Here is a 72,089-nt window from a genome sequence, read left to right on the forward strand (position 1 = left end):
TTCAGCCCTACAGAAGCCTATAACTTGTGTCTCATAATCTCATCCACGCAAATTATGAGGGCACACAATAAAGCATTTAAATAACTGCACTGCTAATTAAAGCCTATTTCACTGTGGAAAAAGGGCCGCAATACCTGTCATGTTGATATGATTTTCAGTTTGTTTCCATATGACTGGTTTCACATTCATCTCCATGGCTCATAAAAGCAATTGTGTATTTACAATCCCCTTTTCTAAACGGATTACATTTACATTTACATTTTAGTCATTTAGCAGACGCTCTTATCCAGAGCGACTTACAGTTAGTGAATACATATTTTTTTTATACTGGCCCCCCGTGGGAATCGAACCCACAACCCTGGCGTTGCAAACGCCATGCTCTATCAACTGAGCTACATCCCTGCCGGCCATTCCCTCCCCTACCCTGGACGGCGCTGGGCCAATTGTGCGCCGCCCATGAGTCTCCCGGTCGCGGCCGGCTGCCACACAAGCTCACATAACGGAACCGCTGAATGCTGAAGCACATAGTGTGTAAAAATCGTCTGCCCTCGGTTGCAACACTCACTACCTAGTTCCAAACTGCCTCTGGAAGCAGCGTCAGCAAAATAACTGTTTGTCGGGAGCTCCATGGTCGAGCAGCCGCAAACAAGCCTAAGATCACCATGCACAATGCCAAGTGACGGCTGGAGTGGTGTAAAGCTCGCCGCCATTGGACCATGGAGCAGTGGAAATGCGTTCTCTGGAGTGATGAATCACGCTTCACCATCTGGCAGTCCAACAGACAAATCTGGAATTGGCGGATACAGAGCTGGGCTTTACGGAAGAATGGCCAGAAAAACCTGTTTCAGTCTTCCAGAGATTTGAGACTGGGACGGAGGTTCACCTTCCAGCAGGACAATGACCCTAAGCATACTGCTAAAGCAACACTCGAGTGGTTTAAGGGGAAACATTTAAATGTCTTGGAATGGCCTAGTCAAAGCCCAGACCTCAATCCAATTGAGAATCTGTGGTATGACTTAAAGATTGCTGTACACCAGCGGAACCCATCCAACTTGAAGGAGCTGGAGCAGTTTTGCCTCGAAGAATGGGAAAAAGTCCCAGTGGCTAGATGTGCCAAGCTTATAGAGACATACCACAAGAGACTTGCAGCTGTAATTCCTGCAAAAGGTGGCTCTACAAAGTATTGACTTTGGGGGGGGTGAATAGTTATGCACGCTCATGTTTTCAGTTTTTTTGTCTCATTTCTTGCTTGTTTCACAATAAAACATATTTTGCATCTTCAAAGTGGTAGGCATGTTGGGTAAATCAAATGATACAAACCCCCAAAATATCTATTTTAATTCCAGCTTGTAAGGCAACAAAATAGCAAAAATGCCACGGGGGGTGAATACTTTCGCAAGCCACTGTACCTACCCCAATGCATAGTGCCAACTGTAAAGTTTGGTGGAGGGGGAATAATGGTCTGGGGCTGTTTTTTATGGTTCGGGCTAGGCCCTTAGTGAAATCTTAACACAACAGCATTACAGTGACATTCTAGACGATTCTGTGCTTCCAACTTTGTGGCAACAGTTTGGGGAAGGCCCTTTCCTGTTTCAGCATGACAATGCCCCCTGCACAAAGCGAGGTCCATACAGAAATGGTTTGTCGAGATCGGTGTGGAAGAACTTGATTGGCCTACACAGAGCCCTGACCTCAACCCCATCAGTGCCCGACCTCACTAATGCTCTTGTAGATGAATGAAAACAATTCCCCGCAGCAATGTTCTAATATCAAGTGGAAAGCCTTCCCAGAAGAGTGGAGGCTGTTAGAGCAGCAAAGGGGGGAACAACTCCATATTAAGGCCCATGATTTTAGAATGAGATGTTCGACGAGCAGGTGTCCACATACTTTTGGTCATGTATGTATTTTTAAAGCCTTGTGTAAAAGGGCCACAGCTCCAAACAGCTGTCACTCAACTGAAGCACAGGCACACCAGGACTGAGCTTAGCTGGGTTTTGAACAGGCAGATGTGTGAACACAGCCTAATGGTTCCTGAGTGTTTGCAAATTCATCACCATCATCCATAGATGATTGGTATTTATCTTCGATTACCTGCTTTGTAATCTACTCAGTTTCTACTTTATCTCTCAGCCATGCTCTCCATATCAAGCTATGTATCTTTTAGTGTTTCTGCATGTACAGTACTCGTAGGCGTGTGGGGGTGTGTGTGTCAGAGAGAGCGAGTGCGAGAGAAAGAGAGATTGATGGATAGATGGACATTCCCTCTCCATGCTGGAGAGCCCCGGGGAGCTTCCTGTAAGTTTGTTAAAAACACGGATGAGAAGCTGTTGATAACATGATTGTGTGGGCGCCAGCAGGGAAGGTGACATTAGAGACAACCTTTAGTGGAAGAGGAAGTCAATCAGTGGAGCAGGAGGGAGGTGGACAACCAGCAGTGGGACGTGTGATGGGGCAGAGGGGGATGTTCAGTGGTGGTGCACAGGGGAATCTCTGGCTACAGGCCAGACACAGGAACATGTGGATAGTCACTGGTGTTATGACTGTGTGTGTGTGTGTGTGTGTGTGTTTGACTGTGCACGTGTGAGTACTTGCGGATGTTTACGTGTGAGTGTGTGTGACCCATTGGTTTAAAAAAACAAATATAGTAACACCTCACGGCACATGTGACCTACTTGTTGTGTGTATGTACTGACATGTATGTGTAACTGATAGATGCACACACACACTACATGTTAATGTTTTGAAATGTATGTAAATTGTAAAGTATTTTGTCTGTAATGTATTTTTCGTTTTATGTCGGACCCCAGTAAGACTAACTGTCGCCATTGGCGTCAGCTAATGGGGATCCTAATAAATCTAATAAAATCATTACCACTGTCTCTGATCCACACCTGGCCAGTGAGTCACTCACTAGTGGTGTCAGTGTGAGCCGCTATGCTCGTCACTCTGGTCGTGGCTCTGTTAACCTTTAAGACAAAAGGCCCTGACGTGCTCAGGCTCCTACTAACCTCGTGAGGGGAGGCGCCTTGAATAACATTTATTCTTCTCTCTTCCAACGATGGCTCATTTTATAACAACTGGAAAAAATCTCTTGGGAAACCATTCATCAACTCCAAAGGTGAATCATGAAAGCATTTTTGTCTTCTTGTTTGTAATAAAACAGATTGCGAAATTCAAGTTTCCAGGTTATTTAATACAGTACAGTAAGATCATTAACAGCAATTTTACTAAATTTACTTTATCTTATGGAGGATTGAGTGCTGTAACAGGAGTTTGTACCAGCACTACCGAATGAGGACAGAGACCAATGAAGCCCCCAGCTCTAGGTTGATTTCCATGGCCAAAGGTTAAAGTGGGGTTTCACCATGTAGTTTTGATGTTTTATGACATCATAGTCAATACAATGGACTTGAATGAACAACATATGAAAGAATGAAGGGTGTGTGTATGTTTTTGTGTGTGTTTGTGTGTTTGTGTGTGTGTTTGTGTATCACATCCCCCGAAACCGGCCACTGTTGTAAGATCCAATGAACCCTCTCCCACGTGACAGACAGGCCCAACAGGCCCGGCACACAATGAACAGATCCTTAGAGATGGCCAGTGTTTACTTTCGGGTTGTCAGGGACTCCTCCGCTCTGAGGTAATAAGGAACGGATTATTTGCTTTGGCTGCAGAAGAGGGCTCTAATCAGATCACTACGACATGAGTGCAGTGTTTGTCCCTCCCTTCTTGTTCTCTATTCTACTCCCCTGTCTGTCTGTCTGTCTGTCTGTCTGTCTGTCTGTCTGTCTGTCTGTCTGTCTGTCTGTCTGTCTGTCTGTCTGTCTGTCTGTCTGTCTGTCTGTCTGTCTGTCTGTCTGTCTGTCTGTCTGACTGACCCTCTGTCTGACTGACCCTCTGTCTGACTGACCCTCTGTCTGACCCCCTGTCTGACCCTCTGTCTGTCTGTCTGACCCTCTGTCTGTCTGTCTGTCTGTCTGTCTGTCTGTCTGTCTGTCTGTCTGTCTGTCTGTCTGTCTGTCTGTCTGTCTGTCTGTCTGTCTGTCTGTCTGTCTGACCCTCTGTCTGTCTGTCTGTCTGTCTGTCTTTCTGACCCTCTGTCTGTCTGTCTGTCTGTCTGTCTGACTGACCCTCCCTCCCTGTCATGTTTTACACTCAGTTTCTCCAATTGTAAAAGAGGTATGTGTGAGTAAGTAAATGAGCTCTTTCTTTCTCTGTTTGCTTGTTTAGTGAAAAATAAGTAGTTAGTATACAGCCCCTAAAACCATGGCTTTTTGGGACAGATGCCTGAGATCAATTTCCCCTCAATGACAATCTCTTGTTTTTGCATGTCCTCCCTATTCAGCATGTGGGAGAAGAGAGAGGGTAAGATAGATCGGTCAGGTTTGTGGAATTGGATTTCCATGGCAGATTGACACACATCACCAGCTTTATCTGATGGGGCATGACAGCTATTGTAATGAAACGCCAATGGAGGCGAGCCAGGAAAGGTGAAGATAATACCACGGCACACAGGCCATTCATGGCACAATCCAGCTCTTTATTTCTCTGGGTATTCCATGCTCTATCACTCCAGGAAGGGATAGCTGGGGCATGTGGGGGGTGTATGTGGGCAGGAGGAGCGCTGGTCTGGAGGAGTGAAGGAATCTCTCTGGTAACTGATGGAGCTTCAATCCACTGCATTGGGCATTGTGCTCTGAAATAACTCCCTGATGGAGATAGCACTCCTTTATATAGAGGACTGACAATGGCAGTTTATATCCAGTGTGCAAAACATTGTAGTGCCCTACTTGGACCTAAATTGTATACACAATGACTACAGACATTTTAAGAATAAGCCTGTTGTTCCTGAACACTTTACACTCCTTGCTTACTTGGCATGTCTCTGATTGAATTTGATGTGATGCTTTCTTTCATCCCATGATTAAAACATAAGACGAAAACATGAGCCAGTACATGTGCCTCAACGGGACCATAATAATAATGATGGAAGGTGGTGTGGACTATCCATTTCCTCAGTTATCTGATGTACATGGCCAGTGGTCACTCTCTCTCTCTCTCTCTCTCTCTCTCTCTCTCTCTCTCTCTCTCTCTCTCTCTCTCTCTCTCTCTCTCTCTCTCTCTCTCTCTCTCTCTCTCTCTCTCTCTCTCTCTCTCTCTCTCTCTCTCTGACATGCTGTCACTTCAGTGCCCTACTCTGGTGTCTCTGGGTACTGCAGCCCTTAGGACTTTTTTATGTTGGTCATGATGATCAATTGCAGGGATCTTCAAATTACTTATTTTGCAAAAACTCCCAAACAGGACATACATATCTAATAAAAAGCAGAAATAGGTACACAACAAATTCAACAACCATCATACAACTGCCAACAGAAAAACCCTGACTGTATGTAATGGTGACCTATTAAATCAATATTCAGATTATGGTTAAGTATAACCCTGGTTGTACGTATTAACAGTCTGGACCTCAGATCATGGTAAGCTAAACTTTCTAAACTTTCCTCAGTCTGACTCTAAAAATAACTTCCCTGGGGATAAGTGCGAGATTTCTTGCATGAGACTGTGATGCAGGAATTGGGGATTGTGGTATGAGCACAGTCGGTCTGGACTAGTCATCCAATACATATTTTACATTATATTTTAGATTAAATTAAGAAATTAGTGGTTGCATTTAATGGAAATGAACACTGATGGTTTAAATTAAGGTTTGGACTGAAAGAGTGACATCATTTCTACAGTCAATAACACTGGGACTTGTTTAGTCAGACATTAAACCTTGATAGAGCAACAGGTTATGCACAAAGCTCTTATAATTTCCAGTCATTTCATAAATGTATTAAACATAGGTATTAAAGTGTCTCTAAAGTGTGTTAGATTGCAGATGTTTTGGTTGTGTTGCGTGTTGTGTGTTTTGAAGCTGTGATCCGTTTGGGCTCTTCTGCATGTCCCTGTTGTCCAGAGGCAGGGAGACGTCCCGTGTGCTGTCCCTTACAGTCTTGAGGAAGCTCATGATGCCCGAGCCGCCGGTGCCCGTCTCCTCCAGAGCCGTGGGCGCCCTGCTGACAGTCTCCTCCTGGGAACTGTTTCCCTGTTTTCGGAGCTGTCGGGCACGGGCAGCAGGCACAGTGATGAAGCGGCTGACCACATTGATGTGGTAACTGCGGAGGGCCAGCAGCTTGGTCACACAGAGCTGGAAGGCTGCGGTCAGCGGCTCACAGGCCTGCTGCTGGACGAAGCCTCGCAGGGAGGGCTGCAGAGAGATGTCCTGGATCAGACGCTTGTGGGAAGGGGGCATGTAGTTCCTCATAAGGGTCAGAAAGGCACCTGTACAAGTAGATAGCACATTCACCCTCACTGGATATTACGTCTTTAGGATACCTAAGTGTAAAGAAAGATTTCTATGTAGAATAAAATGCCATGCCAATGCATGTTGTAGACGTCTGTATAACACGTCCCCACCCCCCACCCCCCTCCTCAAAAACTCTTTGTGGTTCTAATTGAACATTTCCTTATTGCCTAAATAAACGGCTGTTAAAAAGTATGTGTTAAAGCAGCCATTCATATCTCTGCATAACATTGATGGATTTTTGTGTGGTAATATTTTTTCTATGCACTGACTCCTCTGGACCTTTGCTTTCTTACCAATCTTTGCTTCATGTTTGACACCCAGCAGCTCATCAAAGCAGTGCAGCAGACTGCTCTGGGCAGCACTCCCACCAGAATACTCCATAGGCTCTGCCTGGACACCCTCATACACCAACCCAGCTGGCATGGAGGAGTTGTCTTTCCACCTGACCCAAACACATACAGGTATATAATACACTGAGTATCCATGACATAGACTGACCAGGTGTATCCAGGTTAAAGCTATGATCCCTTATTGATGTCACTTGTTAAATCCACTTAAATCAGTGTAGATGAAGGGGAGGAGACAGGTTAAAGAAGGATTTTTAAGCCTTGAGACAATTGAGACATGGATTGTGTGTGTGTGACATTCAGAGGACGAATGGGCAAGACAAAAGATTGAAGTGCCTTTGAACAGGGTATTGTAGTAGGTGCCAGGTGCACTGGTTTGTGTCAAGAACTGAAACGCTGCTGGGTTTTTCACGCTCAACAGTTTCCCGTGTGTATCAAGAATGGTCCACCACCCAAAGGACATCCAGCCAACTTGACACTACTATAGGAAGCATTGGAGTCAACATGCGCCAGCTTTCCTGTGGAATTCTGTTGACACCTTGTAGAGTCCATGCCCCGACAAATTGAGGCTGTTCTGAGGGCAAAGGGGGGGGGGGGGGCAACTCAATATTAGGAAGGTGTTCCTAATGTTTGGTATTCTCAGTATATCGTCATATATTATATGTATTTTATATGCGTCATTAACTTTTATCAGACATACAAACTCATTTTGTATCGTCTAGGCCTAGGGGTATTCAGTACCTACCCAGAAAGATAGATCCTCATAATGCCATAGAAGACTTCTGGCTTGACATACACTGGAACAACATAAGAGACATCTATATGCTAAGAATGCAGGTGAACTGGACTGAATGTCAATGCAGTAAAACATCTAATTTGTTTCAGCTGTAGTACCATGCATCAGTTTAAGTGCATCTGTCATGCCCTGCATGGCCTGGCTGGATTCCTCTAGTGCTCTGGTCACAGTCTCAGCATCACCGCACTGGACCCCATTAATAACCACAGGAATACTCTGAAACACAACAAGGCATCAAAAAACAAACATAATACTATGGATATTATCTGCTCAGTTATGTGATCTAGTATTTATATTTGTGTGTCTTGTCTGTTTTGTCTTTACTAGTAACAACTAAAAGACCAGTGTTTCCTCTGACAGTTTCATGCCTATCCTTCTCAGAATGTGCAACACATGTGTGACCAACTGGACATCTGATTATACAGCTCTGTTTGTGTGTTTCAGGAGAGGCCTTCACCTTAATGGCTGGCACTGCAGCAAGCTCTACTAGCAGAGTGACCATGAAGAACCCTCTCACACTGTCCCCACCAGGCAGCGTGACAAGCAGCTCCAAGTTCCTGAGAAAGCGATAAAAACAACAACTACAGTGCCTTCCAAAAGTATTCATCCCCCTTGGCGTTTTTCCTATTTTGTTGCATTACAACCTGTAATTTAAATGGATTTTTATTTGGATTTCATGTAATGGACATACACAAAATAGTCCAAATTGGTGAAGTGAAATTATAAAAATAACTTGTTTCAAACATTTCTAAAAAATAAATAACGGAAAAGTGGTGCGTGCATATGTATTCACCCCCTTTGCTATGAAGCCCCTAAATAAGATCTGGTGCAACCAATTACCTTCAGAAGTCACATAATTAGTTAAATAAAGTCCACCTGTGTGCAATCTAAGTGTCACATGATCTGTCACATGATCTCAGTATATATACACCTGTTCTGAAAGGCCAGAGTCTGCAACACCACTAAGCAAGGGGCACCACCAAGCAAGCAGTACCATGAAGACCAAGGAGCTCTCCAAACAAGTCATGGACAAAGTTGTGGAGAAGTACAGATCTGTCACGCCCTGGCTCTGGGGACTCTTTTATGTTGAGCCAGGGTGTGTAGGTTCTATGTTCCCACCAAAGGAGGACCAAGCAGCGTGTCCAGGAACAGACTTGGGAGGAGATCCTGGACGGGAAGTGATCCTGGACTTGGGAAGAGATCCAGGCCGGAATGGATCGCCGTCCTTGGGAGGAGACTGTGGAGGCGCGCTACAGAGAGGAGCAGCGGCAACGCAGTGGGTACCGGCCGAGGAGGAAGCCCGAGAGACAGCCCCAATAACTTTTTTTGGGGGGGCTAAAAGGGCAGGCTCCGTGTTATGCGGAGCCACGTACTGTGCCGCGAGTGTTCCGGCACAGTCCTGTACGTCCTGTGCTAGCACCAAGCACGTGTCGTGATAAGGTGGGCATGCAGCCAGGACAGAGTGTGCCGGCTCAACGCTCGTGGCCTCCAGTACCCCTCCTCGGTCCCGTATATATCCTGCGCCAGTGCCACGTGCTGTAGCGCCAGTACGAGTGCACAGCCCTGTACGTCCTGTGCTGATGCCTCACACATATTGTGTGGAAGTAGGCATTCAGCCAGGACGGGTTGTGTCAGCTCTCCGCTCCAGACCTCCAGTCCGCATCCACAGTCCGGCCCGGCCCGTTCCGGCTCCCCGCACCAAGCCTATGGTGCGTGTTCCCAGTCCAGCCCGGCCCGTTCCGGCTCCCCGCACCAAGCCTATGGTGCGTGTTCCCAGCCCGGTCCGGCCTGTTCCTGCTCCCCGCACCAAGCCTGTGGTGCGCGTCGCCAGCCCGGTCCGGCCTGTTCCTGTCCCTCGCACCAAGCCTGTGGTGCGCGTCGCCAGCCCGGTCCGGCCTGTTCCTGCCCCTCGCACCAAGCCTGTGGTGCGCGTCGCCAGCCCGTTCCGGCCTGTTCCTGCTCCCCACACCAAGCCAGTGGTGCGCGTCGTCAGCCCGGTCCGGCCCGTTCCTGCTCCCCGCACCAAGCCAGTGGTGCGCGTCGCCAGCCCGGTCCGGCCTGTTCCTGCTCCCCGCACCAAGCCAGTGGTGCGCGTCGTCAGCCTGGTCCGGCCCGTTCCTGCTCCCCGCACCAAGCCAGTGGTGCGCGTCGTCAGCCCGGTCCGGCCCGTTCCTGCTCCCCGCACCAAGCCAGTGGTGCACGTCGTCAGCCCGGTCCGGCCCGTTCCTGCTCCCCGCACCAAGCCAGTGGTGCACGTCGTCAGTCCGGCACGGCCCGTGCCTGTTCCACCGGTGCCTGGTCAGGCACCGGTCAGCTGCTCCACTCCGGAGCCAGAGCAATCCGCTCCACCGGTGTCCAGTCCAGCTCCAGCCAGCGGGACCAGACCAGGGCCGCTACGGAGGGGTAGAAAGAGAGTGGTGGTCATGCCCGGAGCCGGATCCGCCTCCGAGGCGGAATGCCCACCCGGCCCCTCCCCTGTTGGTTTTGGTTGGCGCGGTCGCAGTCCGCGCCTTTGGGGGGGGGGGGGGGACTGTCACGCCCTGGCTCTGGGGACTCTTTTATGTTGAGCCAGGGTGTGTAGGTTCTATGTTATAGTTTTCTATGTTTTGTTCTAGATCATTTATATCTATGTTGGCCAGGGTGGTTCCCAATCAGAGACAGCTGTAGCTCGTTGTCTCTGATTGGGGCCAATACTTAGGCAGCCTGTTTGCACTAGTTCATTGTGGGATCTTGTTCCGGAAGGTTTGTGTATTTAACCTAGGACTTCACGTATCGTTTATTGTTTTGGTTCGTTGTGTGTACACTAATAAAAGTATGTACACCTATCACGCTACGCCTTGGTCCGCTTCATCATGTGTCAACGATCGTGACAAGATCAGGGTTGGGTTATAAAAAAATATCAGAAACTTTGAACATCCCACGAAACACCATTAAATCCATTATTAAAAAATGGAAAGAATATGGCACCACAACAAATCTGCCAAGAGAGGCCCGCAACCAAAACTTACGGACCAGGCAAGGAGGGCATTAATCAGAGAGGCAACAAAGAGACCAAAGATAACCCTGAAGGAGCTGCAAAGCTCCACAGCGGAGATTGGAGTATCTGTCCATAGGACCACTTTAAGCCGTACACTCCACAGAGCTGGGCTTTACGGAAGAGTGGCCAGAAAAATGCCATTTGCTTACAAAAAGAAATAAGGAAACATGTTTGGTGTTCTCCAAAAGGCTTGTGGGAGACTCCCCAAACATATGGAAGAAGGTACTCTGGTCTGATGAGACTAAAATTGAGCTTTTCGGTCATCAAGGTACAGTGGGGGAAAAAAGTATTTAGTCAGCCACCAATTGTGCAAGTTCTCCCACTTAAAAAGATGAGAGAGGCCTGTAATTTTCATCATAGGTACACGTCAACTATGACAGACAAATTGAGGAAAAAATTTCCAGAAAATCACATTGTAGGATTTTTTATGAATTTATTAGCAAATTATGGTGGAAAATAAGTATTTGGTCACCTACAAACAAGCAAGATTTCTGGCTCTCACAGACCTGTAACTTCTTCTTTAAGAGGCTCCTCTGTCCTCCACTCGTTACCTGTATTAATGGCACCTGTTTGAACTTGTTATCAGTATAAAAGACACCTGTCCACAACCTCAAACAGTCACACTCCAAACTCCACTATGGCCAAGACCAAAGAGCTGTCAAAGGACACCAGAAACAAAATTGTAGACCTGCACCAGGCTGGGAAGACTGAATCTGCAATAGGTAAGCAGCTTGGTTTGAAGAAATCAACTGTGGGAGCAATTATTAGGAAATGGAAGACATACAAGACCACTGATAATCTCCCTCAATCTGGGGCTCCACGCAAGATCTCACCCCGTGGGGTCAAAATGATCACAAGAACGGTGAGCAAAAATCCCAGAACCACACGGGGGGACCTAGTGAATGACCTGCAGAGAGCTGGGACCAAAGTAACAAAGCCTACCATCAGTAAAACACTACGCCGCCAGGGACTCAAATCCTGCAGTGCCAGACGTGTCCCCCTGCTTAAGCCAGTACATGTCCAGGCCCGTCTGAAGTTTGCTAGAGTGCATTTGGATGATCCAGAAGAGGATTGGGAGAATGTCATATGGTCAGATGAAACCAAAATAGAACTTTTTGGTAAAAACTCAACTCGTCGTGTTTGGAGGACAAAGAATGCTGAGTTGCATCCAAAGAACACCATACCTACTGTGAAGCATGGGGGTGGAAACATCATGTTTTGGGGTTGTTTTTCTGCAAAGGGACCAGGACGACTGATCCGTGTAAAGGAAAGAATGAATGGGGCCATGTATCTGTCACGGTTTCGGCCGAGGCTGCCTCTCTCCCTTGTTCGGGCAGGTTTCGGCGTTCGTCGTCTCCGGAATTCTAGCTGCCACCGCTGTTTGTTTCTTGTTCGTTTGCTTTGGTCTGTTTGTTTTCACACCTGTTTCTGTTTTGGCGTAATTAGTGTCCTATAAGTTTCTCGTTGTGTTTGTCTAGTGTTGTGTGTAATTGATTTTCCGTCAGTTGTGTGTATTGCTCGGTTGAGCTTCTCTCCATTACTCTGGAGTATTTTCGCACCTGTTTATGCGTGGTTACTATTTTGTCGCACCTGTCTGTGCGCGGTTACTATTTTGTCGCACCTGTTTGTGCATAGTTTCTTTTCGCCTTCGTGCGTAATTGTTGCCTCCGGGCAAAGTTTCCATTTTGCCTTAGTTTGGCCTATAATACAAGCCTTTGGGAATATCGTTCTGAGTCCTGCGTTTGATTCCACCATTACACCTACAGCACGCCTGACAGAATTACACACCTTCAATGGAATCAGCAGGAGCCGAAGCAGCTCAGACGAGACTGGAGGCCCAGGTTCGGGACCAACGAGAGCAGATCCAACAGATGGGGACCGCCCTGCAGGAGGTGATTTCCACCATCCGAGGCTGGGGTACGCCTCCACCACCTCCCTCCCTGCCAGCACCATCGGCCAGCCCGCTCATTCCAGCGCCGGAACCTCGAAGAGTCCGACTATCTCTCCCGAGGGCCTACGACGGGACCGCGGCTGGGTGTCAGGGATTTCTACTCCAGGTGGAGCTATACCTGGCCACAGTGCACCCGGCACCTTCGGGGCATGAGAGCGTGTCCGCCCTGATCTCCTGCCTGGCCGGTAAAGCGTTGGAGTGGGCCAACGCGGAGTGGAGGAAGATCGACGCCACGACGATTACATACGACGAGTTCTCCCGCCGCTTCAGGGCGGTGTTTGACCATCCCCCGGAGGGGAAAGCGGCGGGGGAGCGTCTGGTCTTCCTCCGGCAGGGGAGGAGGAGTGCCCAGGAATTCGCTCTTGAATTCCGTACTCTAGCGGCAGATGCAGGGTGGAATGATCGGGCCCTCATCGATGTATACAGATGTAGCCTACGAGAGGACGTCCGTCGGGAGCTTGCTTGTAGGGACACCAGCCTCACTTTCGACCAGCTGGTCGACATGTCCATCAGGCTGGATCACCTGCTGGCTACCCGCGGACGTCCTGCGGAGGGTCCGTCCATTTCACCCTCCAGCGCCTCCGAGCCGTGTCCTATGGAGCTCGGGGGCGCTGGCGCTAGAGAAAGGAGGAGTCGGCAGGCTAGGGGGTCCATCCACTGCACCAACTGTGGTCGGGGAGGACACACCGCGGCTAGGTGTTGGGGATGGCCTCCTAGGGGAGATGACGACAGGTCCCGCACTGGGGATTCCCTCCAGGTGAGTAGGCGCCCCACTCACCCAGAGCTCACTGTTGCCCATTTTTGTATACCTGTCAGTTTTCCACAGGTAGCACCTCATTCCCAGCATAAGGCGCTGGTAGATTCAGGCGCGGCTGGGAATTTTATTGATAAAAAGTTTTGTTTAGCGTTAGGGATTCCCCTTACTCCTGTTGATGTTCCTTTCCCCGTTCATGCCCTAGATAGTCGTCCGTTGGGTACGGGCTTGATCAGGGAGGTCACGGCGCCACTTAGGATGTGTGCGCAGGGGGATCATCAGGAGATGATTCAGCTGTTCCTGATTGATTCTCCTGCGTATCCGGTGGTGCTGGGCATGCCCTGGTTGAGTACCCATAACCCAGCTATTTCGTGGCAGGAGAGGGCTCTGATGGAGTGGTCTGCTCAGTGTGTGGGTAGATGTTTGGGCGTTTCCGTAGGGGCTACCTCGGTGGAGAGTCCAAACCAGGTGCCCGCATTGCCCGTTCCACCTGAATATGGGGATTTGGCTATTGCGTTTAGTAAGGCGAGGGCGACGCGGTTGCCACCCCATAGGCAGGGGGATTGTGCGATAGACCTCCAGGCAGGAGCTGCGCTCCCACGGAGCCATGTGTATCCTCTGTCTCAGGAGGAGAAGAAAGCTATGGAGATTTACATAGACGAATCTCTGAGACAAGGATACATACGGCCTTCCACTTCCCCCGCGTCCTCGAGTTTCTTTTTCGTGAAGAAAAAGGATGGTGGTTTGCGTCCGTGCATCGATTACCGTGGTCTCAATCAGATTACGGTGAAGTATAGTTATCCACTCCCGCTGATTGCGACCATGACTGAGTCGTTGCATGGGGCGCGTTTCTTCACGAAATTAGATCTCAGGAGCGCGTACAACTTGGTGCGCATCAGGGAGGGTGATGAATGGAAAACAGCCTTTAGTACCACCTCGGGCCATTACGAGTATCTGGTCATGCCATACGGGTTGATGAACGCTCCGTCAGTTTTCCAATCATTCGTGGATGAGATCTTCAGGGACATGCAGGGGCAGGGAGTGGTGGTGTACATTGATGACATTCTCGTGTACTCGCCTACCCGTGTCGAGCATGTGGCCCTGGTGCGAAGAGTGTTGCGGAGGCTGGTGGAGCACGACCTGTATGCGAAGGCAGAGAAGTGTCTGTTTTTCCAGGAGTCGGTCTCCTTTTTGGGTTATCAGTTGTCTGCGTCAGGGGTGAAGATGGAGGTAGACCGGGTGTCGGCCGTGCGTAATTGGCAAACACCAACTACTGTGAAGGAGGTGCAGCAGTTTTTGGGGTTTGCAAATTACTACAGGAGGTTTATCCGGGGTTTTGGACAGGTGGCAGCTCCCATCACGTCTCTGTTGAAGGGGGGTCCGGTGCGTCTGCAGTGGTCGGCCGAGGCGGACAGGGCGTTTGGGAGGCTGAAGGACCTGTTTACCTCGGCCCCGGTGCTGGCGCATCCGGATCCCTCTTTGCCGTTCCAGGTAGAGGTGGACGCGTCGGAGGCCGGTTTAGGAGCCGTGCTTTCACAACGGTCTGGCGCGCCACCTAAACTCCGCCCCTGTGCTTTTTATTCCAAGAAGCTCAGTCCGGCGGAGCGGAACTATGACGTAGGGGACAGGGAGCTGTTAGCCGTGGTACAGGCTCTAAAGGTGTGGAGGCACTGGCTTGAGGGGGCTCAACACCCTTTCCTCATTTTGACGGACCACCGTAACCTGGAGTACATCCGGGCGGCGAGGAGGCTGAACCCTCGCCAGGCAAGATGGAGTATGTTCTTGACCAGGTTTACTTTTAAGATCACGTACATCCCTGGGTCACAGAATGGCAAGGCAGATGCGCTGTCTCGGCGGTATGACACGGAGGAGAGGTCCGTGGAGCCCACTCCCATACTGCCTGAGTCGTGTCTGGTGGCACCGGTAGTGTGGGAGGTCGATTCTGAACTCGAGCGGGCGTTACGCACCGACCCTAGTCCACCACAGTGCCCGGAGGGTCGGAAGTACGTTCCGCTCGAGGTTCGGGATCGATTGATCTATTGGGCTCACACGTCACCCTCCTCTGGACATCCGGGTATCGGCCGGACAGTGCACTGTCTTAGTGCCAAGTACTGGTGGCCCACGTTGGCAAGGGATGTGAGGGTTTATGTTTCCTCCTGCTCGGTGTGCGCCCAGTGTAAGGCGCCTAGACATCTACCTAGGGGTAAGTTGCTACCCCTGCCCGTTCCACAACGACCATGGTCCCACCTCTCAGTGGACTTTATAACAGACCTTCCCCTCTCCCAAGGGAATACTACCATCCTGGTCGTGGTGGACCGGTTCTCTAAGGCCTGTCGTTTGCTCCCCATGCCGGGTCTTCCTACTGCCCTACAAACTGCCGAGGCACTGTTTACCCATGTGTTCCGGCACTACGGGGTACCCGAGGACATTGTGGCTGATCGGGGTCCCCAATTCACCTCCAGAGTCTGGAGAGCGTTTATGGAGCGGTTGGGGGTCTCGGTAAGCCTCACCTCGGGTTACCACCCGGAGAGTAATGGGCAGGTGGAACGCGTAAACCAGGATGTGGGTAGGTTTCTCAGAACATACTGCCGGGACCGGCCGGAGGAGTGGTCGAGGTACGTTCCCTGGGCCGAGATGGCCCAGAATTCCCTACGCCATTCCTCCACTAACCTAACTCCATTTCAATGTGTGTTAGGTTACCAGCCGGTTCTGGCACCCTGGCAGCAGAGCCAGATCGAGGCTCCTGCGGTGGATGAGTGGGCGCGGCGCTCGGAGGAGACTTGGAACGCTGCACACGTCCACCTGCAGCGGGCCCTCCGACGTCAGAAGGCGAGCGCTGATCTCCACCGCAGTGAGGCACCGGTGTACGCACCTGGTGATCGAGTCTGGCTCTCTACCAGAAACCTGCCCCTCCGCCTGCCCTGTCGGAAACTGGGTCGGCGGTTTGTAGGGCCATTTAAAGTCCTGAGAAGGTTGAACGAGGTATGTTATAGGTTAATGTTACCTGTGGAGTATAAGTGTATTAACCCCTCGTTCCATGTGTCCCTTCTCAGGCCGGTGGTAGCGGGCCCACTCCAAGAAGATGAGATCTTGGAGACTCCTCCGCCCCCGTTGGACATCGAGGGGGCACCGGCGTACTCCGTGAGATCCAACTTGGATTCGAGACGTCGGATGGGGGGTCTCCAGTATCTAGTGGAGTGGGAGGGGTACGGCCCGGAGGAGCGGTGCTGGGTGCCGAGGAGAGACGTTTTGGACCCGTCGCTCCTGACGGAATTCCATCGGGGGCATCCGACGCGCCCTGCTCCGCGTCCTCCTGGTCGTCCCCGAGGCCGGAGTCGGCGCACGTCTGGAGCCGCGCGTCAAGGGGGGGGTACTGTCACGGTTTCGGCCGAGGCTGCCTCTCTCCCTTGTTCGGGCAGGTTTCGGCGTTCGTCGTCTCCGGAATTCTAGCTGCCACCGCTGTTTGTTTCTTGTTCGTTTGCTTTGGTCTGTTTGTTTTCACACCTGTTTCTGTTTTGGCGTAATTAGTGTCCTATAAGTTTCTCGTTGTGTTTGTCTAGTGTTGTGTGTAATTGATTTTCCGTCAGTTGTGTGTATTGCTCGGTTGAGCTTCTCTCCATTACTCTGGAGTATTTTCGCACCTGTTTATGTGTGGTTACTATTTTGTCGCACCTGTCTGTGCGCGGTTACTATTTTGTCGCACCTGTTTGTGCGCAGTTTCTTTTCGCCTTCGTGCGTAATTGTTGCCTCCGGGCAAAGTTTCCATTTTGCCTTAGTTTGGCCTATAATACAAGCCTTTGGGAATATCGTTCTGAGTCCTGCGTTTGATTCCACCATTACACCTACAGCACGCCTGACAGTATCGTGAGATTTTGAGTGAAAACCTCCTTCCATCAGCAAGGGCATTGAAGATGAAACGTGGCTGGGTCTTTCAGCATGACAATGATCCCAAACACACCGCCCGGGCAACGAAGGAGTGGCTTCGTAAGAAGCATTTCAATGTCCTGGAGTGGCCTAGCCAGTCTCCAGATCTCAACCCCATAGAAAATCTTTGGAGGGAGTTGAAAGTCTGTGTTGCCCAGCAACAGCCCCAAAACATCACTGCTCTAGAGGAGATCTGCATGGAGGAATGGGCCAAAATACCAGCAACAGTCTGTGAAAACCTTGTGAAGACTTACAGAAAACATTTGACCTGTGTCATTGCCAACAAAGGGTATATAACAAAGTATTGAGAAACTTTTGTTATTGACCAAATACTTATTTTCCACCATAATTTGCAAATAAATTCATTAAAAATCCTACAATGTGATTTTCTGGATTTTCTTTTCTCAATTTGTCTGTCATAGTTGACGTGTACCTATGATGAAAATTACAGGCCTCTCTCATCTTTTTAAGTGGGAGAACTTGCACAATTGGTGGCTGACTAAATACTTTTTTTCCCCACTGTAAACGCTATGTCTGGCGCAAACCCAACACCTTTCATCACCCCGAGAACACCATCCATGCTGGTGGCAGCATCATGCTGTGGGGATGTTTTTCATCGGCAGGGACTGGGGAAATGGTCAGAATTGAAGGAATGAGGATGGCGCTAAATACAGGGAAATTCTTGAGGGAAACCTGTTTCAGTCTTCCAGAGATTTGAGATTGGGACGGAGGTTCACCTTCCAGCAGGACAATGACCCTAAGCATACTGCTAAAGCAACACTCGAGTGGGAAACATTTAAATGTCTTGGAATGGCCTAGTCAAAGCCCAGACCTCAATCCAATTGAGAATCTGTGGTATGACTTAAAGATTGCTGTACACCAGCGGAACCCATCCAACTTGAAGGAGCTGGAGCAGTTTTGCCTTGAAGAATGGGCAAAAATCCCAGTGGCTAGATGTGCCAAGCTTATAGAGACATACCACAAGAGACTTGCAGCTGTAATTCCTGCAAAAGGTGGCTCTACAAAGTATTGACTTTGGGGGGGTGAATAGTTATGCACGCTCAAGTTTTCTGTTTTTTTGTCTTATTTCTTGTTTGTTTCACAATAAAAAATATTTTGCATCTTCAAAGTGGTAGGCATGTTGTGTAAATCAAATGATACAACCCCCCAAAAAATCAATTTTAATTCCAGGTTGAAAGGCAACAATATAGGAAAAATGGCAGGGGGGTGAATACTTTTGCAAGCCACTGTATCACCATGACCACAATGACAGCTGGTAAAAAAGTCAAAGTTCCAGCAAACATTTTATGAGATTTTCAAATTGCATTAGCTAACAACCAAAGACTATTGGAATGTGTGGAATCTATAAAGACAGCTTGTTGGAATCAGTTATTCAAGGCGATACTTACTCCATGTCAAACAGTCTGGTACGGAAGATGAGGAGGTGACATGAAAAAGAAACACATTTTCCTTAAATATCTCTGACAGACAATAATAGAATAGCATAACAGGAGACTCTTGAGAATTCTACTCTTACCCCTGTGGATCCCTCTTCTTCCAGTTAGCCAGTACTGCGTCTGCATGGGTAAGGATGGGAGGAAGTCCTAGGCGCTGAGACACCTCACAGTATGGAATGGCCAGGTTGCGGGGCAGCATCTTATGAGAGATAAGAGTTCATATCAGAGGGACTTCCTGTTATATACCAGATGATACTCGCAGTGCATTGCATGATGACTGGGGTTTTGTTTACAGATAGCCAATGTGCATACAGTAAGTCCTTAATGTGTATGGATCCAGTAATGATTTGTTGCTCTTCGTATCCCTGGACCCATCTCCAATTCGCACAGATGACACAATCTCTATTGCACTCCACACTGCCCTTTCCCACCAGTACCAAAGGAACACCTATGTGAGAATGCTGTTAATTGACTACAGCTCAGCATTCAACTACATATTGCCCTCCAAGCTCATCACTAAGCTAAGGACCCTGAGACTGAACACCTCCCTCTGCAACTGGATCCTGAACTTCCTGACGGGCCGCCCCCAGGTGGAGAGGGTAGACAACAACAAATCCGTCACGCTGACCCACAACACGGGGGCCCCTCAGGGGGCATGCTCAGTCCCTTCCTGTTCTCCCTGTTCACCCACGACTGCGTGGCCACGCACGACTCCAACACCATCATTAACTTGTCCAACGACGGTGGTAGGCCTAATCACTGATGACGAAGAGACAGCCTATAGGGAGGAGGTCAGAGACCTGGCAGTATGGTGCCAGGACAACAAGCTCTCCCTCAACGTCAGCAAGACAAAGGAGCTTATCGTGGACTATAGGAAACAGAGAGCTTAACACGGCCCCATTCACATCGACGGGCTGTAGCAGAGCGGGTCGAGAGCTTCAAGTTCCTTGGTGTCCACATCACTAAGGATCTATCGTGGTCCACACACACCAACACAGTTGTGAAGAGGGCACGACAATGCCTCTTCCACTTCAAAAGGCTGAAAAGATTTGGCATTGGCCCTCAGATCCTCAAAATGTTCTACAGTTGCACCATTGAGAGCATCTTGACTGGCTGCATCACCGCTTGACATGGCAACTGCTTGGCATCCGACCGCAAGGCGCTACAAAAGGTAGTGCGTATGGCCCAGTACATCATGGGGCCGAACTCCCTGCCATGTAGGACCCCTGTACCAGGCGGTGTCAGAGGAAGGCCCTAAAAATTGTCAAAGACTCCAGTCACCCAAGTCATAGACTGTTCTCACTACAACCGCACAGCAAGCGGTACCGGCGCGCCAAGTCTGTGACCAAAAGGCACCTGAACAGCTTCTACCCCGAAGCCATAAGGCTGCTGAACAGTTAATCAAATGGCTACCCGGACTATTTACATTGACCCCCTTTATTATTTATTCCTTTATTGTAATTGTTTTGCACTGCCTCCCTTGCACATGCTGTATGCACACTCACTAGACTCTACCCACACACTCACAGAGACTACACTGACACTCCAACACACACACACACACACATGCATTTTGACGCCACACACACACCCACACATAGACACACTTTCACATATGCTGCTGTTACTGTTTATTATACAGTGCATTCGGAAAGTATTCATACCCCTTGACTTTTTCCACATTTTGTTACGTTACAGCCTTACCCTAAAATCAATCTACACACAATACCCCATAATGACAAAGCAAAAACAGGTTTTTAGAAATTTTTGCAAATTCACATTTACATCAGTATTCAGACCTCTTGACTCAATACTTTGCTGAAGCACCTTTGGCAACGATTACAGCCTCAAGTCTTCTTGGGTATGACACTACAAGCTTGTCACACCTGTATTTGGGGAGTTTCTCCCATTCTTCTCTGCAGATCCTCTCAAGCTCTATCAGGTTGGATGGGGAGCGTCGCTGCACAGCTATTTTCAGGTCTCTCCAGAGATGTTCGATCGGATTCAAGTCCGGGCTCTGGCTGGGCCACTCAAGGACATTCAGAGATTTGTCCCGAAGCCACTCCTGTGTTGTCTTGGCTTTGTGCTTAGTGTCGTTGTCCTGTTGGAATGTGAACCTTCGCACCAGTCTGAGGTCCTGAGCGCTCTGGAGCAGGTTCAGTTAATCTTTCACTCGATCCTGTCTAGTCTCCAAGTCCCTGCCGCTGAAAAACATCCCCACAGCATGATGCTACCACCACCATGCTTCACCGTAGGGATGGTGCCCGGTTTCTTCTAGATGTGATGCTTGGCATTCAGGCCAAAGAGTTCAATCTTTGTTTCATCAGACCAGAGAATCTTGTTTCTCATGGTTTGAGAGTCCTTTAGGTGCCTTTTGGCAAACTCCAAGCAGGCTGTCATGTGCCTTTTCCTGAGGAGTGGCTTCCGTCTGGCCACTCTACCATAGCATGTGACCTATAACATTTGATTTGATGATTTGATCTCAAACCTGAAGGTGCAAAAGTGGCTGGATATTTTGACCTTTGATTTATAGTCAGAAAATATTTCCAGCAATTTTTTCACCTGCTGTGATTATGGAAGGAAACCTTTTTCCAAAACAATCTAAAGGTTACATGTGTCTCTCTTCACACTCCAGGTCCAGAACATTCATAATAAGAAGGGTTGGTGTGAAACCTTGACTGTGTCATGCTCCCCCTCCTGCCACACGTAGCCCATGGTCATCACACTCAGGGCCAAGTGGGCCAGACGCAGCTCTCTGTGGCTCTCCAGGGATTGGGTGTTCAGCAGGGGCATCTGAGGGAGTAAGTAGAAGAATGGAGCTGACACTACAGTATATCACGTACAAATGATGGTCATTATTAATGCACTATGCTTGAAATATTACACATTACCCATTTTACTTTGTTAGACATTTGAATGCTTCAGGCTATGTAATGAATCAATGAAATTAATTATCTTCATAATCAAACCAGATGTCTCTTTTGTCATCATCTCTTTACATGTGAAGTCACACATTGTTATTAACAGTGTGGAACTGTCACCAAAAGCTGTTGAACTTATAAATATATTTAATTTCCACTGTTTAATGTCTTCCAAACCAAGTTGGTAGAATTCAACCAGCTGGTGTAATTCCATTGCATTCCCCTCTATTTGACCCCTTGTTACTTACAGATCAGCTGAGTTTTACAGCATAGACAGCTTTACCTTGAGAATGTGGGAGCGCAACGTGTGAGAATAGATGAGCTCTGTAACGTGCTGGGCAATGTCCATCCAGGGCTGGTAGTATGGTGGCAGCTCTGCCTTTAGGGTATTGAGTCATATTGAAAAGTGTCAAGGTATTGTCCTGGATTGGAATGCTCTCATCTGCACTCCAAATTCAAACGCCAATGCAGTCTAGAGCAGGGCTCTCCAACCCTGTTCCTGGAGAGTCCTGTAGGTTTTCACTCCAACCCTAATATAGCCAGCTGATTCTAATCATTACAGTAACTGGTTGATATGCAGAATCAGATTAGTAACAACTGGGGTAGGAGCGAAAACCTATAGACGGGTAGCTCTCCAGGAAAACTATAATGCCTATAAGCAGCAGCCATACAACTAATGAGATTCAGCAAATACCAAGTAATGACGGTCACCGATTACAAATGCAATGGGTATCCCATAAGATAAGGAGTCTGTACCTACCAGGGGTGCACGGAGGATGAAGCCAAATTCCTCAGAGACATGGTAGTGGTCCAGAGAGAAAGGCTTCTGTGAGTCTATGATAGTAGTGGCCATGGGGGCTGAAAGAGCGGCTGTAATATGTGCAAAATCAAATCAAATCAAATCAAATTTTATTGGTCACATGTGCCGAATACAACAGGTGCAGACATTACAGTGAAATGCTTACTTACAGCCCTTAACCAACAGTGCATTTATTTTAAACAAAAAAAGTAAGAATAAAACAACAACAAAAAAAGTGTTGAGAAAAAAAGAGCAGAAGTAAAATAAAGTGACAGTAGGGAGGCTATATATACAGGGGGGTACCGTTGCAGAGTCAATGTGCGGGGGCACCGGCTAGTTGAGGTAGTTGAGGTAATCGTCAGGCAGTTTGAGCGATCGTCAGGCAGTTTGAATGATCTGGTAAGTATGCAAAGTGAGAGTCCAGCCAGACCTCAAACTGTCTGGACCCCAGCACAGAGTTCACTCATAAACCCTGTCAACAAAGATCTGCTTACACAACTTTTCTCTTTACCTTTAGCCACACTATTGCACAATGGTCTCATATCATTATGAGTTAGTAGTTCTAGGGTCGAGACCTGCTTTTGGCCTTGAGAACTGATTTGACTTGTACTGGTATCAATCTATAAACATGTTTATGCGAGAAATGTTCAATCAATATCGCATTGTGATTACCAGTGATAACAAAATAGCAGCTTATTTAGACGTGAAGAAATTAGTAATGCAGCAGCCTCATCTAGTGGAATAGATAATACATTACAATGATTAGAATAACATGGTGGACACATTTTGGTACTTATTCCTATGTCTATTAACATACGCAATGTCATTGTCTCAAGCAATGTTGTGATTAGGGTTACAGTAGCCAAAAACACACAGTTACAGCAATGTGTTTATGAAAGTCAATAACTAATTAGTCCTTCCCAAAGGGGTTTACTGTTAACAATAGCTGTTTACTGTAAGATGAGAGTGTGCACCGATATGGGTGCGATGCAGCCTCTGGCACATTATTGTTATCTAAAAACATTGTATCAGGACAGCTTTTCAATCTATAGAAAATACATTACAAACTGTCATTACACAATTATACCATTTTGGTGTATCCAGTAGGCCTACTCTGGATTTTCTTCCACACAAGGACATTTAACACTGTGGAAAAATACTGCTCTGGGTAAGTTCATACAAACTTTCATCTCTAAAGGTCAAATGTAATTTGATCTTCCTGTTCTCTTAAAAAAAGTTAAAATATACCAAAAAATTGTATAGTGTGAAGTGTGTGTGTGAGAGAGAGAGAGAGAGAGAGAGAGAGAGAGAGAGAGAGAGAGAGAGAGAGAGAGAGAGAGAGAGAGAGAGAGAGAGAGAGAGAGAGAGAGAGAGAGAGAGAGAGAGAGAGAGAGAGAGAGAGAGAGAGAGAGAGGCAGGCAGGCAGGCAGGCAGGCAGGCAGGCAGGCAGGCAGGCAGGCAGGCAGGCAGGCAGCAGGCAGGCAAAAAAAGAAGGGAGGGAGTAGAATATTGAAAGTGGCAGGATGAGTGACCATCTTTCCTAAACAAACTAAGGTGCTGTGTTTGGCCAGCCCACAAGAGAACAGGTAAGGAGCTTAAAGTCATTTTCAAACAGTATTTATGATGCCTGTGACATTTTAAAAAGTGTATACAATCTTGTTTATGTAGGCTATGCTTTGAGTTACCATTTAGGTTAGAACTTTGTAAATGAGATCAATCCATGAGACATGGTTAAATTGACCTATAGTCATGCAAATATTTTATTTCTTTTTGGAAGGTTTTATGTTTTATGAACAGAATACTTGAGAGAAAAAAACAACCCAATTGAGTGATCATAAAATCTTATTCAAATTCCAGGACCAGGACCATATTGACTCACAGTGCCACATCATGGCAGTCATGGCAACTTTAAAGTCCACTCAGATCACATCACATTATGTTTGCAATAGCCTACAATTTTAAGAGACAGATATAGTTTATTGCTTATCTTAGACATAATATTTGGAGTTTACACATTAACCGTAATAATGATCTGTATTGTCGCCGAGCTGAGACTAAAAGTATTTACAGTAGAATGTGAACCAGAAAATACAGCAGCTAAACAGCCTACGTTTGGATGGAATGGGATTTGCGAGAGATTTGCAGTGGAACGCTGTTTGTAATGAATGGGGGTTTTATTGGTGCGCGTGCCTCTATAATAAATTACGTAGGTGACTGGAGGTGGTTCTTTGACGCAGCGTGGCCTGCTGTTGCCGGTGCAGACGGACTCATGTAGACCACAAGTGTCATCAGGCACACGGTGATGATATCGTTATTATTTTTACCAAGTATACTTTTCTGCTATTTAATCCCCTATATTTATCCTTGCTGCGAAAATGACGTTCAACCCAGGCTACGGTAAGGTGCTAGCCGCATCCGATGGAGCCCTCTTCTTCTCAGTCTCAAACATCGGTCAATCCGATGCGCCATTTCCTTATGTTGAGGTAAGGAGAAACAACATTTTGGGCAAATGCGCAACGGGATAGGACTTTGGGTTAGTAACCTATAATAGACTATAATAATCTAACATTTTGGCATGCACCTCAATAACACAAAATGCCACAAGAAAGGAACCTCTGCGTGTTTCATAACGGTGGCGCTGAATGACCAGTGACTCGGCTTGATGGAAAACGCTTTTGTAGCAAGCTGGGTGAATGTTATTAGCTAAGCCCTTCTTAAATTTGCTGACCTGCACGTATGGTCAGTTCTTGGAGCGGATATAGCTTACAGTATAGTTATATTGTAAAGAGGCTATCATATGGTCTGTATGGCTAAGTTATCTAATTAATGGAATCCTCTGAAATAATGATGTTTTTAGCCTATGATATATCAAACGTACTAGTTATGTCTGTCTAGTTTGCATCTAAAGCTGCCTAACTAAATGGTCATAGGCTCATGAGAGTCCATAATATAACGAAATAACTGGCATTTATTGCACACAAGATAGTGCTAGACTTGTTGTTGTATAGGCTATTCTATGACAGACAGTAGTTGGTTGCATCACCCCGGCATTAGACAGAGGTCTGAACTGCAGCTAAAGTGCCTCGGCAGTGTTGCCAACTCCTCAGTAAGGAAAGTAGCGATTGGCTGTCCTTAAAGTCGCTAAATGACGTAATCGCCTAATTTGCATAATTGGCCATGTGCGTGTAATTGTGATGGACGCTGTATGAGAGAGGAATAACGTCGTGGGAGAGACAAAAAGTGAGTAAAAAACACCATACATTTACATCCCGCCCTGAATGTAAGCCAGGGCGGGATCAGCCAAGCGGCGACTTCCCGCATGCGCGATTCATTTGCAGTCTGGACGCGGAGGGGTGAACATCTCCTACTCTGACTGCAGCTGGGAGGGACTGCTGCGCGAGGACTGGGCCGCCTGTGAGTGCTTTGAGACGGGGTTAACAAAGCACCCGCTGCTCGTTGAGAAGAGTAAGAACGATACGTGCTTTCACGTCAGAGTCTCCAATAACACCAGAAAAAGTCGCAAGTTGTGTCGCTAGTCGCTTTTTTGAAAATGTGTCGCTAGAGGGGTCTGAAAACTCGCTAAATATAGCGACAAAGTCGCTAAATTGGCAACACTGTAGCCTCGGTTGAGTTCTTGCAGAATGATAATTGATGACGTGGCTATTTGTTAAGCGCAGACTGTTGCCAAATAGCCAACATTACCAACGAGAGAAAATGGCATTGAGGGGTAGGTTGGCAATCCACCCCTGAATTCAGTGTGCGCCGCTGTCCAAGATCCCAGCCTTCTTCTCCCATTCAGTAACATAATATTGAAGTTATTTTATATGAATTGGCGTGCATTTTGGCTACAGATAGCCTACTAACTACATAGTGAGAGGATTAATTAGCCCTATATTGGAACCCACAGAGACCAAACATAACCAGCAGGACAGTCATGCAGAGAAGACACTCGAATTTCGTCGAAACTCAACGTCATCAGTTTCGCGCGCTCATTGTCAAAAACGGTTACATTGTTGCAACTCATAGTTGCGGAGGTTGGCTGGTACCGGGAATGCATATTTTTATTATCGAATAAAGCTACTGTGGACCGCAGCATCACGAAGCAGATAGGCAGGAACACTGGTATACGTTAGTACTTGGCTTTCATGCATATGTGAAATTTTAATTTTCCACGGTGTATTAGCTGGCTTTGCATGCTATGATATTTTTTTCCCTCATGGTGCAGTCTGGCTCGAGTCTGGCCACATTGTTTACATTTTTGCGCGTGGCTGTCAGTCTACACTGTAAAGGTCATTCAGTTGCCATACCCCTGTTACAGTATATCGAGTTTATGATAGGTATATAATCTGTCAATCTATAGCCCGTTGCATGTGTGGTAGCAGGGTATGACACAGAAGAAAATCTGGTTCCCTTGGAAACTGGATAACGAGATCAGCAACCACAATTTTTCGAATCGTGAAGTGAGGAAAGTAGTCTGTTTACCCTTTTCTCTCAATTTTAATGAATCATTGCAGCCTTATTTGTGGATAGAGGGTGTCCGTCTGTCTGAACTAATTATGTTCACCTTCATTTTCTTGGATCCTAGACTGATCTACGGTTAGAATCTTTTTTTTTGGGGGGGGGGGGGGGGCTTGCTAAGACACTGCAAAGGAGGGGTTATTGATGAAATAATGCTTATAGATGATTGATTGTATAAATTCATCAAGAGACAATGTCAGTGTGAGTATTTTTGTTCAAAAGAACACTGTGTTGTTCGACATTGTCAGGCCTATTGGTAAGACCATAGCTGAATTTATTGAAAGATTTGTTTGGGTTGTAAGTGTTTTATATGGAACTGTGATTTCAGCTGCATCCTTGCATAATAGCACTCCCTGTGGTCTGTTTTATTTGATCAAAGATATATCTCATGGGGTAACAATGTGAATCATATTATATTTTGTTATGTTGAAAGTGGCTTATGTTGGAGAGAGATTGTGATCCTATAACACATTGTTCTGGGAAATGCAATGACCTCTCCTTTCAGTATAACATAGTATTTAAGTCTGCATAAAACACAGGGAAACACAAAATGACAAGACGCAGATCCTGCCTGAGTATAACCCAGATGCTGGACAAATTGAGTTAGCAGAGTCTGTGCTTATTTTTAGGAACACATCCTACTTCACTTCCAGAACTGTGAAATCCCCAGCGTCTGTTGGAATAAAAGAGTAAGGAACGTCAGGGACCTTCTGAATTGGCACAGGGACTCAGCCAGGCAGCCACCTCACTTGGGCTGAGCTCCCTGCCATCCAGGACCTCTATACCAGGTGGTGTCAGAGGAAGGCCATAAAAATTGTCAAACACTCCAGCCACCCAAGTCATAGACAGTTCTCTCTGCTACCGCACAGCAAGCGGTACTGATACACCAAGTCTAGAACCAACATTACCCTGAACAGCTTCTACCACCAAGCCATAATACTGCTAAATAGTTAGTTAAATAGTTAACCAAATAGCTACCCAGACTATCTGCATTGACCCTTTTTGCACTAACGTTTTTTGACTCACCACATATGCTGCTGCTACTGTTTATTATTGTCACTAATTTCCTAGTTATATGTACATATCTACCTCAATTAACTCGTACCCCTGCACATCGACTCGGTACTGGTACCCCGTGTATCATTGTGTATTTATTATGTGTTTTATTACGTGTTCTGTTATTTCTCTATTTTCTTTCTCTCTGCATTGTTGGGAAGGGCCCGTAAGTAACCATTTCACTGTTAGTCTACACCTATTGTTTTACGAAGCATGTGACAAATAAAATGTGATTTGATTGCGGTATTGATCCCTGATGGGGTCAGAGGGGTTGTGATGAGGTGCAATGTTTTTAACAAGCTCCTCAGTACCTCTGTGATATTTGATCTCCAGTTGATTAATCCTTTGGAATTTTATCAAACTCTGCTTTCCTTTTCCCTGACAGGCCCCAGTTGATGGATTCTGACATGGACTATGAGAGGCCAAATGTTGAGACTATCAAGTGTGTGGTGGTAGGGGACAACGCTGTTGGGAAGACCCGCCTTATCTGTGCCCGGGCCTGTAATGCCACACTCACTCAGTACCAATTGCTTGCTACACATGTACCCACTGTCTGGGCCATAGACCAGTACAGAGTTTGCCAGGAGGTGAGTGGTGGAGTTATCTGGTTTTGACTGTTAATTACTGAAAAGCTTTGTCTGTTTTCTCAGTTGTCTACGTTTTAGATAATGGACTGCATGGGGTTTGAAATGAACCGTTTGGTCCACCAGCAACTTGATGGTGAAGAAAAACAATACTGAAATCCTCTGTTTTAAGTGCTACAGTTGTGTAAACTGTTGTTGCACTTTGACAAACCTGCAACACACAATGTTTACCGTTGGCTTAGCACATTAGGCTTGTGGTCAGGTGTTAGTTTCACATTCTGCCGTTGTTGGTAATATCCATGCATGTGAAAGATGTGTCTCTGGTCAGGTTCTGGAGCGATCTAGGGATGTGGTGGATGACGTCAGTGTGTCGCTGCGGCTCTGGGACACGTTTGGGGACCATCACAAGGACCGGCGCTTTGCATATGGAAGGTGAGATCAGCTGACCTTGTTTACTCATGCAAGTCATGGAACTGGTGCAGAGTAAACTAAGTGGACCTTTCCTCTCTGTCCCTCCCGTAACCCCACTCGTCACTGCAGGTCGGATGTGGTGGTTCTGTGTTTCTCCATCGCAAACCCCAACTCCCTGTACCATGTGAAGACCATGTGGTACCCTGAGATCAAGCACTTCTGCCCCCGGGCTCCAGTCATCCTGGTGGGCTGCCAGCTGGACCTGCGCTACGCTGACCTGGAAGCAGTCAACAGGGCACGACGGCCACTAGCAAGGTGCCCTACAACTACTAAGTCCAGTGCTTTCAATCTAAAGCAGTGCTTTTCATCTCAAGTTAAAGTTGATAGCCTGTGATTGATAGATTCACTGTGTCACCATTAGAAATGTAGGTACCACTTTGTGCTAAGATTAGTAAACGATGTAATTTACCCTCATGTTGATGCTGCTCTGAATCATGTTAATTTAGTTCTTAAACTCACTTAACCTTGGCCTCATTTATGGTCATATCTTTCAGACCCATTAAATACAATGAGATTCTGCCTCCAGAGAGGGGCCGTGAGGTGGCCAAAGAGCTGGGAGTGCCATACTATGAGACCAGTGTTGTGGCTCAGTTTGGAGTAAAGGACGTATTTGATAACGCCATCCGGGCCGCCCTAATCTCACGCCGCCACCTGCAGTTCTGGAAGTCTCACCTGCGCAACGTGCAGCGGTCCCTCCTCCAGGCCCCCTTCCTGCCTCCCAAACCTCCACCACCCATCATCACTGTGCCACCTCCCCCCACCACCACTGAGGAGCATCCTGGCCGTCTTCTAGAGGACCCCCTGTGTTCCGATGTCATCCTGGTCCTACAGGAGAAGCAGAGAATCTTCGCCCACAAGATCTACTTGGCCACGTCCTCCTCCAAGTTCTATGACCTCTTCATCCTGGATGCCCGGTCTGAGGAGGCTGAGCGGCCCCCACGCACCACTGCTCTGTCTGGCCGCGAGATGCTGATGCGTGCTGCCAGCTTCGATGTGTGTGAGAGCCCTGACGAGGGCGACAGGGCCAACCTGCGGGCCTGCACCAGTGACGGCACCCTGAGGGACTCTGAGGGGGGCCGGAGGGGCAGACTGCTGTCTACCTGGAGCAGGGCTTTTGTCAGCATCCAGGAGGAGCTGGTGGATGACCCAGTGACCTACAGCCCCAGGCCTATGACCGTGGTGCACATGGACCAGTCCATGCAGCTGGGGCCCTTCCGCGCTGTGCTGCGCTACCTTTACACAGGCCAGATGGATGAGCACGAGAAGGAGCTGATGCACATCGCACACATTGCTGAGCTGCTGGAGGTCTTTGACCTGCGCATGATGGTGGCCAACGTCCTTAACAACGAGGCCTTCATGAACCAGGAAATCACCAAAGCCTTTCATGTACGGCGCACCAACAGAGTCAAAGAGTGCCTGGCCAAAGGCACCTTCTCTGGTGAGAGCACATCATAATACTGAGGGCTTTTGTACACTCTGTCCTAAGTGTTTCTCCTCTGGGATATAGAGGTCTGAGGATGGGGAAGAACATGCTGTTAAAAAAACAAGGTAAACTTTTGACAGGACTTGTAGTAATAGAGGAAGAAGGAGAAGTATGATTTCTCTTTGTGTTCCAGATGTAGTGTTCAAGCTGGATGATGGAACGATCATGGCCCATAAGCCCCTGCTCATCTCCAGCTGTGACTGGATGGCAGCTATGTTTGGGGGGCCCTTTGTGGAGAGCTGCACCAAAGAAGTAAGTCGATCCTTTACACCGTCTCGCTGGAGTTACAGAGTGTGCCACTATATTTTATTTTATAAAACCTTGGTCTTGGTCATGTGCACAATAACAAGACCTTCTGAAAGTCGCCTAAATAGCCAACCTAAATAACCAAACACACAAGATCACAGTAGAATGCACTAGTGAACAGGAACGGGAAAAATGATGTCGATCTGTGCCTGTTGTTGTCTCAGGTGCTGTTTCCTAACACTACTCGCAGCTGTATGAGGGCTGTGCTGGAGTACCTGTACACTGGGCGCTTCTGTTCCCGCACTGACCTGGATGCCATGGAGCTCATTGTTCTTGCCAACCGTCTTTGCCTCCCACACCTAGTTGCACTAACAGGTATCTAGTTGTTTTTGAGCACACCCTCATACACAATAATAATAATAATAATAATATGCCGTTTAGCAGACGCTTTTATCCAAAGCGACTTACAGTCTTGTGTGCATACATTTTTACGTATGGGTGGTCCCGGGGATCGAACCCACTACCCTGGCATTACAAGCGCCATGCTCTACCAATTGACTAGTCTATAGTTTAACACACACTTACTCTCTTTTTCCTTCTCTTCATAGTGTCTATTAGGCTAGGACGGTGCCTTTGGAAAGTATTCAGACCCCTTGACTTTTTCCACATTTTGCTACATTACAGCCTTATTCTAAAATGTATTAAATAAAACAATTTCCTCAGCAATCTACACACAGTACCACATAATGACACAATTTTTGCTAATTTATTAAAAGCAAAAAACAGAAATACCTTATTTACGTAAGTATTTAGAACCTTTGCTATGAGACTCAAAATTTAGATCAGGTGCATCCTGTTTCCGTTGATCATCCTTGAGATGTTTCTACAACTTGATTGGAGTAAATTCAATTGATTGGACATGATTTGGAAAGGCACACACCTGTCTATATAAGGTCCCACAGTTGACAGTGCATGTCAGAGCAAAAACCAAGCCATGAGGTCGAAGGAATTGTCCATAGAGCTCCGAGACAGGATTGTGTCTCGGCACAGATCTGTGGAAGGGTACCAAAACATTTCTTCAGCCTTGAAGGTCCCCAAGAACACAGTGGCCTCCATTATTCTTAAATGGAAGAAGTTTGGAACCACCAAGAATCTTCCTGGAGTTGGCCGCCCGGCCAAACTGAGCAATTGGGGGAGAAGGGCCTTGGTCAGGGAGGTGACCAAGAACCCGATGGTCAATCTGAGAGCGCTCCAGAGTTCTTCTGTGCAGATGGAAGAACCTTCCAGAAGGACAACCATCTCTGCAGCACTCCACCAATCTGGCCTTTATGGTAGAGTGGCCAGACGGAAGCCACTCCTCAGTAAAAGGCACATGACAGCCCTCTTGGAGTTTGCCAAAAGGCACCTAAAGAGAGAAACAAGATTCTCTGGTCTGATGAAACCTGTATCTTGAACCCCACAGTCTGGAGGAAACCTGGCACCATCCCTACGGTGAAGCATGGTGGTGGCAGCATCATGCTGTGGGGATATTTTTCAGCGGCAGGGACTGGGAGACTAGTCAGGATCTAGGCAAAGATGAAAGGAGAAAAGTACAGAGATCCTTAATGAAAACCTGCTCCAGAGCACTCAGGACCTCAGACTGGGGCGACGGTTCACCTTCCAATAGGACAACGACCCTAAGCACAGCCAAGACAACGCAGGAGTGGCTTCGGGACAAGTCTCTGAATGTCCTTGAGTGGCCCAGCCAGAGCCCAGACTTGAACCCGATCGAACATCTCTGGAGAGACCTTAAAATAGCTGTGCAGTGACGCTCCCCATCCAACCTGACAGAGCTTGAAAGGATCTGCAGAGAAGATTGGGAGAAACTTCCCAAATACAGGTGTGCCAAGCTTGTAGCATCATACCCAAGAAGACTTGAGGCTGTAATCGCTGCCAAAGGTGCTTCAACAAAGTACTGAGTAAATGGTCTAAATTAGCTAAAATGTAAAAAAAAAAAAAAAAAAAAAGAAAACTCTTTTTGTTTGTCATTATGGGTCATTGTGTATAGATTGAAGAGAGAACTGTGTGCACTCACTAACTGTAAGTCACTCTGGATAAGAGTGTCTGCTAAATTACTGTAATGTAAATGTAAAACAAAACAAATGTAATTCATTTTAGAATTAGGCTGTAACCTAACAAAATGTGGAAAAAGTCAAGGGGTCTGAATACTTTCCGAATGCACTGTATGTGTGTTGAGAGAACTGTCTGTTTCTGTTACTTTAATAATTCTGTTGCGAGTTAGATTTGGCAATGTGCATAGTGACAGACTGTGGGTTTTTTATATTTATGTCCCCAAGGGAATAATTGTCTTAGACACATTACCGCTGTAAACAAAATAGACACTGTACATTACACACTCAACATAATATATACACTACATGTTACCCTTATCATACACCTTGTACACTTCTCATATAGCCAAATAAATAATACATTGCACATTCCCTTATATTCTGTCAGTGGTGTACTAACATAGCTCAGGTTTAAGGTTCAGCTTACATGTAGGGACCCTATAGCGTCTGCCTGAAGGGAGGAGTTGATACTCAGAGTGAAGTACATGTGAGGGATCTGAAATTATGCTGCCTCACACCCATGACCTTCATGGCAGTTTGTATCAGGCGGGCTATTTGAGATTTCAGTTGAACTGATTAATTGCCAAACCAGACTGTGATGCCATCTCTATGACCGCGTGGTAGATCAGGAGCATTATTTTCTGGCCAACTCCAAAAAGCCTGAGTCTACATAGGAAGTAGAGGTGTTGTTGGACTCTGGAGCAGACACTCTCTACTTGGACCCTCCAGCTCAGCACATTGTCCATATATACACCCAGGTACCTGTACCAACTAACCTGGGCTATGTTGGCATTGTGGACAACCACAGGCACATGGTCACCAACAGATTTGGGGTCAAACACTATCTTCTCTGTTTTCTTTACATTATGGATGAGATGGTGATCATCACACCACTTGACAAACCTTTGAATCTCTGACCTGTACACAGTAGTATCAGCATGTTTATACATCAGACCTTGAATGGCGGTATTATCAGAATTACTGCAAATTATTATTATTCTGTTGATCAAATCAAAATGTATTTGTCACATACACATGTTTAGCAGATGTTATTGCCGGTGTAGCGAAATGCTTGTGCTTCTAGCTCCGACAGTGCAGTAATATCTAACAAGTAATATCTAACAATTTCACAACATATACCCAATACACACATCTAAGTAAGGAATGGAATTTAAGAATAGATACATATATGGACAAGCAATGACAGAGCGGCATGGACTAAGATACAGTAGAATATTATAGAATACAGTATATACATATGAGATGAGTAATGCAAGATATGTAAACATTATTAAAGTGACTAGTGTTCCATTTCTTAAAGTGGCCAGTGATTTCAATAGGCAGCAGCAGCCTCTAATGTGCTAGTGATGGCTATTTAACAGTCTGATGGCCTTGAGATAGAAGCTGTTTTTCATTCTCTCGGTCCCAACTTTGATGCACCTGTACTGACCTCGCCTTCTGGATGATAGCGGGGTGAACAGGCAGTGGCTCGGGTGGTTGATGTCCTTGATGATCTTTTTGGCCATCCTGGAGGGCGGGTAGTTTGCCCCCGGTAATGCGTTCGGCAGACCACACCGCCCTCGGGAGAGCCCTGCGGTTGCGGGCGGTGCAGTTGCCGTACCAGGCGGTGATACAGCCCGACAGGATGCTCTCAATTGTGCTTCTGTAAACGTTTGTGAGGGTTTAGGTGCCAAGTCAAATTTATTCAGCCTCCTGAGGTTGAAGAGGCTCTGTTGCGCCTTCTTCACCACACTTTCTGCGTGGGTGGACCATTTGGGATACCCTGCGTGTTATGCCTCTGTTTCAGAACTCTATACAGTGACAGTCCTGATGGAGGCTGCTATGATGGGGGCTGATATTGATGGAGATGTGCTGTTATACCTGGAGATGGCTCAGGTAAGATCGAGGCCTTGTTCCTATTGCAATTCCAAGAGTGTTTATATTTTTTATACTGTTTTTCTCCAATCTCACAAATGTTTCTATTTCTAATGCTAAGTTCTTTAACAAGTGTTACACTTTTAAATGTAAAAGGTTATCACGTATGGAATAAGGCCTTCGATAATATCTTGTGTCTCTCTGGCAGTTCCATTGTGCCCAACAGCTAACTGGCTGGTGCCTTCACCACATCTGCACCAACTATAATAGTGTGTGCCGCAAGTTTCCTCGAGACATGAAGGCCACGTCTACAGGTAATGCAAGTCAAATACTAACTAAAGAGACCTGTATGTGCGTGAAACTACAACTTTCATTTGAATCTCCCATTTACATCAATGCAGGATTTGTAGAGAAGTTATCATTATATGAAGCATTTGTGTTTGCACATCTGTCTGCATTTGATGTTACTAAAGCTGTTGAGCCATGCCTCTTGCAGACAACCAGGACTACTTTGAGAAGCACCGCTGGCCACCAGTGTGGTTCCTGAAGGAGGACGACCACTACCAGAGAGCAAGGAAGGAGCGGGACAAGGAGGACTACCTGTACCAGAGGAGGCAGTGTAAACGCAAGTGGCTCTTCTGGAACTTTCCCTCTTCTCCCTCTGCCAACTCCACCTCTTCTGGTTCCAATGCTGTCATCTGATTGGCACTTAGGGTACAGACAAGGCCCTCTGTAGGGATCACTTGGGAAAGTGGAGAATCGGCACTGTCGGCCAGACTCTAGGGCTACTCATTCGGGCCCTCCCTCCCTCATTTCTGTTTTGCATCTGCAGCCAAGCTACACACCCCCAGGTTTGCAGGGTCAGCTAAATCGGGTAATGAACGAAATGAGTCTCTTGCTTTTTGTGTTAGCATATCCATGCAAAGACAATGAAGCTCAAACCTTAAAGATCAATGACTTAAACCTTATGAACAAGACAAGGTAGATGTTGGTGCTGGTGACTGCTCAATATGTTGTTGATATTCCTGCATACACCACCAGGGGGAGAACTGAGAAAGTTATGAGGGGGCTTTGCTTAAAGGGATAGAACTGTGATCCTAAGCTCATGATAACCATTGACTGACTTGAATTGACAACCAAGTGCTTATCAGCTGCAACAGACATAGCAAAGACCAATGACCAGCAAACCAACACAGAAATCAAGTCTCAGCGATAGAACACTTTCTTGCCCTTAAGTGTTTGCACAATCTACCAAACCAGGATGTGTACAGTACAATTATAACCACTCAACCAGAAATATCAACAAAATGCATTAGGTCTGCATCAAGATTAATCTATTCATGTCATATAGGACATCCCCTTAGATCATCTGCCTACTGGAAACCTCTTTAAATCTGTACAGAATTACAATTTAAATGAAGATAGCGGAGATTTGACTCCTGTCCTCTTTTGTACAGTTATTGTATATTGCATTTTTCTGTACAACTTGCACAGCTGACGTTGATGTGAGTCTATACACGACCCCTGTGTTCTTGTGACGTATGGCTTTCTTTTACACGGCCACATTCGTCTTTTGACAAGATGCAAGAGAACCTGAATCACAGAGTATTGTTCAGGATTTGCTTTTGAAACGCCAACAAACACAAACAAAGCTCACCACTGTGTTGCAACAATGGAATAGCTTTGCACTACCAAGTTTCCTTCTCCTTAAAATCTGCAATTGTACCTTATCAGGACAGTCTGATATATTTATCCACGTATCTTGAATCCCACAGCTTTATGGTGAATGCCACTATCAACCAGACCATTGTCATTCACATTATAGCAATGGATCTGGTGCATTTCAGAAACCAATAGGCCAACTCTTGGACTTGGAGAATCCACATGTACAGCAGTTCCCCTCTTGGACGGTGGCGTCTTCGGCTTGTCTGTCTGTAATGGGAATGACCTTGCCTTTTAGAAGTTTGACATTATGCTTATAGGGTATCCCTGTGATTGCATGTCATTGGTTGTTTCAGACGTACACATACAGGAGACTGGGTCTCGTCATTCATCTATAAATTCCTCCTCACACTCTGCTATTGGACTCTTCTCAAGAGAGGTGAGAGCGCCACCTGTATGTATCAGCATGCTGATGAGAAGAGCACCGAGGCCACTACAGTACTGGACTCACAGGTGTCTGACATAAGCTTCAAACTATCTAAATGGGCTTGTAGAGATGATCATAGGATGAGAAAAATAACAGCACTACAAGACAAGTTGATAGGAAGATTAATTGAAATCCTTAGTGTACACTGAAGAGATATCTGAAGAGGATGTTTATCTCCCTGTTGTCATTTCACCAAAGACAACCCACAGTATTGTTTGGATTTATAAGCATGGTGCTCATTCATTATTGTGAGTATTTACAGTAGGTGTATATCAAAAGTGGATTACCGATTTCTAGCAACACATTACATGAAGTTGTCCCCATTGCAGTGCCCTGGAATTACTATGAAATGCCGGTGGTGGCCAGAAATAATAACAAAACTTGTTTTGTGCTATTTGGGCAATTTGTTGTAAGGTGTGATAGTCTACTAGATTTTTGCTTGTTTTATGGATAGTTATTTTCACATTTCTCCAATGCTTGTGCTGACCTCTGGTTACATGCACGGTATGCAGGCAAACTGCTTTGAGATCAAAAGAAGTGGCACTACAGCTTGAGAATTAAAATATGACCTGGAGCACCCTCCCAGTCAATATACAGTATTGTCAAGAATTTACTTGTTATATATATATATATATATATATATAATAATAGATTGTAGACAGTTTTTTGTAAGATAATGTAGGATACTTGTAGGATATTGTTCTCCTTCATGCACTTAGAAATTATAGCCTACATCCCTTATGACATCCCTAAAATGAGCTTTACAGTCATTTAAATGCCATGAATACACTTACCAATCTAACATGATAACTCAAAATGTTGTTTAAATGCTCAATTATACAAATAGACTGCATGTACAAGGCTGATATAGATTTTTAATCTGTAATTTAAGGTATTGATTATGGCAGTACAGGATCACAAGGCAGTAGCTTTACATTTTTAGATTAAAGTTTGTATGTGATTTGTTGCTATAATCTAATTGAAAAGGGCAGGATTGATATATTTATCTCGTAAAATGATAAATCACTTGGCATACCATCCCAACTCATAATCACTTGGATCATCCTGTATTGCACTGAACATCAGAGTACGTAGGCTTGATTTAGTGGTCAATGTTCTGTTTTTGCCAAATAGTGAAATTATTCATTGTGTTGGAATTGTTACACTGTAAAATGGTTTTGTTGTGTTTTGTCAAATTGTTGAACTTCCTCTATTTTCAGAATGGTAAATGTTGCATCAATTAACCACTGTCTCACTTTGAGATATTGTATTGATCAAATGTACCCTTAGACTATTTATGTTTTGATTCAGTTCCTTTTTTTCAGTTTCATCCATTCCACTTGACAATCCGCATTTACATGCTGTGGTTGAAATGCATTTGAGTTGATATCTCAATGAACCCTCATCTTCTGATGCACTGCATCGAAGAAGACACCTCATGCCTTAATGTATAGTGTGTGAGAGACATTGAATGTAGATATTGTTACTGTGGTCACTAGTTTGTGTGTACTAAAGATGTGTCAATGTACCATGGTACTGAAGGCTTTGTTTATGTGTAAGTGTACATATCTGAGTGTGGCATTACTGTGTGTACACTTGAGAGCATCGTGAGCCTGTGCTTTTGTTAGTTTAGACAGTGTTTTGGTTAAAAATGTTCATGCTCTGAACGGAATGTTTAGTAGTAAACAACTTTTCACCACTATAAGATCACACCAATTGACTAACACAATGACAAGCCCACTCTAGAAAACACATTAATCAATTACAAAAGTCAGCACATCCCCATCAAATTAATGCAGAGAATACCAATTCTAAATTTTCTGATCATGAACCTCACTATGGAGAAATATCAGTATTATCATTACAATGGATGGCATTGACTTGGTGTGGGAATTAAAAGTTGGATTATAAATCAAAAACATAGATAATGGCCAATTGTTTTACAACTGCCTGTTATAATGTGGCCGAGAAAATAAACAAGCTTTTAGCTGTACATATTTCAGCATAGATACTAGCTGATTTTGTGCACTATGCAGGACATAGGCATACCAGTGTCATTTAAACCATAAATGCACATTGCATTATGTAGACTGAGAGCCTTAGCTTAGATTTTCATTGAATTGTATAAGGGGGTATAACATGTACACAGCTCATATTCGTAGATGAGTAGGAAACTTCAGGTGTTAAAAACTGCAAATATATTATGACTAGATAAAAATAAAAGTTATAACTCAGAACTTTTAAAGCCCTTTTCCATGTGTTTAGGTGTTAAATCACTGCTGCTTAGAAGCACAAATCAAAGGGAGCTTGTAGCAGTACCAGGACAAGAATCTGCTGCACAATCAGTTGCGTAGTTATAAAGAACTTGTATTGAAATGGCTGAATTCAAAACTTGAATCTTTTCTCAGTGTTTATAGCCTGGTCTGACATTTTTGCTCGTCAACAGGTATTTATTTTTGTTGTTCTGGAGAGTTACAGATGTTTGTATTGTTTGTTAGGAGCTGTAGATCTTGAGTTCTGTAGCATGTATTCTTGAAATGTGTAAATAGTGTTTATGTAATAAATATAAAGTAGCAGCCTCCACACGGATGTCTTTGTGTATGACTGAGATCTTATTGAAAGTGGTCCAATCGCCAAACAGGGTGTGGGTTAATGATCTGACATCTCCAGTCATATATTTCTGACAGGCAGGGCCGGTTCTAGCCTTTTGGGGGCCCTAAGCGAGATGTGGTTCAGGGGCGCCTCACCTCGCTGCAAAACATTTTAGTGCCCCCTCTCATCACAGCAGATAGAAAAATTTACATTTTTAAAGTTCATTTCCTGCAATTCTACACATTTTGCCATGGGGTGGAAAGAACATTCTGAAATGTTTTTACAAATTGAATGCAATTCTAATCATTTTGCAGTTTTAAACTCCCACATGATCAGAAATTCACTTTCTTTCAGCTGAAAGACGATGCCCATAGCTTACCGATGATTTTGCACAACGATTTAAGTCAATAAGTCATAGTTTTAGTCAAAGTATGATATATTTGGGGTTGAAGTGGGAAATCCAAGGTGGTAACTTTGGAAATGTTCCTTGCCAAAGCCTGTGTGTTTCCGCTATGATATGACCTGCTAATACTTTTCAGGGCTGGGTTTTATTTGAATGGCATTGTTTATTCATCAGAAAGACCTGCAAAGTTCTTCTTCTTCGCCAGTCGCAACTAAGCTGAGCAATATAATAGATGATCTTTGGCTGAGCCAAACAGCTTTTCGCATTAGCCTACAATTGGCTGCCTGAGCCATGGATCAAATTAAAATAGGGGGTGGAAACGTCTGTTTTTGCACCTCCACGTTTTTACCAGCAAATGATCATAATCCATTGAATAATTTGTAAAGTTGAACTTTTTTAGTTTGTCTGTATTTAAAAAATCTACACTATATATACCAAAGTATGTGGACACCACTTCAAATTAGTGGATTAGGCCATTTCAACCACACCCGTTGCTGACAGGTATATAAAATTGAGCACACAGCCATGCAATCTCCATAGACAAACATTGGCAATAGAATGGCCTTACTGAAGAGCTCAGTGACTTTCAACATGGCACCGTCCAAAAGTATGTAGACACCTACTCGACAAACATCTCATTCCAAAATCATGGGCATTAATATGGAGTTGCCCCCCCTTTGCTGCTATAACAGCCTCCACTCTTTTGGGAAGGCTTTCCACTAGATGTTGGAACATTGCTGAGGGAACTTGCTTCCATTCAGCAACACAAGAGCATTAGTGAGGTTGGGCACTAATGTTGGGCGATTAGGCCTGGCTCGCAGTCGGCGTTCCAATTGAGAGCATCCTGTCGGGCTGTATCACCGCCTGGTAGGGCAACTGCACCGCCCACAACCGCAGGGCTCTCCAGAGGGTTGTGCGGTCTGCACAACGCATCACCGGGGGCAAACTACCTGCCCTCCAGGACACCTACAGCACCCGATGTCACAGGAAGGCCACACAAAAAATCAAGGACAACTACCACCCGAGCCACTGCCTGTTCACCCTGCTATCATCCAGAAGGCGAGGTCAGTACAGGTGCATCAAAGCTGGGACCGAGAGACTGAAAAACAGCTTCTATCTCAAGACCATCAGACTGTTAAACAGTCACTTTAATAATGCCACTTTAATAATGTTTTCATATCTTGCATTACCCATCTCATATGTATATACTGTATTCTATACTATCTATTGCATCTTAGCCTATGCCACTCTGCTTGTGTGGCCTACCACTTCGTGGCTGAGCCGTTGTTGCTCCTAGACATTTCCACTTCACAATAACAGCATTTACAGTTGACCAGGGCAGCTCTAGCAGGGCATAAATTAGATTAACTGACTTGTTGGAAAGGTGGCATAAGGTGCCACGTTAAAGGTCACTCCAGTACAGGCCATTCTACTGCCAATGTACTGAAATAGCTAATTTGAAGGCGTGTCCACATACTTTTGTATATGTAGTGTATATTTTTTTCATATGTCAGTACCCTACTTGTTGGTATTTCTCCACTCCACGTGGTAATCACCACAACCTTCCCAATATACTTAAACATGACTAAAGCCAAATCCAAACCGTGTAGAAATGATAATGGACCTACATTTATACCGGTTCTAAAAACGATGGATGGTATCTTTGGCCAATTTTGACGGTGAGGAAATATAAGACATTTTCAGTGCGGCGCCGGACCTTGTTGAAGACCGAATGCGGCCCTGGGATATAATGAGTTTGACACCCCTGATGTAAATACTGTATCTTTTCTGACACCCCTGATGTAAATACTGTATCTTTTCTGACACCCCTGATGTAAATACTGTATCTTTTCTGACACCCCTGATGTAAATACTGTATCTTTTCTGACACCCCTGATGTAAATACTGTATCTTTTCTGACACCCCTGATGTAAATACTGTATCTTTTCTGACACCCCTGATGTAAATACTGTATATTTTCTGACAACCCTGATGTAAATACTGTATATTTTCTGACACCCCTGATGTAAATACTTTATATTTTTTGGGAATAATTATCCTGCACTACTCTCTTCTTAATCAGGGATGAGATTGGGAGATGTAAGTAACCAACTGTCCTTTTCTTAATTGGGAGGGTAGGGTTGACTGATCCAGACCTGGACATCAACAAGTGCCTGATAGTCAAATCAGAGAGAAGACCCACCTAGCCAGCACTAAAAAGGTGAGAGGAATCTAATGTATCTGATTAAAAAATTGCATAATTTAAACACTAGAGAGCACTAAAGCACATAGAAGTACATCTAAGTAAAATCATTTATAATAATTGTTTGGGCCTAAGTCAGTGAATGTAGTGATTATGAGCAATTTTGTGTCTTACATTTGAGTCATTTAGCAGACGCTCTTATCCAGAGCGACTTACAGTTAGTGAGTGCATACATTTTCAAAATGGCCCCCTGTGGGAAACGAACCCACAACCCTGGCGTTGCAAGCGCCATGCTCTAACAACTGAGCTACAGGGGTCTTCAGTGTATACAATAAACGTATTTATCAAACTGGGGATGATACAACACTAGGCTTCTCTGTCACCATAACCTATTTTTGACTCTGGTTTATGTGTTTCTCTGAGGCCTTTACATTCTTCTCCTTTGTCCGTGTTGTTATAACCAATGTTTACCAGAGGGTGGTGCAAGCACCCTATATTTCAGACCTGCATTGTGATTTGAAATCTCATCTTTGCATTTTTTATATAGATTTGACATGTTCTGTACAAAGTTAAATTACTGACAAATAAATGTGGATGATTTTTAAATATGTTTTAATCTAAATCGTAGAACTATACTGAACAAATGTTCAGTTATCTGTCGTTTCTACTCACTACAGTACCATAAGCAAAGAAAATGATCACTGTATTACTAGTCTTTTTGTGATAGCTGCAGATGATTCAGTAATTACATCATAGAATAATGTTTTATTTTATTGGGAATAATATCGGTGGAATATAAAGTATGCTTCACTAAATCACTAAGATAGGATATAATATGCTTTAAAATAGTAAATCATTGTATGTAACAACATACATTATTTTATTACTGTATTATCAGTAAGAATTTGACTCAGTTCGAAAATGCAGATTTTCAAGATACAATGTGGAAATTAAATATTTAGAATTGCATATAGTGGCAAACTATTAAATAATCGTACTGCCATTTATCATGTTAGCAAAAGGTGACACCACCAGCACATCCCTTGATATGCATTATCCTACTCATGTTCATGTGCATTCAGCATTAGCACCAAATATGAAGATATGATGTGAAAGGGAACAAAATATAGTGTATCAATAGCTCCTAATGTCACAGTCAACTGTATGGCAGATGATTTCCTGCCATTACTGTATAAAAAGCAATGGTCTGAACAGGTGTGAAACCCTGCAGGTGTACCGATGAGCAATGTATTAGTTTTGGAAGTGTGGTTCAGTTTGAGAGAGGGAGTTCAAAATCTAGAGCATCCCTTAGACAAACTAAAGACAAAACAAATCAACTCGGACAAAATTCTATATCTTTAAATCGAAAACTAAAATTGAAAGCCACCTCAATTTAGGAGGTAGTTTATAAATTCTAGAGCTAAGCAGTCTAGCTTGAGCATGATCTATTGCCCTTATGTCAGCCAAACTCCAATTGATGTATGGTCGTATTATCTATAATACTGTCTTACATAATTCCCTTTTATTGCCAGAATCGGTGGCAGACAGCAAAACAGATTACATGTTAGATCAAATCAATACAAACTTTATTTACTGGGCTTTGAAATGTAATTCCCTTTTTCCCTGACACTTTTAAAAACAAATACAGTACTAGCTGAGGCTTGAGCAAGAGGGTTCATAGAGGTAGTGTACAACTGTACTGGACATGTGTTTGTTCTGCAGTAGGTAAGGTAGGTCTACAGCCAGGCTGCTTGCTGTCACTGGAGTGCTGCCAGCAGTGCCGTTAGGGCCCGCTGCAGGAGCCAGTGGCTGAGGAACAGAACAGAGCTCCAGAGCAGCGGTCAGTCACTGTGACACCCTCTTCATTACCCCGATGCTAGCCTTCTGAGTAATTGTAATTGAGAGGAATGAGCAGAAGTCCAACAAACGCTGCCTCTAAATAGGTTTTTATTACCAACAACAAAAGCAAAGGCCCACAGAAACAACAGATTTCCTTGTCCAGACTACAAAGTAATGATTCACCACATGACTTGAATTTAGTTTCCCATTTGGAGAGGCTGTACGTATGTTGTTGCAATGCATTTTGAAATGACTAATTGAGCCGTAAAGCACCATAAGCATCTATTATGTGGACGTGAAGTAGTAATGATATAACATGATGAGTTGAAATGCTTGTTGATAGCACTAGGAGTTTGTTTCAGTTGGCGGTAGATTTAAAAACCTACGTGCTGTTACACATTTCTTTATATTTAACTTTGTTGATGTCATGAAGTGTTAATGAGGGTCAAGAGTGGGCTTTGGCCAAACTCCTTGGGAGTGATTGAAGTTATGTTTATCACTTAATGATAGCCAGTGGGAAATATATTAGGATCACAGAGGGTCCCCTTGGGAATGGTGTGCTTAAATCTATTGTATAACAACATGGGCCATTAAACACACACAAGAATATGTAGAAGTGTTTTGCATTTAGTATTATTTACTGCTATGTGGATGACATTCACCATCTACTGCTTTAATGGTAAATATTTGCAAACTTTTCACTACCAAGGCAAATCACATTTCCCAAAGAAGTCAAAACATTTGTTGGCTCACATATCGTCAATCAATAAGAAGTGATTAGGCTGTGTGTTATCTCTTGTGCAGCTATACTACTTGAACTTGTGAGCTTTGCATTAAGGTATCAGTTGTGCATCAACTTACAGTAACTGTAAGATTGTAAATCAATCTCTTCAGCTTTGTTTAAGCAAATCTGGCCTCTGGAGCACTGTTCACTTCCTTGGTATTCTAAAATGTAAGTCATTTGTGGAGTTTGGATTTTGAGAAGGGCCCAGAGCCACAGGGCACAGTCTTAGGCATGGGGATTTTGGTTTTTGTGGAGACGTTTTCTTCACATCTGGTGGAGGGTATGAGGGCTTAAACCATTACTGCGATTAGAACTGCCTCACTATGATCTCTTGAGCTTGCTTACTACTGCTAATAGCTGTTTCCTCTCTATTTCTCTCAATATATTTTTTCTCTCTCTTTCTGTCTCACTCTGTGTGAATGATTTTTTACGCTTTGCTAAACCATGTGGGGGCGTTGAGAGAGGATTTAAATTTGACGATCCCCCTCCTCTTTTTTTGGTGAATCTCAGTGTTCTTTTCTGCAAGCCTCTGATGACGACCGGGCAGCATTAAGCCTGGCAGTGCCCACGGCAGGCTGCCGTCTCAGTGCTAGCTGCCCACTCTCACCAGCCTTGGCATGGTGGAGAACGCGAGGGTGGGATTCCTCTCCAACAGACCCTATCATTCCCAGGAAAGCCTACATGTCCACCCATGCAGGATTCCTGAAAGGTCTTCCTGTTGGGGATGTGAGAGCTCAGAGACGGGGATTTGATTTCTGTAGGAGATCGTCTTGAATTTCTGTAGGCGATCGTCCTCATTCAGTGGAAGAGTCAGGAATGTATATTTAGATGTCTGAAGACACTTCACATACCATTAGTTATCATAACATGAGGCCCAAGGTCTGCAAATGAAACGTGATGTCTGTCTAGTTGTAAATCCAGTGTCATCAAGTGGGTGTTGTTGGCTGGTAGGATTACAGCATCTCATTTAGCCAAGATTGAGGGTGTTCATTTCCATAGCTAATGTTCCAGTTTGTCATAATAACAACCCTGTTAAACTGACCTGTGACCCACTTTATTCAGTCATCACCCATTCTTACACAACTTGTATGATTCATGGAAGGCTCTAAAGAGTAAAGCATTACCTCTGATACTAGAAGCGCAGGATTGATTATGCATATTCAGTTGAATGGAGAGAGGCAAGGTAGCCTAGCGGTTTAAAAAAAACCTATAGTCGATTTCCATACCCCCTCTGGAATCTAATTAGCATAATTAAAACATCCCAATAAAACTCGGTCAGTTTAAAATAAAGATATCTGTTTTTTTTGCATTGGATGCGTCTCAATCCATTGCATCCGCCTATGTCGCACTTCCGCAAAGGTGACAGAGCTACAGCAGTGTTTGTCAGACCATGAGACATCCCTAAAATCGGTCTTCTCACAAAATCATCTGTAGCATCCGAACGGTTTGGCTTACAAACTATTGTTACTATTATCTCGTTGCTCTACGACCTCCACAAGTGTCAGGAGACTTGTCGGAAGTCAGTACAGCCAAACTGCCAACTTCTGTCTGTAGTGTCCAAACCGGTAACAGTTGAAAAACTGAATGGAAGTATATATGTAGACTGTTTAATGCCAAAAATATGTGGTGAAATACATGTTAAAAAATAAATAATAATAATAATCATGTTTCCTGATCTTTCTTATATCTCTTCTCTATAGAGACAGAACTATTGGATTTAAACTTTAGTGTGTCACTAACGTTTCTGAGTGATGATAAAGTTAAAGAAGTCATTGACTATAAAGTTAACAGCCTACGAGGAAGCTTTGGCTCTGTGGTGTTTTGCCCAAATTGTATTGTGCTTCTCATCCATAGTCCAGCTTTGGGTTTAGTTACAGTTCTGTCCCAATCCTCTGATTCACCTTCTTTAAGAATAGCTCCAGGGCTGCTCTTAATGCTAAAGTCTCCATAATGCTGTCCCCATTCCATCCCTCCTGGTGGTGTTATTGTCTTAACTCTGGATGGAGAAGATGTCAGGAAAATGGGGTAAACACAAATTTGGCAGCCTGCACAGTTTGTAGAATAAGACGATTTGTCTAATTGAAAAAATAACATCTCTTTCCCTTGTCCAATTAAGGAGGTAGCTCTGATGGATAATAAACTGATAAAAAAATATATACTGTATGTTCCGAGAGTGGTGACCAAGACATGATTATGTTAAATAGATCCATCTCTGATTGATCTGAGCTGGCTTTGTTCCTCTCCAGAGAATGCAGTTGGTGATAAGACGGAGCAGCCATCACTTCCTTGTCATTCCTCTGATCCTATGGTTTGGAAGCAGTGGAAATGGTATGCAAATGATTTGTTAATCCCTTTAAATTATTTTGTTCCATTTCTCCTTTTTATTTTCACACTCAATGATTTCTAATGTAGCTTCCGTGTTTAACAGAACGGCAAGCTGACAGCCAGACACCCTCAGTTTCACAATTCCTCTGATAGAAAAGGACTGACAAGCAATCCTGCATTGGGAACATACCTGATTGAATTAAGTAATGTGATATATCTCAGTAATAAATAAATGGAAAAATTATGTTGATTTTGATAAACCAAAATCATTTCCAGGGAAACCAATCAACCAATGACAAAATGTGTGTAAATACAATGGTTGTTGATAGCTTTATCTAAAGTATCATTGAAAGTTTGAACTACTTAGGGATATCATTTCCATATTCCTTTCACCTTATCCACTTAGTTATCTCTCATACTTTTACCAATAGATTATGAACTCTTAGACAATACCAATATTTCATGGTCAAAATTATGACCATATACAGTATTGGCACAGGACAAAACAACCAAATCTAATTCAAGAGTAGCATAACAGAGATATGAGATTGTGACCTGTGTTTTGTTGTCTTAAGGGTTGGTGTTTAAATAATAAGAAATAAGTGGGATGGTCTTATATCCAAGAAGCTTAAAATGCAAAATCTGGAATAAGCCTCATTTTCTTCAGCCAATCGCATTGGATTTTGGAGGGTTTGTGTTGATCGTCTGAACTGACACACACCTCCCCTCCCTAAATTAAAACACTAGAGGTTTATGTGGCTTTAAAAAAATATATATCTAGACATTTATCCAGTTTAATCTTCTTAACATATTAAAGTGATTTGCATTACCCTGAAGTGGCTAAAGCTGTATCGAGATCATCCCCTTTAATGCACTGAGACCTAGAAGGTATTATGGACATATGCAGCTCTTAAATAAAATAGAGGTGGGCAGGAGTCAACTTTCTCAGCCATGGAGATTTGGCCGTCACTGCTGTGCGTCCATTTTTCTTGTTCTGTTGATAATCAAACTGTTGCACTCAGTCGGTGTGCTTCTGCACGTGGCTCAGCCAGAACTGCCCACACTGTGAGGTGGAGGGTTGAAGCTCTCAGCTTTTGAGCTGCACTGAATGAGCTTTCTCATAAAGTAGGTGTTGGCAAGATGTTTTGAAGCTTTTTTTTCTGTGAATGTTATGAGAAGTAATATGAATAGTTAGAAAAGGCATAACCACAGAGCACATGCATGATTTGTCTGTATGTCAATAGGTTTGCACATTTCAAGTGGAGGATGCTCTTAACCTTTTCAGGGTTAAAAGCTCTGGGCCGGAATCAATAGTGACAGGTACAATGTGCTCCTTTCAATCTCTACTCCACTGTCTGGACACTTGGGAAGCCTTGGTCACAACAAAGTAACTGTTGTGCTATGATGTGTCCAGTATGCTGCAAGGAATTTTCTCATCAACTAGTGACTACCCCATGTTGCATTACACATTTATTGTCATCATTTAATCTGATAGTGTTGTCATCAGAGTCACTTCACCAGGGATGGACTGGAACCAGAAATTGTCCCTGGCATTTCAAACACAACAGACCATTTTTTTCCTTGAGGCCCCCACACCGGCCCATTTCTTTCCTCGAGGTCCCCACACCGGCCCATTTTTTTCCTTGAGGTAGGGTGTTAGGTGACGTGACAAACAATGGATGCTATGCAGGAATTCTACTAAAAAAAACACAGTAAATGTCAATAATGTGGTCGTCAAAATACATAATAAATAATTTGAAAACGTTAAGGTGGCAGTTGTTACCCATGTCTAAAACAGGGAAATCGTTCAAGATTGACTTCAAAATTGGACGTCTATCCATGTCCTGAGGACATCGGGAAATGCCTTAAAAACCGGCCACTAGGGGCAACAGTGAGCGCTATTACCATCAAGTAGGCTTGGGTTTTGCTTGGGCATTGTGTACAGGGATGGCGGATGGGCGCAATCCCATGACTCTGGATTACAAGGTTACGTGTTTGATCCCAGTGGTGGATATAGTTTTTTTATTTTTGTTTTAACCCTATCCCAAACCTTAACCCTTACCTTAACCATTCGGAATGAGTGCCTAAACTTAACCCTTAACTTCTAAATTTGACATTTGGAGAAACTTCGAAGTTTCGAGAAACATGGATAAACGTCTAATTCTGCAGTGAGAGCTTGTTGGTAAAAAAAATCCCAATACTGTACGTTATGATATTTACTCAATATTTGCGCAAATGTAAAGCAAGTGCCGTGCTAAGACCGTTCAAATCTGTGGGACAGCCTTTTTTGTGAAACCTGCGAAAAATCAGCGTGTTCATATTTGCTCTCTTTTGGAAAGTCCTGAGGGTGTTTCACGGTCATCGGACGTCTTTTGACTGAAATATAAGGTCAAATATTTTTCCTTAGTTTGTGTCATTCAGATGTTTTCGGAGACACGACAAAAACATAGCAGGTTACAAAGTGCAGCTTCTTGGCTACGTTTTGATGTGTGGGTTGTCAGGGATTGGTCCAAATTCACGTTTCGCCACCCCATTTCCATGACGAGTGCTAGCTTGCTAGCTGTGTGGGAGTGCCTGACGCTGTTTGCTGTGTTGGTGGGGGTGTTGTGTGTGTTGGTGGGGGTGTTGTGTGTGTTGGTGGGGGTGTTGTGTGTGTTGGTGGGGGTGTTGTGTGTGTTGGTGGGGGTGTTGTGTGTTGGTGGGGGTGCTGTGTGTGTTGGTGGGGGTGCTGTGTGTGTTGGTGGGGGTGTTGTGTGTGTTGGTGGGGGTGTTGTGTGTTGGTGGGGGTGCTGTGTGTGTTGGTGGGGGTGCTGTGTGTGTTGGTGGGGGTGTTGTGTGTGTTGGTGGGGGTGTTGTGTGTTGGTGGGGGTGCTGTGTGTGTTGGTGGGGGTGCTGTGTGTGTTGGTGGGGGTGTTGTGTGTGTTGGTGGGGGTGTTGTGTGTTGGTGGGGGTGCTGTGTGTTGGTGGGGGTGCTGTGTGTGTTGGTGGGGGTGTTGTGTGTGTTGGTGGGGGTGCTGTGTGTGTTGGTGGTGGTGTCGTGTGTCGTGTGTGTGTTTGGATGCTGTGTGGTGTGTGTATGTAGTAAGGATCTAATTTGCATAAAGTTGTATAAAAAGTTGTATTCTAATTTCGCAAATTGTTACAAACTTTCAGTTTTGCATAAAGCATGAAGATTTGTTAATAATATGACCACCATACCTTAAACTGTTGGACTTAAATTACTGTAATTATGTATTCTGTATTGCCTAATTCGCGTATTAAGTACCTCATTTGCATAATACAGCATTTTAATTTAATTATGTGTACTTTTATTTTAATCATCTCATTGTTCTATATCAGCCCTGAAAATGTCATAACAATTTGACCACACTATGTTGAGATATTGGACAAAACATGTTGAATTTAAGCATCCAGACAGGTGATTTGGTGCCATTATTGAATATGGATTAACATTGACCTGTCTGCGACCTTTTTTACCTTTTCTGATAACTTAAAAATAAGACATCTCAGCAATGGTAAGTCCTATCCTCATGAAATGGAGTGTTCTGTATTCCCGAGAAGCTTCTCTATACAAAGTATAACACCAGAATTAAAGTTTCAATTTGTCCCCTAACACTCTACTTGAGCCCTCCATTACTTGAGCATTTGCCCTGAAATCCCAGCTGGCCAGTCCGTCCCTGCACTTCACAGTGTAATAGATGTTGAGATCTTCATAGTAAATGAGTGATTTTTTTATGCCATGCTCTTATCAGTAAAAATAAATAGGCTTTCTATTATGCCTGCAGAGGTTTTCAGATACTTTTTTTGTAAAGCTGTTAAAAGGAAATGATCGTTCTTAATTGCATCAATTTACTTTTTATTTTCTAGGTTGCATTAGGTTTATTGGCTATATAAAATTAAGCTGATGATAGTGCCAGAGTGTGTGAAAAATACTTGTTCTAACCTTAGTTAATTAACGTATAACCATAGTAGAATGCAGTGTTCACATCATGAGAAATATCATTCTTCATTCTTCATTTAACTCTGTTCCTATTTTCAATGCGTTTGTACATTTTTCTGGAATTGTCCTGGTGGACATGTTCTATCAAATATAGCCTCCAATTGCTTTCCTGTTCATACTGTAGCTACTACTCCACAAATATTGCCAGCCATCTCTTTGCAGTGTTAAAATGTTGGCCTCTTACTCTAGTCCTTCCTCTAAGAGCCTGAGAGATGGTTGAAGAACGGCTGTTTGTAGCGATCCATACAGGATCTTCATCTCTGTCAACATGGCTGAGTTACACACAGACACTTCACACAAACCACCAGTGGTTGCTTCTTTTCATATCATATAAAATTTGAGAAATGTATTGAAACTGGAAGGCTTGAAAACAGGCCTTTTCCCGTTTTCCTCAGTCAACCATGAATACCTTTCTTGAAAATTCGATTTCTTTTCTGGCTTTGTTTTTATTTCTTTGTCCAAATCCTATCGAGTGGTGCTTCAGGTTCTTCCTTGAGTAAAAAGTTGATATTGTAGTGAAGAGGAAGAAAGGACTTTTTTCTGTGTGTTGGAATGTGGATCCCCCCCCCCCCCCCCCCGTGAAATCCTAATTGTGCCTTGGAGGGCTGGTAGTATGTAGGGTATCTCTGCTCAGCTCAGCAGGATTTGTGTCTGTGTATGTTGGAGTGCCTTTCAGCCTGGATGCGGATATAACCCTTTCAGTGCACAAGCGTCTGATTCCTTGTATTTGCCGCTAGGCTGATCCTGTGCATCTGTGCAGCTTTGTGGCGAACACATTGAAACTTGTTTTTTTGGTTGCTACCATTTGAAAAAGGACAGGTGTTTGTCATGTGCAGAGTAGGGACTGAAAACTGGGCATCAATTCAGTTCAGTACAATACACTCTCAGATAGTCGACTCTTGGCTGTGGAACAACCACATAAGACAACTAAGGGCTTACTAAGCTATTGTTAATATGGCTCATGGCCAGAGTGGACCATAAGATAGCAACAGCGCAGACATCAGGTCAAGACTCAGGCCTCTGCTCGGCCCCAGAATTATTTATTTGCATTTATCTATGCAAATCCAGGATAAGATGTTATCTGCCTGCAGCTACCAAGTCCCCAGGGGAAAACATGCCTGGGTCCGTCAGAGGTAGGCAGGTTATTGATGAAAAGGACACATCTGTTAAGATTAGTGTGCTTTGGTGGTTAATTGTATTCTGAATGGGGTTCAGACCTTTAGATCAGTGTCAGTTCGATAATCTATCTGCTATGCCTGATCTCATATATCTCTCCATTTTAATTTACTTATCTTAGAATTTAGTAAAATATGCTTTATACAAATGAATGGTGGCAAGTGTTCAGATGATATATGACATCCGTGGGGATAGGTCAGGATGGAGCTGTGTGTGGAGCGGCTTTATTTGTTGTGTCTTTATCAGTGTGTCAGGCAGGGGGAGAGGCAGAGCATGCTCTACATGAATGGACGAGCCCTTGAACCATAAACCTGCAGCTTGTCTGATAACACTTTCAGTATTGTGAAATCTGTGTCATTTTGCCCTGCATCTTCTTCTCGACAGGGCTTTATATATCAACACTTACTAAATCAGGGTCCTGCAACAGGGAGGATCTGTCATGAGCCTCTCACTCCACCGGGTTACCACCTTAATTTTCTTCCACTCTGCTCACCACTCTCTCTACTCAGCCTAACTAGCTCCACCTGTCCCTGCTCTGCTCTGCTCTAATTACTCTGCCAGCTGCGCTGCATTACCCACTACCTCTCCCAGTATTTAAGGCCCTGTCTTTCAGCTCTCCGGTGTCAGATCGTCTGCAAAGCTCACACCCGGAACCTGTTTGCTCGCGCTTCTGGCTCACCCTGGTTTTGTGACCCCGGACCTGCCTGAATTTTTGGATACTCTTCTGCCCCAGGAGATCCAGACCTGCTTCTGCCATAACGACTCCTGACTACTCTTCAATCCCGGTAACTCTGACCAGCCTTCTGCCTTGCTACTACGTATTTTGGATTTCCCTTGAACTGTACTGCTGCCTTGTTTCATTCCGCCCTGTTGTGTCTGTGTCTCCCCCCCCCAGGACTTCTGGACCACCCACCACCGGCTTCATAGGACGCATCGCTGCCACTGGGGGGGGCACAGACCCAGCACATTGGACGGGATCCCTGTTACCCCTGGAGCCTTCATTCACTCCCTACTTCCCTTTTCCCTTAAGTTTTAATAAACTTTCTGGTGTGACGCAATTGTGGTCCTCTGGTCGTCTGTCTGAATCGTGACAGTACGATCTGACCATTATGGACTCAGCGCACACTTTCCCCGACATGGAAACCGATGAGCATGAGCAGCAGTTCCAGCAGCAGCAACAACAACTCGCCATGATCATTCAACTCCTCACCAACCTTACCCCAGCCAGTCTGCCCACCAGCCCTGCCCCCGAGTTACCTGCCCCGGTCATTGCAGCCGCTGCTCCGGAACCCAAGATTGGAAACCCCGAGCGGTTCAACGGCGATTCAACCCAGGTCCGGCCATTCCTGACTAGCTGCCGACTTCAGTTCTCCTTGCAGCCAAGGACCTTCGCCACGGAGGGGGCTAAAGTTGGGTATGCCATCACTCACCTGACGGGCCGAGCTCGACTCTGGGGAACAGCAGAGTTCGAACGTCAAACCCCCGCATGTGCAACCTTCGACCTGTTTGCTGAGGAGATGCTGAAGGTGTTTGACCTGGATTCACCAACCGCAGAGGCGTCTCGTGAACTGTTCAGTATTCGACAAGGCAGACGTACAGTCGCAGACCATTCCATCGACTTCCGAACCCTGGCTAGACGAAGTTCTTGGAACACACCATCGTTGGTGGACGCGTTCTTCCATAGTTTGGCTGACTATATCAAGGACGAGTTGGTCTCCCATGAACTGCCTTCCACTCTTGATGAAGCCATCGCACTGACTGTCAGGATCGACAGAAGGATACAGACCCGTCGTCGTGAGAGGGGGCGCCAAGGTCCACCTACTACCGGCATTCGGAGAGATCCGACTGGGCTCCTGTCATCTACTGCCACTCACCCAGGTCAGCTTGATCAGTCTGAGCCTATGGAGATTGGGCGAGCCTCTCTCACTCCTGCAGAGCGCCAGCGCCGCTTCACCTCAAACCTCTGCCTCTATTGTGGAGGTGATGGACATCGTGTGGTAACCTGCCCTTTAAAGGGCCGAAGCTCACCGGGCATAGGGGGAGTCCGGTTGAGTTCAATGACCATCCAGTCCTCCGACCGCAAACCCCTGCTGCAAGTTCACCTCCGCCTCTCTGACTCAACTCACACCCTGGCTGCTCTGGTGGATTCTGGCGCCGAAGCCAACATAATGGACATCAAGCTGGCACGCCAACTGGGACTGGAGAACCTCCGTTTGACACCTCCTATTCCTGCCCGGGCACTGGACGGACACTTACTCGGATCGGTCACTCATGTCACGGCCCCGGTCTCGATGGGTCTGTCCGGAAACCATCAAGAAACTATCCAGTTTCACCTGCTCCCCTCTCCAGGCCAACCCCTCATCCTGGGTTACCCATGGCTCCGCCGGCACAACCCTCAGCTCGACTGGGTGACCGGGGTGATCAGGGAGTGGGGAGAGGACTGCCACCGAACCTGCCTGCTTGCTGCCGCACTACCCCCTCGGCCAGTACCTACTAACTCCGCTCCTGACCTCTCCAATGTCCCAGAATGCTACCATGGTCTCAGAGAGGTGTTTAACAAAGCAAGAGCCACATCTCTGCCCCCTCACCGACCGTACGACTGTGCCATCGACCTCCTCCCTGGAACAGCCCCTCCAAAGGGTCGTCTTTATTCGTTGTCTGCTCCTGAAAGAAAGTCCATGGAGGACTACATCAATGGCTCTCTGTCCGCAGGATTAATCCGTTCATCTTCATCTCCTGCTGGTGCTGGCTTCTTCTTTGTGGGGAAGAAGGACGGATCTCTTCGCCCCTGCATCGACTACAGGGGACTCAACGACATCACAGTGAAAAACCGTTACCCTCTGCCTCTGCTCACCTCTGCTTTTGAGTTGCTCCAGGGAGCCACTGTTTTTACCAAGTTGGATCTCAGAAACGCTTACCACCTAGTGCGGATCCGGGAGGGAGATGAATGGAAAACCGCATTCAATACACCAACAGGCCACTACGAGTATCTGGTTATGCCTTTTGGCCTCACCAATGCTCCTGCTGTGTTCCAGGCTCTAGTGAATGATGTACTGCGGGACATGTTAAACAAGTTTGTCTTCGTTTACCTGGATGACATCTTAATCTACTCCAGAAACCTGTCTGAACACACCCGCCATGTCCAGCAAGTCCTTCATCGTCTTCTGGAGAATTCCCTCTACGCCAAGGCAGAGAAATGTGAGTTTCACGTCAAGACAGTGGCCTTCCTGGGGTACATAGTGGCAGAGGGAAGTATCCAAATGGATCCTGCCAAAGTATCAGCAGTCACTTCATGGCCAGTTCCGGAGAACAGAAAGAAGCTGCAACAGTTTCTGGGGTTTGCTAACTTCTATAGAAAGTTTATCCGGAACTACAGTACCGTTGCTGCCCCTCTCACTGCTCTAACCAGCACCAAGCAACCCTTCACCTGGACCCCAGCAGCCGACAAAGCCTTCAGTACCCTCAAGGTGAGGTTCACCTCCGCTCCCATCCTCCAGATGCCTGATGTGGACCGGCAATTCATTGTGGAGGTGGACGCCTCGGATGTGGGAGTTGGTGCTGTGATTTCTCAGTGGGCTGCGGAGGATAGGAAGCTCCATCCCTGTGCCTTTTTCTCACGTCGGTTGTCCCCCTCTGAGTGCAATTACGACATAGGGAACCGTGAGCTGCTGGCTGTGAAGCTTGCCTTGGAGGAGTGGCGTCACTGGCTGGAGGGGTCCACCATTCCATTTCTCGTTTGGACCGATCATAAGAACTTGGAGTACATCCGCACGGCCAAACGGTTGAACTCCAGGCAGTCCCGCTGGGCCCTGTTCTTCACCAGGTTTAATTTCACTCTGTCATACCGGCCTGGATCACGTAACACCAAGCCAGACGCCCTCTCCCGTCAATTCCAGAAGGATGACACCCCCTCCAAGGACCCTGTGTCGATTCTGCCAAGTCCCTGCATCGTTGCAGCTCTGACCTGGGCTGTTGAGGAACAGGTGCTGGAGGCTCTCCGTAACCAGCCAGGTCCCAGCACTTGCCCAGCTGACCGCCTTTTTGTCCCCGAAGACCTGAGGTCCCAGGTCGTTCAGTGGGGACATGACTCCCGCCTAGCTTGTCACCCTGGCTCCACCCGCACTTACAACCTGCTCGCCCAGAGGTTCTGGTGGCCCTCTCTGAGAAAGGATGTACGGGAATTCGTCCAAGCCTGCCCCATCTGCAACCAACACAAGTCGTCCTGCCAGCCCCCAGCCGGATTGCTGCAGCCCCTGCCTGTGCCCAGACGTCCCTGGTCTCACATCGCCCTTGACTTTGTCACGGGGCTGCCCCCTTCAAGGGGCATGACCGTCATTCTCACCATAGTTGACCGTTTCAGCAAGATGGCACACTTCATTCCCCTCCCCAAGCTCCCAACCGCCAAGGAGACCGCCCAGGTGGTCCTGGAACACGTCTTCCGGATCCACGGACTGCCAAAGGATGTAGTTTCTGACCGTGGTCCACAATTCTCCTCCGCTTTTTGGAAGGAGTTCTGTCACCTGCTGGGAGCCACAGTCAGTCTGACTTCCGGATTCCATCCCCAATCCAATGGGCAGTCAGAGCGGGCTAATCAGGAGCTCGAGAAGGCACTGCGATGCATGACTTCACGCAACCCCCACTCCTGGTCGCAGCAATTGACATGGGTGGAGTACGCACACAATTCTCTGATCTGCTCTGCCATCGGTATGTCCCCTTTCCAATGTGTTTATGGATACCAGCCTCCTCTATTTGCCAGCCAGGAAGAGGAGGTTACTTGCCCATCTGCACTTGCTTTTGCCCGTCGATGTCGCCGCACCTGGTCACAAGCCCGAGCCACACTCCTCAGATCCGTTGCCAGCTACACTACCGGGGCCAACCGTCGGAGAATTCCTGCTCCCACCTACCATGTTGGTCAAAGGGTGTGGTTGTCATCGAAGAACCTGCCACTCAGGGTGGAGTCGCAGAAGCTGGCACCTCGGTTCATTGGCCCATTCCCTATCATAAGAGTGATTAGCCCAACTGCTGTCCGGCTCCAACTGCCTAATTCCCTGAGGGTGCACCCCACTTTCCATGTGTCTAAGATTAAGCCCATCCATGAGAGTCCGCTGGTCCCTGCTGCGCCTTGTCCTCCTCCTCCACGGCTCGTCGATGGTGGTCTGGTTTACACCGTCCGCCGCCTGCTTCGGTCCAGACGGAGGGGTAGGGGTCTCCAGTACCTCATTGACTGGGAGGGCTATGGACCTGAGGAAAGGACCTGGGTGCCAGCTAGTAGGATTGTGGATAGGACTCTCATCACCGCTTTCCACCAACGGCATCCTGATCAACCTGCAATCCGTAGGGGCCGCCCCAGAGGGGTCCCTAACCGTCCTGCCCGCTCGGCTTCCTGTCCTGTGCCTGATCCTGTCTCGGGACCTGTCCCATCTCCCGACCACGGCCCTCCGGCTTCCTCCGAGGATGAGGACGTTCACTCGGACCGTTCGGAGGAGTTCTAGCCCTCCTCCGGCTCCCCTCCTCCCGCCCGGCGTGGTGTTGCTCTTGGGACTTCTGGGGCCGTCCCTTGGGGGGGGGGTTCTGTCATGAGCCTCTCACTCCACCGGGTTACCACCTTAATTTTCTTCCACTCTGCTCACCACTCTCTCTACTCAGCCTAACTAGCTCCACCTGTCCCTGCTCTGCTCTGCTCTAATTACTCTGCCAGCTGCGCTGCATTACCCACTACCTCTCCCAGTATTTAAGGCCCTGTCTTTCAGCTCTCCGGTGTCAGATCGTCTGCAAAGCTCACACCCGGAACCTGTTTGCTCGCGCTTCTGGCTCACCCTGGTTTTGTGACCCCGGACCTGCCTGAATTTTTGGATACTCTTCTGCCCCAGGAGATCCAGACCTGCTTCTGCCATAACGACTCCTGACTACTCTTCAATCCCGGTAACTCTGACCAGCCTTCTGCCTTGCTACTACGTATTTTGGATTTCCCTTGAACTGTACTGCTGCCTTGTTTCATTCCGCCCTGTTGTGTCTGTGTCTCCCCCCCCCAGGACTTCTGGACCACCCACCACCGGCTTCATAGGACGCATCGCTGCCACTGGGGGGGGCACAGACCCAGCACATTGGACGGGATCCCTGTTACCCCTGGAGCCTTCATTCACTCCCTACTTCCCTTTTCCCTTAAGTTTTAATAAACTTTCTGGTGTGACGCAATTGTGGTCCTCTGGTCGTCTGTCTGAACCGTGACAGGATCATTTTGAACCTGCCCTCCGAATTAAGTGTTTTTATTGCAGTTTATTTTTGAGATTGCGATTGAAGGGGATTAAAAAACAAAGAGATAGAACATCTAACTCTCTTTTTGTGTTTTACCCATTTACTGTTCTGTGCCTGGCGGGTAGGAGCTTTGGGCCAGTAACCGAAAGGTTGCTGGATCAAATCCCCGAGCTGACAAGGTAAAAATCTGTCGTTCTGCCCCTGAGCAAGACAGTTAACCCACTGTTCCCTGGGCGACCATGACGTGGATGTCGATTAAGGCAGCCCCCCGCAAATCTCTGATTCAGAGAGGTTGGGTTAAATGCGGAAGACACATTTCAGTTGAATGCATTCAGTTGTACAACTGACTAGGTATCCCCCTTTCCCTTTACATTATTTACAGTGATTCCATTTTGTTTTTAGTCAGCCAGGACTTCAGTCATGCACTGACGTCTTAGCTTTCTACCTCCTGTTAGGTGAGATGAGTGCTCCCTGATATACTCAGCGCCTCTCTGATCACATGGCCCTGATTGTCAGACTGGTGGGCTGGTGATATATGAACACAGACGGTGCTTGTCTGGTTTAAATACGTCAAGCTTCTAAACCCTGGGCAGTCTTCTCTCCCAGTCTCCCAACACCCAGCATCACCAGAGACTCCCAGAGACATACTGGAGAATCTGGACCTGTGAACTGGCAGCCTGGATCTGGTTCAGCCCACAAGCACATACACAGGCACAGACTGCACTGCCCCGTCTCTGTTAGACACCAAAGCTTTGCCACCCTACAGTATGTAGATGTCTTCTGGTGGATGTTCATTAATGGCGTCAATGGCATCTTCCTACACAGACATGAGTAAATGGAGGGCACAGGCAAATGTGGGAATAATTGACACTTTCCCACTGTATAGTACATCAGAAGCATTAATGAATCATGATATAGAGAACGTGGAAGGCATCCAGGCTGGTGAAGCACACAGTGCCTGTGAACAGCTCTGACACCTCTGACGGCTCTGATAGGCAAACAGAAGAGGGTTTTGACAAAGATAAATCTTGGGGTCATTTTCCAGACTGTTTACTTAGTTATAGACACAGTATGGACTAATTATTCAAGGCTCACCTTTTCCCCATCTAAAGTAGCAAGACTGTGTTAACTATTGTCATTATAAGGGGCTACAACATAGAGATGGGGAGGGGGCTGAATTCTGACATTAATTGTCCCAAGTAGAGATCACATTGTTTTGCTCCTGCAGTGTAAATGTAAAGGGTGTGATCGAGGGAGAATCTCAATTACATACGCCTCTCGTCCTCTTCCCTCTCTCTTCGCTTCCTTCTCAAAACCCATTGGAGGAGAAGGTCAGAGGGGAGGGACCTCTGGCTTTCTCATCCAATGGGTTTTGAGAAGGAGACGAGGATAGAGGACCCAAGGAGAATGCAATTGAGATCTAACCCCTCCCCCCCAACCCTAGTTATATGCTCCAACCCCCCTTATTATCACAAACAAAAAAGGGTTACCATAGAAACCATATAGCTGCCTGGAGTCAAACTAAAATCCCATTTCCAATATATGTTTATATTTAGAATATCCCTGTCAAGGGGCTGAATATCAGATAGCTCTCAGAGACCTTGTTTAATTGTCTTCAGGCAGTTATAGCTTCGAAATATAATCTTTCCCGATATTGTGTGACTTTTGGAGTGCGCTTGTACCGAATGTATTTTTTTGCTGCTAAAAATACTGGAACTGTCTGTACATAGAGATTTGATTCATCGCTGGATTAAAACGATATGGTGTCGTGAATAGATACGCTTATTTTTTTCTCTTATTCAGTGATGCATTTCTCCAAATGATTTAGTTTTACTGCAGTTACCAGGTTTTTGCATGATGTATAGGCCTACATGGTATAGTCCTGAATGTTTTAATTTCGTATCTACATTTTCCTCCTCAAAATGAATGTCTACTGACACTTTTAGTAACTCCTCCACAATCCAACCAAATGGCAACACAACACTATAACCTTTAGTATGAAGTACATATGATAAGCAGAATAATGATGGATATCAGTCCTGTGTTGTAATTTACTCTGCTTGACTATGTTGAGCTCCTTGTTCTGCAGAGCTACATGTCAAAAATATTTCTCTGTGCTCCATTTACCATATAGGTTCTTTCTGTGTCTTGAGTTGTTGAATATGCTTGTGCCTTTTACTTACGAGTACATGTTAATGTCAGTTACTGTGTATGAGCATGTGCATTTGCAGAAATGCTTTCATGGTGGTGAGTAGGTGTATGTGTGTAGAGCAACCACTAGAAAGTGTTGAAAGCCCCAGCTAGCAAGATCGCATCCAGGGTGACTAACAAGCTTAGCATTAGCACGACTGTTTTCGCAAGCATTTGGTATGGTGAAAAGAGTCCTCAACATTGAGAGGAATGCAGGAATCTTACTCTACGCTTCTACTAATTCCATACCCTCCTAGCCTCCGTCAGACTGGACCATACTACTCGCTGCTGCTACCGTATGGTGTTGGAAACTTCCACCAGGAAAGACAAGAGGAGCAGTTGATTTTAGTGTACTGTATAACTAGATATCTATGTCTGCCTAGCATCTTAAAGTGAGTGGTTGTGGTTAGATGAGAGCAATGAAAAAAAGTGTTAGTGTGATTATATAATAATACATTTTAAAAGATTCAACTTGCCTTTCATGAACTAACACTGGCACTTTTTCCACCTCTACTAGCACTGACTTTGCTGATAGCTACTTTATTGAGGAAAAATATACTTCCTATCACTGAGATATGTGGTTGTCCCACCTAGCTATTTAAGATGAATGCACTAACTGTAAGTCACTCTCAGCTAAGTGACTAAATTGTAAAATGTAAATATAATCATGTAAACTGGTGTTTCACATTCCTCTGTGATACACTAACTATTGAACTGGTGCCTCTTCATACTTAGTGCTCTTGAGTTGTTGACTTTGGATGTTGTGTTGTGTCCTGGTTGATGCATCGTAGTGCCAGATAGTTTTTTCCTTTGGCCATGGTGCTTCTGGAGCAGTGGTTCCACGAGCCACTCCATCCTCCTCTTCTGTGTAGGAGGCAGGCTGAGTTAAAAATAGGCAAGTTTGGCGGTAGTGGGCAGTCCTCTTAAGAGTGGGAACCGAACAGAGCCTTGGATTTCATTGGTACAAACGCTCTCTGGGAACTTGCTCAATTTGGATCGAAATGATCATGGAACAGTTGATCAATTATCAATCAGTTTTCTGGTCAAGCAAAATAATAAAGAGCGAAAAGCTGTACTTGCTATACTGTAATTAGCATATTACACTTTAGGCCCTCTGCAATGTGATGTGCATTATTCAGGCAGTGTAGCTGGAGAAATAGTTTTAAAAGCTCTCCAGTTTAATGAAGGTGACCAGGGGTTGCTGCCTGTGCACTGAAGAGCTGATGCCTTGTGGAGCTCAGCACTGAATAGCAGGGAGGGTGACTATGCTAATTGCGCCAGCAGAGAGTTAAGCACATTGCACAATGATGACAAGGGCCAACAAATCACTGGATGATGTCACCTCTTGCTTTCACCAAGTGACTCTAATGGCATTTATATGCATTGTGTGCGTGTCTAGAGCAAGTCTTCCTCACTCATCCTTTGCTCGTTTCCTTCAGGCGTCCAATACACTGCTACTTTGGTGATGGAGGTTGGATCCAACTCCAGCAGAGTTAAGCATTGACTCACTTGAGCATTGTCTCTATGACCTCTTGTCTGCCTGAGCTTTTAGTTTCTTTGAGGTGATTTCTTTGGGCAAGAAGTGTGTGGGATTTTCTGCTGACAAGTTGTATGCAAGTATTGTTATATGTCATCCTCCTGCACTCTGATCCATACAGTACAATCATCAAGATGATGATTAAGGGTGGATGTCTCATTTCAGTCATTCAAAAGAACCAGTTCAAGAAGACATTTTAAGAAGACATTTGAGTTTCAGTTGGAAAAGAGAGGGGTTTTCATGGGAAGGACTGTCAGAATATTTGTCTGAGTGGTTTCTTGCACCCAATTCATCTTGTCCAGATTACTGTGCTGCCCTTTGTGACTGGCAGAAAGGGGGGTTGTGTACTGGCAGTTGTGAAGGGGAAGAACGAGGTTACGAAGCCTTTGCGCATGTGAGGGGGAGCTGTTATTAATGACAATAAGGACCCCCTCACCCCTAAGGTTGGTGACCTCTAGGTGAGTTCCAGCCAGAAGCTGCACACAGCCATGTCTTTTCAATATGACCACTGTCCCGCTTCTATCTCCATCTCATCTATGGGTCCTCTGCTCCCACCAGTCCCTGGACAGGATTCAATTACTGCTGGAGGCCTGACCTCTGACCTGTCTCCCCCAGGATGAACCTCATCCTTTGACCCTGATAGAACAATTTGCCTGGACCACAGTTAACCACCTTCCCCTTGGCAACCCATGGCTCTCCAGCTCCTCTGTCTGTCTGTCTGTCTGTCTGTCTGTCTGTCTGTCTGTCTGTCTGTCTGTCTGTCTGTCTGTCTGTCTGTCTGTCTGTCTGTCTGTCTGTCTGTCTGTCTGTCTGTCTGTCTGTCTGTCTGTCTGTCTGTCTCTCTCTCTCTCTCTCTCTCTCTCTCTCTCTCTCTCTCTCTCTCTCTCTCTCTCTCTCTCTCTCTCTAATTCTATCTCTCTCTCTCTCTAATTCTATCTATCTCTCTCTCTCTCTCTCTCTCTCTCTCTCTCTAATTCTCTCTCTCTCTCTCTCTCTCTAATTCTCTCTCTCTCTCTCTCTCTAATTCTCTCTCTCTCTCTCTCTCTCTCTCTCTCTCTCTCTCTCTCTCTCTCTCTCTCTCTCTCTCTCTCTCTCTCTCTCTCTCTCTCTCTCTCTCTCTCTCTCTCTCTCTATTTCACCACCAGTCTCCTGAAATGTTAGGTTTCCATGCCTGCTGCTTAATGTGTGATAGGTGAAATGAGGTCACTGCTGCATGCCTCTTATCTGTTTGTCCAGGTGTGTATGCCTTAATAAGTACAGTATACAGAACACCTTCCTAATATTGAGTTGCACACCTTTTTGCCCTCAGAACAGCCTAAATTCGTCGGGGCATGGACTCTACAAGGTGTCAAAAGCGTTCCACAGGGATGCTGGCCCATGTTGACTCCAATGCTTCCCACAGTTGTGCCAAGTTGGCTTGATGTCCTTTGGGTGGTGGACCATTCTTGATACACACGGGAAACTTTTGAGCGTGAAAAACCCAGCAGCGTTGCAGTTATTGACACACTCAAACCGGTGCGCCTGGCACCTACTACCATACCCCATTCAAAGGCACTTAAATCTTTTGTCTTGCCCATTCCATTTCTGAATGGCACACATACACAATCGATGTCTCGATTGTCTCAAGGCTTAAAAATTAGTCTTTAACCTGTCTCCTCCCCTTCATCTACACTGATTGAAGTGGATTTAACAGGTGACATCAATAAGGGATCATAGCTTTCACCTGGATTCATCTGTCAGTCTGTGTCATGGAAAGAGCCAGTGTTCCTAATGTTTTGTACACTCAGTGTATGTTTGATGTTTTTGGTTGAGTACAATTTGATCTGTTTTGCAGTTGTTGCTTGGAAGTCCTAATTCAATGTTTTATGATTGCAATATTATTTTATATATCAGAAGCAGTATTTATTGCGTTACCATTTAAAGCCCTATTTTTCCAGGGCTTTTTAAGGGGGATAATTTTCTGTATTTACAGATTGATCCCCCAACCTTGCTCTAAGCTGCAGTCGATGGTTCTTAAGCCATCACCGTCTCTTAATCACAACACAGATACCTGTTAATTACCAAATGAGTTCAAGTGTTTTTTCTACTTAAAGAGGGATTTGAGATCGATGCTTTGCTTTGCTTTGGGTCGAGTGGAGAGCACAGTTGACCGTTTAATTAAACGTTGTGGGTTCTGCCAGCCTCTGCTGAAGGAGAGGAAGAACACAGAGGATAAAGCAATGGGTATATTAATAGGCAGCTGCACGGATGACATGGTTTCCTATTGGGTCAGGGATAAACCATGAACTTGTAAACTCACAGAGGGGCCCCTCTCTCCCCACTCCCCTCCCTCCATCTCTCTCCTACCCTGTATAGTGTCATCAGTAAGCAGAGAGCTAGCCTCAATAGCCCAGGCAGCTCTGCAAGAGCAGCGATTAGACATCTCTCTGATTCTCAGCCCCAGCAGAGTTCAATCAAAGGTAAGCCAGTAGTTTACACCCTCTGAGACAACAGGCTTCCTCAGCCTTTGTTCTTCCCCATCCTCTGTGTTGCAAATACCTCCACATTTGATGGTTATCTGCAAGAGAACCATTGTGTGTCTTGGCTCTGTCCCTGCTGGTAGATGCATAGATTCATAGATGAGTAAAAAAAATATATAAATTGGACGATATAAAAAAAGGTATAGTATAAAGTGTTTTTAATATAAAAATGACATTAGCACTAGCAGTAGGTAGCAACCAGTAGACACTGTACCCTTCCTCCTCCTTCATTCCATCTCCACTCTGTGAAATATGAATATGAAGAGATAGAGAGGAGGCATTGGAGGGAGGACCCCCTAGCCAGTCTCTCTCAAACACTGACCAGCAGCCATGACAGAGCCTCCCAGCCAAGCCCAGACCCAACCCAGACCCAGACCCAGCCCAGACCCAGACCAGACCCAGCCCAGCGTAGTCCAGCGCAGCCGGCTGCTGGGATAATTAAAGCCACCTGGCATCTAAGACATGGTCCCAGAGGGCCGTTTTGCTGTGATCACAGCAGGCAGTGTGAGGTTAATCCCAAGAGACTGCAGGCTCAATCTCCCCGCCTCCAGTCCGCACCCCAGGTTAGCACTCTCCCATTCTGTCTAATGGCCCATTGAAACAGCATGGCCTGTGGCTCACACCTACCCTGATTTCCCTGGCTGCATCGCTCTCGGCCCAGCTTGTTAGGATGCTGTGAGGTCCTCTGCAGCCACCGTGGACAACGTCCGAGTGGACAGTTAACCCCTGTCACCTCCCACAGCCATCTGAATAGGCCAGCCATCACTCACTGTGGCTATGGATCATAGAACATAATGTGCATCAACACAGAACCACTGGTATCCACTCAATACTAATGAAAGAAATGTGAGAGATAAGATGAAATTACCATCAACAATAGCCTCTATTTGCCTCAATGTTCATCTGTAAAGTAGAGCTGAGGGATTTTAAGAGTGAGGGGGGCTAGCTGCCAAGTGGAGCAGACAACTTTTAAAGGTTCAATCCTGAGACATCTATTGACCTCTGTAGCTCAATTGGTAGAGCATGGCGCTTGTAACGCCAGGGTAGTGGGTTCGATCCCCGGGACCACCCATACGTAAAAATGTATGCACACATGACTGTAAGTCACTTTGGATAAAAGCGTCTGCTAAATGGCATATTATTATTATTAACATCAATTTACACATGTTGCTCTCACATACTGTAGGTAGTAGTGAATGGTTTACATAGGATCATGGATCGAGAATTCAAATGGAATAACTTTACTATTGAGGGACAATAGTCTCTGTATGTGTGTGTAATTTGTGTATGAATGTGCACTTAAACACATTTTTAGTATTTAAAAAAAATATAAAAAAATATAAAAAAAAGAAGAAGAAAGAATGTATATATATAATTATATATATGCTGTATTTTTTTTTTTTTTTTTGCAGCCATCATTTTTTATTTCTTTCAGAAGGCAGGAAATATGCATCTGTTTTTTCCTGGATTCTTTCATGCATATCTGTATATAATTAATGTGGATTTTGACAGATGGAAGAAAAAAACTGTCCTTGTAAGTGAGAGGAGGGTACATGCCACAATGTGTGAAGTGCAGGCATGGAGGGAGCCTCTTGCGTTTTTTTCTCCACAGTGCCAGCTGGACTAGCCAGCTCCTTACAGGTAGCTACACACGCGAACACACGCACACTTGAGTTTTGCTGTCCATTATGGCGGTATTTTTGTCTTGCCTGTGAATAAGAGTTGAGATTTGTACATTTTATTATTCTATTCGTTTTTTTCATTCACTGATAACATGAGGAAAAAAAAAGAAAAGTGATACATATGAGGTGCTCCTAGAGCTTTTAAAATCACATTTGACCAAGATAATCCTACTCCACTACTTAAATTGCCTTAAACTGTGTATATACAGTGCTGTTTGAAGGAGTGCTATTTTTGTACGCATCTGTGTATGATTTAAGTATTAATGTAGCTACATTATCGCAATGTCTTTGCCTGGTATGAAATACAAATGAGGATTACAACTGTTGAGAAGGCAACAGGTCATGGTTGGTTAGCTGCCCAGGGGGGTCAACGATGGAGAGTCTTGCTCTGACAAGCTGTGGAGGAGGCTCCATTGTTGTTGGTGTGTTTGGGTATTACCTGGAGGCACTATCGCTGAGACTACAGCATTATCCTATTATTAGGCTTAGTTGTTTATGCTTATTACTGCTTGTCAGTTAGTAAAAACTGTGAAAAATTGTATTTCCCCAAAAAATACACAACTATTGACTTCTCTGATTTAGGTACACCAGCTTCCGATAATTTTCAGAGGTCTTAAACAGAGACATGACAGATTTGGACATTTTAGCAAGTGTCAACATCCTGTTATCTTGTATTAAGTGACAGTGGTGGTCTGCACTGCACCACCAAAACAGGGTCTGTAAAATGTGATTGGCTGTTACTGCGAGAGCAACCTATTTTTCTATACCTCTTTTTGCCCCAGCAGCAAAGCTAGCACCATGCTCGTCTCCTGTATAAATTACTGCATGGAGACCTTGTTAGTTGGGAATAGCCTTGATTGACATTTCTGTTTGCAGGGGAAGTGAACATAATACAAAATCCCATCATATGGTCTGGCAGAGTTTGGGCACTGAACCAGGGATGACAAATGTGCTCTAGCAATAATTCAATCTGCTACCATAATTCTCTAACTTTGAGGGACAGACAGAGTGGAATATTTAGCACAATTAAACTGCCAAGTTATCATCCAGTGACTGTGATCAAGTGTTTACTTAAGATGGTTTTTCACAAGAATTACCCACTGACAGATTGAAGGGAGTAAAGATACACCAGAAGGGACAGAATGTTAGTGTGAATATGTTCACAACTACTTAGTTAATGTAACCTCCAACACTTCATTGTTGATAACTGACAGGCTAGCTACAGCAGTATCAGATCCAAAATCTACTCATGAAATGTATGGTGGAAGCAATTTTTATACAATAGTCTCTACACTCTTAGAAAAAAAGGTGCTATCTAGAACCTAAAAGGGTTCTTTAGCTGTCCCCATAGGAGAACCCTTTGAAGAACCCTTTTTGGTTCCAGGTAGAACTGCAACTTTTTCGAAGTGCAACTTTTTCCACAGAGGGTTGTACATGGAACCAAAAAGGGTTTTACCTGGAACCAAAAAGGGTATTCCTATAGGGACTGCCGAAGAACCCTTTTGGAACCCTTTTTTCTAAGAGTATATATTTTCTGTTTTCAGGGGGGAAGTATGTCTCGATCCAAGCCGTAGCAAACCAACCCGCTCTCATTGTAGGCATTACCTGGTGGCAGACATAAAGGTAAACAGCTGAAATGGCCCCCACTGTACGCCACATTCAACACTTACTGGACAGGACATCCAAACTTGCTACAGCCAGGGGCTGTATAGAATTCAGGGTCTGCTAATACAATTCAGAGTCTGTATCACAGTTTGAATAGTCTTGAATAAATGTCACTATTATAGTTCAATATTATGCCATTCTGGAAGATGTTTTTTCCTGCACTGGTGAGTAGGTTGCAAGGCTAAAATCTTATGAATGATAGAGGTTTTAAGCGCACCATATAAAAAAATGCCTGTGACAAAAGTGTGGGAGTAAGTCGCTGTAAATGGCGATGAAAGTTTACGAGGCCCTGTCAGCGGCAATTTCCCTCTGCTGCTGATCGAGAATCTGGGACGTGTCAATGCAGGCGTGTGAGACTGTGATTGAGGAGAGCAGTATGCGATGCGAGGCGATGCAAGGAGCAGGCTCTATAGAGCTATGGGCCCACAGCTCCGCCTCCAGTGGAGAGATCTTGGCAGAGTGTCCTCCCTTCATCTGTTCCCCGAGGTAGAGCAGGTCCCCCAGTGATCCACACGTCTCCGTATTTTACACCCCCGAAATGGGCACCAGTCCGATCCCCCTATTTCTCTTCATATTTCGCTCCTCTTCATCCATCCGTTTGTGTGTTTTCAGTTTCCTGCATTCTCACGCCAAATGCGTGTTAAGTTGTTGATTGCCTCAAATGTTTTCAGGTTTTGCAAACAGTTTTGAATTCCACTGCAAACCAGTAATCAACTTAGTTGATTAACATTAGTGACTTGAAGAGCATCCATTCAAGCAACAGAGAAGCTTTGACACATTTTGCATCTCTTTGTTTTCATGGAGGCTTAATGTAATCTTACACCTGCTACTTATAACACAGATTCTTAGTCTATATAAATGTGATATGTCTGGGCTGTTTGCCAGTATTATAATCCACAATGTTCAAAAATATGAAATTGAAAACTCAGTGATTGTGATTCAGCTATTCAACAACATTGTTAAGGTTTGGAGACAACCATTCTTGCTTGATTTTCAAAAATGTCCTAGCATTCATGATTTATGACAAGTTCACTGACTTTGTACAATCCTCTGTCACAGAGCAGTGACCTATACTTTTAGTAGAGTTCTCTAAATACCTGACTATATCATACTCCATTATTAACTTCCAGTACACCCCCCTTTGCTCTTTTTTATAGGTCCTTACTGTCTCCTTTCTGTCTGGCCACTTGACCAGTTGAGAATAAACAAATGTATTTCAGGTGCTCCGCCAGACAACGTCTCTGCCAGCAATTACATTTCCTGTCACTTGTGTGGGCGTTGACATGGATTACCTGCATGGTGATTGGCCAGTGTGGCAGGATGTTTGTATGATGGTGGCTGGTGGTTGGTCAGGGGGGTTAATGAGGATTCTGAGTGATGCCTACCCTCAGTGGGAGGTGTTTAATTGCTAGGAATGGCTAGGTGACATCATATAACCTCAGTTTAGTTATAACAATTGTGTGCATGTATGTGCTGAATTATTTCTAAATACCTTGGGGGTTTATACTAATATGTATATACAGGCAATGTACAAATGAATACCCCCTTCATTTTTACTTTGTTTAGGATGCTCTTTTTGTATAGAATGTAACCATGGTCTGACCCTTTAATCTAGGATTTGTCTAGAAAATTCAGCAAGTAAATTAAAATACAAGAAATCGATAGCAATATGTTCTTGAAAAAGAAAATTAGGTCATTATTTGCCTGCTGCTTTTTGTGGCAATTTTATTATTGAAAGTGGAATCCCAGGTTTTCTATATATATTTCTATGTTAGGTCAGAGGTCAAACTGTTTGAAAATGGGTCAGCCTGCTCATTACTACTAGATAGTTAGACTGTAGGAGCTTTAGTAGCCATACTCCATATACATTCGTTAATCCAGGGTCATCTTGGGGTGCTCTACATTGAGGATGTTGACATAATTAGTGTGTATTCTTTATCCTCCGCCACAGGTTTGAAGGTTTAAGGTAGTCTCCTCAATAATGCAGAAAGGGAAGACAGGTCAGTCTAGGCTGAGTAGTACATTCAAATACGTAGCTATTCTCAACTGAGACCTCATTAGAGAAAGCATACTAACAGAGCAAGGACATGCTGGCTCACTCAAAGGGTCGAGTCTTAACTGAATGTGAACCTTGATAAAGCCGGGGAGTTTTCTCATGTCTTTAATGGTGCCATATTTCGGGACCAGTTTTGTCCTCTCGCTAGCGCATGTGCTGATAGATTGTCTCTTCATCCCTTGCCAGCTCCCATGCCAAAATCAACTTATATTTCAAAGGGCTATTTGAAATGTGGACACACTCCATTAATTTGAAACAACACAGTTGAGATGACATTTCTGTCTTTGTTTTCATTGCTTTTCCTCTTTTATCCAGACGATGATGTTTGATATTTATCAACTGTTGTTACACTACAACTATTAATAACTGGAGCTGCCTATTACCGTACAACCATTAAATCAAATCAAATCAAATCAAATCAAATTGTATTGGTCACATGCGCCGAATACAACAGGTGCAGACATTACAGTGAAATGCTGTGAAATAAAACAACAACAAAAAAAGTGTTGAGAAAAAAAAGAGCAGAAGTAAAATAAAGTGACAGTAGGGAGGCTATATATACAGGGGGGTACCGTTGCAGAGTCAATGTGCGGGGGCACCAGCTAGTTGAGGTAATTGAGGTAATATGTACATGTGGGTAGAGTTAAAGTGACTATGCATAAATAATTAACAGAGTAGCAGCAGCGTAAAAAGGATGGGGTGGGGGGGCAGTGCAAATAGTCCGGGTAGCCATGATTAGCTGTTCAGGAGTCTTATGGCTTGGGGGTAGAAGCTGTTGAGAAGTCTTTTGGACCTAGACTTGGCACTCCGGTACCGCTTGCCGTGCGGTAGCAGAGAGAACAGTCTATGACTAGGGTGGCTGGAGTCTTTGACAATTTTGAGGGCCTTCATCTGACACCGCCTGGTATAGAGGTCCTGGATGGCAGGAAGCTTGGCCGCAGTGATGTACTGGGCCGTACGCACTACCCTCTGTAGTGCCTTGCGGTCGGAGGCCAAGCAGTTGCCATACCAGGCGGTGATGCAACCAGTCAGGATGCTGTAGTATCGCGTCAATGCTGGTAATTATTGCTGTCAAACAAAGAGTCCGCTTAGGCTGTACTTTGATTATAAGTTTTATTTATATCACAAGATGTCAGCATAAGTTTACAGACCCTGCCGGGGCTGGAGAACAGTGTCCAAAGATAATATGTCTGTTCTAACCTCTTCTTTGTCTAGCCTATACTTATAAGGTATGCAAAAATATGGGTTGCTCCCTCTGCTGTCCAATCACCTGTCTCCCCTGGGGCATCACCCTAAAAACGGCTCTTTTTGAACTAAAATAAACATCCCCTCAGGTTCCACTAGAATACATTCACCAAATCATAATCTTAATACACTACAATGCTCTCGATGGTGCAGCTGTATAATTTTTTGAGGATCTGAGGACCCATGCCAAATCTTTTCAGTCTCCTGAGGGGGAATAGGCTTTGTCGTGCCCTCTTCACGACTGTCTTGGTGTGTTTGGACCATGATAGTTCGTTGGTGATGTGGACACCAAGGAACTTGAAGCTCTCAACCTGTTCCACTACAGCCCCGTCGATGAGAATGGGGGCGTGCTCAGTCCTCTTTTTTTTCCTGTAGTCCACAATCATCTCCTTTGTCTTAGTCACGTTGAGGGAGAGGTTGTTGTCCTGGCACCACACGGCCAGGTCTCTGACCTCCTCCCTATAGGCTGTCTCATCGTTGTCGGTGATCAGGCCTACCACTGTTGTGTCGTCGGCAAACTTAATGATGGTGTTGGAGTCGTGCCTGGCCATGCAGTCATGGGTGAACAGAGAGTACAGGAGGGGACTGAGCACGCACCCCTGAGGGGCCCCCGTGTTGAGGATCAGTGTGGCAGATGTGTTGTTACCTACCCTTACCACCTGGGGGCGGCCCGTCAGGAAGTCCAGGATCCAGTTGCAGAGGGAGGTGTTTAGTCCCAGGATCCTTAGCTTAGTGATGAGCTTAGAGGGCACTATGGTGTTGAATGCTGAGCTGTAGTCAATGAATAGCA

General features: G+C 45.3%; 2 protein-coding genes across 2 annotated transcripts; one reads left to right on the forward strand and one right to left on the reverse strand.

The window, feature by feature from the left end:
- Nucleotides 1-4,519: 4,519 nt before the first annotated feature.
- On the reverse strand, nucleotides 4,520-22,752 carry LOC311141603 (indoleamine 2,3-dioxygenase 2-like). The gene is made up of 11 exons (XM_084176978.1): nucleotides 22,639-22,752; nucleotides 22,297-22,406; nucleotides 21,820-21,915; nucleotides 21,289-21,408; nucleotides 18,696-18,814; nucleotides 18,568-18,582; nucleotides 7,950-8,049; nucleotides 7,591-7,708; nucleotides 7,442-7,493; nucleotides 6,643-6,791; nucleotides 4,520-6,324 (listed from the first exon to the last, which is right to left on the reverse strand). The coding sequence occupies exons 2-11, from the start codon at nucleotides 22,387-22,389 to the stop codon at nucleotides 5,861-5,863; spliced, it is 1,326 nt and encodes a 441-aa protein (XP_084033104.1). The 5' UTR covers nucleotides 22,390-22,406; nucleotides 22,639-22,752; the 3' UTR covers nucleotides 4,520-5,860.
- A 1,855-nt stretch (nucleotides 22,753-24,607) lies between these two features.
- LOC311141654 (rho-related BTB domain-containing protein 2-like) lies at nucleotides 24,608-39,411 on the forward strand. The gene is made up of 10 exons (XM_084177054.1): nucleotides 24,608-24,818; nucleotides 28,295-28,496; nucleotides 28,822-28,925; nucleotides 29,034-29,219; nucleotides 29,459-30,402; nucleotides 30,581-30,699; nucleotides 30,918-31,068; nucleotides 34,612-34,700; nucleotides 34,888-34,993; nucleotides 35,176-39,411. The coding sequence occupies exons 1-10, from the start codon at nucleotides 24,754-24,756 to the stop codon at nucleotides 35,379-35,381; spliced, it is 2,172 nt and encodes a 723-aa protein (XP_084033180.1). The 5' UTR covers nucleotides 24,608-24,753; the 3' UTR covers nucleotides 35,382-39,411.
- Nucleotides 39,412-72,089: the final 32,678 nt, after the last annotated feature.

Source organism: Coregonus lavaretus (genome assembly GCF_964263955.1).
Source record: "Coregonus lavaretus genome assembly, chromosome: 14".
In the NCBI taxonomy this organism is placed as follows: domain Eukaryota; kingdom Metazoa; phylum Chordata; class Actinopteri; order Salmoniformes; family Salmonidae; genus Coregonus; species Coregonus lavaretus.

Bases quoted from the DNA above. Each gene is read 5' to 3' on its own strand.
- LOC311141603 (XM_084176978.1), bottom strand. From the start codon at position 22,389: ATGGCCACTACTATCATAGACTCACAGAAGCCTTTCTCTCTGGACCAC. The intron at 21,409-21,819 runs GTAAAGCTGTCT...TTACTCCCTCAG, and splicing joins TGCGCTCCCACATTCTCAAG to ATGCCCCTGCTGAACACCCA. The intron at 18,815-21,288 runs GTTTCACACCAA...ATCTCTCATAAG, and splicing joins GGGAGCATGACACAGTCAAG to ATGCTGCCCCGCAACCTGGC.
- LOC311141654 (XM_084177054.1), top strand. From the start codon at position 24,754: ATGGAGCCCTCTTCTTCTCAGTCTCAAACATCGGTCAATCCGATGCGC. The intron at 24,819-28,294 runs GTAAGGAGAAAC...TTTCCCTGACAG, and splicing joins CGCCATTTCCTTATGTTGAG to GCCCCAGTTGATGGATTCTG. The intron at 30,403-30,580 runs GTGAGAGCACAT...TTTGTGTTCCAG, and splicing joins GGCCAAAGGCACCTTCTCTG to ATGTAGTGTTCAAGCTGGAT.